This window comes from Centroberyx affinis, unplaced genomic scaffold (assembly GCF_046629955.1).
Source record: "Centroberyx affinis isolate AG114_WGS23_722 - 3 ecotype Tasmania unplaced genomic scaffold, CSIRO-AGI_Caff_v1 ptg002981l_1, whole genome shotgun sequence".
Lineage (NCBI taxonomy): Eukaryota > Metazoa > Chordata > Actinopteri > Beryciformes > Berycidae > Centroberyx > Centroberyx affinis.
Window position 1 is genome coordinate 1 of NW_027281087.1, and position 60,816 is coordinate 60,816.

Sequence of the window (60,816 nt, forward strand, 5' to 3'; positions counted from 1 at the left end):
GAGACGCTCCCACCCGCAGACGGCGTCCCTAATAATGAGCTTCATTATGTGATGATGCGATGCGGTGTGTTTGTTGGGAACAAGCCCCGCCTCTCTGACCTGCCAGGAGACCCGGTGAACACTTTGCCGGCATCATTCTGCCAATCAAACAAACGCCACACAGGACATGTAGCTTTTATATATTACATCCTATTTATATTGACGTGAAACTAAAGTAAAGGTGCGTAATATTAAGTTTTAACATGTTTTTTTTCTTTGAGTTTAAGGCCAAGTTGTTGTTAAGGATCAGAGGTAAACTAATGTAGCTTTTATTATTATTATTATTATTATTACTGCAATACATCTACACACAGTAACAGCCTAACAGATTGTAATATATATTATAACGTTATAATGCATTTCATTTTGACATAGTATTTTTATATGTTGAAATGAAAAGGATGTTCCCTCCTGTGGGAGACTGTCATTGTATCAGATGTGTAGACTGTAGAGTCTTTGTTGTGTCTATGCTGCCTGGGCTTCAGTTGCCAAAAAAATGTCTCCAAACCAACCTAGCATCATTTATGGAAAAAAAAAAAAAAAAATCTGATGTTTCAGTACATGTTGTCTCACCTTAAAGAGTTTACGGTTTGCTGCAGACGACACGTAGTGCTGTTTTTTTTTTTCTATTTATTTCAATAAAGAGTTGTTTCTTGCCTCTTGTTTTTTTTTGTTTTTTTTCTCTTCAACCTTGACACTGGCTCTGGTCTTCTTGTTGTTGTTGCTTTAACCTTTGGCCTCTTTGTGTCACGGCTGTCCACCGTCCCTGCTGAGTGTATGGGCAGTGACAGCTCTTCGACAGAGAGAGAGAGGGGGGGGGGAAGAAAGGAAGAGCGGGGGGTTGGCGGTCGGAGAGGGGGGGGATGGAGAAAACAGAGAGAGAATAGAGAGATCGATGGGAGGGATGGGATGATGAGAGGAGGCCGGTTTGAGATGGGAGTAGGAAACGGTCAGGGTGGAAACGGATGGAGAGGTGGAAGATGAAAGGGTGTAGCTGACCAGGATGGAGGGAGGACAACGAAGAAGAGAGAGAGAGAGAGAGATAGAGTAGAAAAGAGAGAGAGAGAGAGAGCGTCTGCTGTGCCCCGCTGGGAGGGGAGGGTAACACCGAGGCAGAGCTGCGAGAGTTGAGGCCGTTTAATGAAACAGTGATTTATGCGTCCCCTCGTAACCATAAAACATAATATATACCCCCATAGGCTTTGACAGAGTCCCTCCTCCCCCAGCCACACACACACACACACACACACACACACACACACACAGTGAAACACACACACCTCCTCAGTGCTCCCCAGTGAAAGCGGCTGCATCTTTCAAACCCCCCCCCCCCCCCCCTCCACCTCTGCAACCCATCCAGCCGGCCTCCCACCCCCCCTCAACCTTTCCTCACTGCCTTTCCCCCTTCCCCCCTTTCTCTCTCTCTCTCTCTCTCTCTGCGTCTTTAAAGGGGGGGGATAAAAAAAATCATAGCAGCAGCACCTTCCCAACCCCCAATTCCAATAAAGCCATTCTCCATGTCTTCTTCACACACAAAGGACAAAAAAAAAAAAAAAAAAAAACACGCACTGCAATGAAAAGGCTGCTGGGAGATTCTCAACTGCAGGGATGGTTAGCGGTTCATCAATGAAAACATGCAGAAAATAATTTTATGCATGTTTTCATTCGTTTGATTCATTTGTTTCATTTGAGGTTGTTTGTTTCCAGTATATCTCAGTTTTGAAAAAAAAAAATACAAAAAACAAAATAATTATCTGCAGTTTATCGCCCTAACCCTAATGCAGGATCCATTCTGTCAGAGTGTTATTCTGTCAACCGAGACCTTACGTTAGCCAAACTTACAGGAACTTTATTGATCCCCGAGGGGAAGCTGGGTCGTTCCAGCAGCAGAGGACAGAGGTGTAGTTAGCAGAACAAAGAGTGACAGAGATAAAACAGGATGCATGTACAAATAAAATAAAGCTAGAGCATCTCTGTGACACTAATAAATAAACTGTTTCTGCACCGTGGCTAAAAATAAAACCCGGCGCTAGAGGACGGCTACTGACAGATGTCTGCTGTTTGTAAATTTACAGATGTTCACCGATAAAGAGGATATGTAAATGTGCATCATTGACAATTTACATATTAGCACATATGAAGATGGCTGCTGGTAGAGGCATGTATAGGTCATGTGTGTATAAACATGGAGCAGAGCATCGTGTGGACACAATTTAGCCTTACATTTATTTGCTATCTGTTTTCCACCTGTAAGACCTTTTTGGACATTAATGAGATAATAATAATATATGTTTCTATAGGTAGCGGGATTTCTTATTGAAACATATAGAGAAAACCCTCTACCTATATAGTGACATTTTTTAAATTTTTTTAATTGTTTGTTGCCAATCACTTCTTGAGATTAGGAGCCACGATTTGTCATTCTGGAAGGTAACTGTTCTGTTAATAAGTGACTGCTCAGTGATGTGGTTTCTCCAAACGAAGGCTGCACACAGCTCACATTTCAGTCCTCTACTGTCTGTGTTACAGATCTTAAAATATGCATGATGCCACAATACTGACACGCTGATGGAAAGGAGGGGAATTTCAGAAATATAATCACAATCACCAGGTTTGTTTCTTTCATAAATCCAGTGAACATGAATGATATTAACTTTTATCAGAATACATTTCCAGCATGCAGAAAGACTAGTGTTAGGGTTTAAATCCATACCTGATACGGCTGTTTTTTTGGGCACAAAGTGAGAAAATGTTGACATTTTCCTGCTGATATTTTTAATATGTTGATGCCGTCTGACACCAGCAGGGGGCAGTAGGTTGTAAACACCTGCAGGGAAGGTGTGGGCGCACACACACACACACACACACACACACACACACACACACTCATCATCACGGCGATTGGACAGTCCAACTGTCAATGTTATCCACCTCTAATAGTGAAGGATTTCACACTGGATGAGAATGGAGTAAACCTCCTCTCCTTTCTCCTCCTTTCCTCTCTCCTCCTTTCCTCTCCTCCTCTCCTCTCCTCTCTCCTCCTCTCCTCTTCCTCTCTCCGTCTCTCCTCTCCTCTTACATTATTCCTTCACTCTGTCAACACCACTTATCCTTACATTTCACTTCTCTCTCTCTCTCTCCTCTTTTGTTTTGCGGCCTTCATTGGTTTTTCTCTCTTCCACTCTTCTGTCCTTGCGCTCCGCTCTCCTCTCATTTCCTCCCCTCTCCTCCCGCATCACTCCATCCTCCCTCCTCCTCCTCCTCTTAGGTCTCCTCTCCTCTCCTCTCCCCATGCACAAGCTCCTTTGTTTATCTCTCTCCACCTCGTCCCTCTCCTACTCCTTTTCCCTCGCTCTTCTCGCGCTCTCCTTTGTTTATTTCTCTCCTCCTTTCTCCTCTCCCCCTTTCATTTACTTTCCACTCTACTCCTCTTCGTCTTTCCTCTCCTCTCCTCCTTTCCACTCTCTCTTTTTGTTAATTTCTCTCCTCCTTTGTCACTCCTGTCACTTTTTCATTTCTCTCACACTTCTTGCCCTCTCCTTTGTTCATTTTCTTTCCTCCTCTCTCCTTCCTGGCTCTATTTTCCTTTATTCCCCTCTTCCTTTTGTTTTCTCTCTTATCCCTCTCTGACTCCTCTCACACTCTCCTTTGTTCATTTCTCTCCTTCTTTCTCCTCTCCTCCTACCACTCTTCTCCTGTATTCTCCTCCCCATTTTCCTGTCCTCTATCCCGTTTTCCTCTCCTCCTTTCTTTCTTATTCTTATCATCCACTCCTCCTCTACTCTTTGCTTTGTCTCTCCACTCCTCTCCCTATTTTCCTCTCCTCCTCTCCTCTTTTTTCCTCTGCTCATCTCCTTGTCTCCGTTCCTCTCTTCTCCAACTCCTTTCTCTCACTCATCTCGCACTCTCCATCGTTCATTTCTCTCCGCCTCTCTCCTCCTCTGTCATCCTCTCTCCTGTCCCTCTCTTCTTTCCGTACCCTCTTCTCCTTCTTTGTCCAACCCCCCTCTTCCTCCTGTCTTCCTCCTCTTCCTCCTCTCCTGTGCAGCTCTTTGCCATAGAGCAGATGTCCTTTTATTGATATGATCATGGTTAGTGGTCTCCAGGTGCTCATTGAATTCAGCATACAACCTCCAGCCAACGGCCTGACACACACACACACACACACACACACACACACACACACACACACACCCTGCGGCTATTTCTGGGATAAGCAGCTAGAGATGAAGGAAGGGAAGGGAAGAAAGAGAGAGGAAGGCTAGGAAGGGATCGGGATCATGGCGAAGCGTCTGACAGAAAAAAAAAATAAAAGGTGAGGAGAACAAAAAAAGAGATGAAAAAAGAGAAAGGTAGAGAAGTGAGGAGAAGAGAAGTTAAGAAAGGAGGTTAGGGGATGAGCGAGTGAGAGAGAGAGAGAGAGAGAGAGAGAGATGGGGGGAGGTGGGGGGGGGGGCTGGTGAGCGAGAGAACGCCAGAGGCAAACTGAATATTTCAGGCAGTTGCCAAAAGAAGGAGTCGAAACTACCAAGGTGACCTGGGAGGAGTTGAAAAAAAAAAAAAAAAAAAAAAAATTCCCCTATAGAACACCATTTCCACCATTTTCAATTAGATTTGACCTCGTTGAACGTTTTCTGTCTTTTCAGAGTCGAATTCTAAGATTTTCGTTTCGTTCTCGAGGATGTGCCTTTGTTTTATGTGTCATGGTCGCGTGGCGGAGAAAAAAAGGAAGTGAGGATCGGGGCGTCCATTCATCCGCCCGTGGGCCCCCGGCAGGCTCCTTTCAGCTGCGAAGGCCCCCGCGCCTCCTGCGTGTGCTCGGACCATTCGCTCTCACCCATTGGGGTTCCTTGAAGGCTTCGCTTCAACTTGACATCTGATCCGCTTTTCTTTTCTCTCACTCTGTCAGCACCACTTATCCTTACATTTCGCCTCACTCTCCCGCTCTCCTCTTTTGTTTTGCGGCCTTCGTTGGTTTTTCCTCTCTGTTCCACTCTTCTGTCCTTGCGCTCCGCTCTCCTCTCGTTTCTCTCCCCTCTCCTCTCCGGCATCACTCCATCCTCCCTCCTCCTCCTCCTCCTCCTCCTCCTCTCATGTCTCCTCCTCTCCTCTCCCCATGCACACGAGCTCCTTTGTTCTGCTTTGTTCATGAAGGATGAAGGGAAGGAGGAGAGTGGAAGGCTTGGAGAGAGGAAGAGTTCGGGATCATGGCGAAGAGCCTGACAGAAAAAAAAGAAAAGGTGAGGAGAACGAAAAACGAAAAAAGAGAAAGGTAGAGAAGTGAGGCTCCTATCTATCTATCCATCCATCTATCTATACAGGGTTGGGCAGGATACTTTAAACATTTATTCCATTACAGTCAAAACATATAAAATATATTTATGCATATATTTCAGTATCACTAGCACTGTTTCTTATACACCTAGGCCATTAGTTTGGGGGGAAAAAATTAAAATAATAATTAAAAAATTATTAAGAGCTACAGGTAATCCATTTTTCTTCAGTACAGATCTAACTTTCTATAAGGTGTGAAAAAGTCAGAAAATGAAGCTGGTTTCCTTTGATTTCTGGGACATTCCACCATGTGACTTTTGGCATCAGCTTTTAATCCAGAGGAAAGAGAGAGAGAGGTGAGTTTAGAGAGTTTGAGATATTCACTCATTTAAAATTTCAACAAACAAAGCTACTTTTTAAAGGACAGCAGATAACTTACAATATAATTTACCTGTAATACAGACTGGATCCTCTATACTACAGAGATATTGAATGATGGATAGCCTACATAGCTTTTTGGTGAGGAACTCTAATTGCTTTTGAAACATCCGACATTTGGGGAAATTCTCCACCAGTGAAATAGGGGTGAATAAAAAAGGTAAAACTACAGCATGACAAGGCAAACAACCACCAATGCAAACACAAATCGATGATATTTTCAAAAAAGAACCCCTTAAAAAAAAATCCATGCAACTTACATCAGTTTGATACGACTATCTGGTGGCCGATTCTGGACATCTGCCACACACACTTTCTGATAATATGTATGATTTCACGTCAAGAAACATGAACAAACCGGAGACCGCTTCAAAGAGTGACGTTATACAATGAATTTATGTCCTAATAGCTTTGTACAGGTCTAAAACACTGGCTAAAGTGAGTCCAGGTGGGTTTACCCTCCACCATCAGCGCCTGTATCGGTCCCATGTCCCTTGTTAGGAGCAGACTTTCCCCCTGTGCTGCAGCTACAGCGTGTGCAGACAGGCCTGGGGAGACGACCACATGGGGCTGGCGCTGAGTCTTAATTGAATGGAGCTGATGTGGTTCCATTAATCAGTAATGGGGAGCCTTGCTGGGCCGAGCCACCACACACCGCAGCAGGAGGGGTTTCTGATGGGGCCTCTGACATTTTCACAGCAGCGTGTGTGTGTGTATATGAAAAAGAGAGAGAGACCGAGACAGAGAGGGAGAGAGATGTGTGCATACCTCAGGAGTAGAGGTTGGAATGATGAGAATACATTACATCAAATGTACCCACTTGTATATTTGTGCAGTGCACATTCCTGTCATGCACCGCGCCAGAGGACACAATGGTAGCCATTATTGAAGTACTGCTTCTTATTACATGGTTGCTGAACGACTTTTGCACTTTCTCTTCATCCTCAAGGACTAAAAAGCCAAGCAGCAGTCAATTGACGGCTGTTTTGAAGTTTAGAACTGAAATATACAATGAAATGTACTGCTACAACTGTGTCCCTCCATGGATTTTTCCACATCCACTTTCTGAACAAACCGGTGTTGTAAGATTTGCTAAATTGTGCCAGAAAATAGTAGTAATAATTGTATTTAAGTACAAATAAGTAGGTACAATTGTATTTAATCGCACTTGGATGGCGGATGGCTCACTGGCCTTCTTAGACCCTCACAGTCCACTGGCCTTTCAGTGAGGTTTTGCTCTCTTTGCTCTCTCTTCTCTACAAGCAAAGGTCTGGTAACTAGTTGGTTGAGACACATGATTTTGTGTTACAATATGCTGAAGTGGCTCTACAACTTAACAAAGGCTTCTGTACAGTGGGCTCCTTCAACTGAGGGACCGGGGTTCAAACACCGGCTGTGCTGAAGTGTCCTAGAGCAAAACACTGAGGTCCAGATTCACTAAAGGTTCACACAATGAGTGGAGAACTGCCGAACAGAGCCGGTCAAAACATAAAGCCTCTTTGTGCCTGTCTCGGTCTCGGTCTCGGTCTCGGTCTCGGTCTCGGTCTCGGTCTCGGTCTCGGTCTCGGTCTCAGTCTCAGTCTCAGTCTCAGTCTCAGTCTCAGTCTCAGTCTCAGTCTCAGTCTCAGTCTCAGTCTCAGTCTCAGTCTCAGTCTCAGTCTCAGTCTCAGTCTCAGTCTCAGTCTCAGTCTCTGTCTCTGTCTCGGTCTCTGTCTCGGTCTTGTCTCGGTCTTGTTCTTGTTCTTGTTCTTGTCTCATCTCGGTCTTGGTCGTGCTCTTGTATCTGACTTGGTCTCTGTCTTTTCTTGGTGTTGGTCTTGTCCTGGTCTTGGTCTTGTCTTCGTCTCGGTCTTGTCATGGTCTCGGTCTTGTCTCAACTTCGTCTTGGTCTTGTCTCGGTCTGTGTCTCCGTCTCGGCCTTGTCTTGGCCTTGTCGTGGTCTCGGTCTCGGTGTCGGTCTAGGTCTTGGATTAGATTTAGAGCTGAAGTGAGTTGGTGATGATGGGGCTGTTCGCCTGCCCGGTGCTCTTTCTGAGGCTTGTTTGTGCTACACCTTGGTTTATATACTGTAAATCTCTTAGTGATAAGACCAAAACTCTGCACTCTTATCTCACGCAACTGATGAGCAAAAAATTAGCAGATTCGCCTCACAATGTAATCTTATTGCATCTGGACCTGAATCCCTACCAGCTCCAGGGAGGCTGTTCTGTAGCTGACCCTGACCTTTGAAAGCAAAAAGAGCGTTACCTGATAAAGTGTCACATTATTATTATTACATTAATGCAGGATAGAGGCATGAAGGAGGACTTCTAGAAAACCTCACAGCACTGACATCCCTGCAACGCCTCCTGTCCTGTCGCCCTGCGCTATTTTTTTGTCATATGGCGCTCTGGATAAGAGAGAGATAATAAATGCCTAAAATGTAAAATGTAAATCCTGCCTTGATGCATTAAACCGTCCTCATCCGCAGACTTATAGATTTGTGCTGTGTGCTTCAAAAGCATGGAGTTTTTAACCTGCATTACTACAGTAAATGTTGTCCCAGATGGTGTACATGGACAATATGAATGGCTGACGCTAAGCTCTGCTGCCTGCTAGGCATAAAAACATACATGCATGAACATCATTGAATGTGCATGCACTCAGATTTAGGTACACACACAAAGATACACACAGGAGATATACACACACACACACACACACACACACACACACAGATGCGTTTTTTTTTTTAGGCCTCCTACAGTAAAGAGCAATTTCAATATCTGTGTAATAAAGGAAAGACAGGATGAGAAAATGAGGTCAGACCCCATGAATAGACAGTAGAGACTCCAAATCTTCAGCATCACATCTCTGTGCCGGCACGTACGTGCACGCATACCACACACACACACACACACACACACACACACACATTCTTTTACAGATACAATCCATGCGCAACCATATGTGCACACATGTGCAGAGCATGAAACCACACGCACACGCGCACACACACATATCTAAAAAGGGAGTCCTTTTGGAGCCTAAGGCACAGTGTGAGAAATAAATATTTGATAGGAGGATGACCTACTTCCTGTGCCCTGAAAAGTTATTTGTCTTTTTCTGCCTCCCTCCACCGCTGAGGCCTCTTTCCTCAGGCCCTGGAGCAGAGAGAACGAGATTGAAAGAGAAAAGAGAGAGAGAGAGAGAGAGAGAGAGAGAGGGAGAGAGAGAGCGACAGACAGTAATGTAAAAAATAAAGAGACGGAGACAGAAGGACAGTGAGAGTTACAGAGCAAAGAAAAAGAGAGATGTGAGGCGGGAGAGAGAAAAAAGGCCAGATTGGAGTTTTAGCTAAACAAACATTTCTCGAAGGCAGAGCTGCTCCGGTAGAATTAATCTCATTGGTTGAATTAAACATCAACAGACGGAGCCACAGAACCACAGATAACATTAGACTGTAAACATGTCGTCCTGAGTTGTAGAGGGGCAATAAGCAGAAAATACTACCTCATGTTTCTGGATGAAAGGGGAAGAGGAGGAGCCGTTCACTGGTGTCCAAGATATTGTGCGTGACGGACAGACAATTAAACATTGTGGTGCCCCGCTTAGGCCAACAGGGGCAATTCTGAAAATGGTGGAACACAGTAATGTGACACATGATTGATTACCCTAAGTTTAATCAAAATGCGATCAGTGGTGTCCAAGATATTGCCTGACATACAATCAAACAAACACTGTGGCGCCCCCCTTAGGCCAGTCAGAAAGTGCCAAAACGGAGCAATGAGATCTATAATGAATCTTTCCCCCTAAATTAAATCAAAATCCAATCAGCATAGTCCCTCCCCTGATTTCAATCACTCATTGCTGTCTTTTTTCTTGGATTATCTGTTGATGAAGTTTGAGTATCTGTATTCTTTATTCTTTATTCTTTATTCGGATCCCCATTAGCTTCCACTACAGCGGTTGCTAATCTTCCTGGGGTCCCCATAAAATTATACAAACACTGACAGCATACAGACATACAAACAGACATACAAACATCGACTGACACCCCGTCAGTCTAGAAAAATGTACATAATTAAAGGTCAAGTAATCAAAATATCAGATAACTTAACCAATGCATGTACAGAGGTTATAGTTGAAATCCCAAACAAAACATCATAGCAGGTGGCATCATTCCTGTTGAGTGGCCTCTCTCATTAGTTTCTGTTTAAGTGATTTTTTGAATAGGTATTTGCTTCTGATTTGTTTAATGTGTGTAGGTAATGAGTTCCACTGGCTGGAGGCTCTGTAAATGACTGAGTTTTTAAGTTGATTCGTTTTTGGCTTTAGGAAGTTCAAGATGACCCATGCTGACCTGTCTAGTTTGATGATTGTGCGTCTGTATCTGTAGGTGGCGCTGTCTTGCTATTGCTGCTTATGCTAACTACCCAGTTCTTCTTCTGGTTATTTCCAACAAACCACTGGAAAGAGCCACCAGACACCGGCTGTTTGTTTTCATCAACTGGATATAGGTTGAATCACTGTTGAGTTAGAGCAATCAGCGACCGTGATTAGCCAGACAGATGTTTATTTTTATGAAAATGTAGAAGATTATTACTTTAACTTCAGGTAGTGATTTGTTTTGCCAACATGCCTGTGTGTTGTGGAAATGAGCACTGACTGACTGAGAGAAGCAGGGATGTGAGTGTGTTTACTTCCTGGTTGTTCCCTCAGAGGGGCGGTACTTAACCTTTCCTAACCTTTTGCTTATCCAGCCGTATTAACCCAGGAGGGTACGGGGGGGGGGGGGGGGTGTTTGTGTGTGTGGAGGGGTAAGGGGGGTCGACCCGCCTTACCCCCCCCCTCTCCATTCGGGAATGAAGGGCTGGATGTCAGTGTGTGTCTCACAGGAGCAACGCAGTTCAATCTGCAGTTAAACTCACATCACTTCACTCTCACACACCTGCACTTAGACACATTACACACACAGACACACTCCCAGGCATGGTCGTATGCTGACGAGCACATACGCATTCACACACACACACACACACACACACACACTTCAGCTTCATTCAGCTTTTATAGCCTCCACATAATAGAAACAGGATGCATTACACGAGGGAACAAATGAAAACACAGACAACGCTGCCATTATTTTCACAACAAAATTTATTAGAAGAATAGTGGTTTTGAAAAGAAGGTTCTAGCATCCAGTGAATACTACCTTACACAACATTACAGCTGAAATGTGTGGCAAAAATGGCAATTTCTTTTTACCAAATTGAATATAACATAACCAGTAAAATATTTTACACATGCACAAAGACAGATCTAATCAGCGTCGCCCGACGTTCAATGCAAAATAAAGTAAAAAAAAAAAAAAAAAGACCACGGGAAATCAAATCATTTTTCATCTTTTTGTCAAAAAAATCACAGACATTATGAGACAGTTTATTATTCATCAGCCCAATCAGAAAATTGGATTTTGCATTCAAAACAGGGAGAGAGAAAGAGAAAAAAAATAGTGCAATCAATCAAACTAAAACCAATTATTGTGATCCTCGTTAAGTGCTCATTTACACGGACATCGATCATATAAGCCTAGAAGAATAAAAGTCCAACTCACAAGGTACAAAATAAAGAACCAAAACAAAAAATTTAGTGTACATAAATAAAACTACAATATGAGAAAAATATTTTTTTAAATTATACAATTTCTTGTTTACAAACTGTAAACAGTAGATATTGAAAAAATGAGGTCCATTGGGGTATTTGGAGAACCTGTGTATGTGTGTGTGTGTGTGAGGTACAGTCCAGGTGGGACTAGACCGAGAAAGGGGGCTCGGGGCGTCCTGAGCATCGGCACAGCGCCCCCTAGGGCCCGTCTGGACTGGAGGAATGAGGTATATCGTCAAACCCAAAAAAATCTTGGCGGAAAGAGGAAAGCCCAGCAGGCCCTGAAGCGGGGCGTCCAGCCACCCGTTAAGAACCGAGGTGAGATCACCAAGTCAGAAACCTCAGCAGGAGAAACTCAAGACTGAAGAAAAGAAGAAGGTTCGTTCTTCCACCCGAACCAGAGTCCAAACCCCTGGACGAGACTTCCTGTGTCTACCCACGTGTCACAGGCTATTTCCAACCGCCTCAGGACTATCCCTACCACAAGCATCAAAAAAATCTGTTACTACCAAAACCAACATCAGGAATGTATAAAGCGTTTAAGAGTTCATAAGAGCAAAATATGAAATACAACTTATTTTTAAGAGTCTTTACACAGTTCTCACCAAAATTCACCGATTTGATTGTTGTACGAGGTACAAATACGCAAAATGGATGCAATCCAAAATCCTGTCACCCAGACCAGGCCAATAGACAAACTCTTAAGTACGACTCCCTGTCCTGGGTGAACGCAGAGGAGGCTCCCAAAACCACGGCATCGGCCAAGCTATGTGCAGCGACACAAACACTAGCAACGTACAGGTTCCAACCAGCCACAGGAGAGCGTGGCGGCCGTCTGAAAGCCAAAGAACAAACGAGAACAAGCCACTCTCGCGTGAGTTCGTTGACTGTGGAGAAACGTGTGTGTGAGAAAAACCGCAGAACGGAGCTGACTGCTCCCGTTCAGGTCTGAAGCTCCGGGGCTCCAGCTGAGCTCCGCCGCTTCCCTCGCTCTGCTGAGAGAGGCTTACAAGGTTTCCCTGAAGCTTGATAAGAAGTGAAGGCAGATCTGTCGCATTCCTTTGTGTTCTGTGTGATTCCATTGGCGGAGAGAAAAATCTTAAGTTAGCACTTGAACCGGACGGATACCTCAACACGGAGGCTCAAAACGGATTCTAAATTCAGACTCAAACCGCTCGAAAAGCCTCGCCACTGTTATGTGCACTTGTGTAGAAGGTTTTAGCAGGAATTAGCCCGGCATAAGTCATCCTTATGATGGAGCTATGTAGCCGCACAGTAACTGATGCTTGCGTCGATGCTCGGCGTAGAATAAGCCACGGTGCCTGAGGCAAGTAGAAGAGAGAACAGAGCGCTAACGAGACTCTGAGCACAAGGTTGACATTCATAAGATACTAAATGATCCAGAGATCAAAAATAGTAGAGACAGAGAAAGGATAGAAAGAGAAAAGCAAAGCTAAAAGTGGAACGAAAAAAACAAAAATCTGAGGGCGGGAAAAACAGCTCATGATCGTTTCAAATTTTGGCGGGAATTTTCGTCGTCATGGGAACGGGCTAAAAAGAAAATGAGCCGTAGTTAAGGTGTGATCACTGCTAGGCCTCGGTGTAGATTAAGTACCTGAATAAGAGTGAGAGCAGTGTTGTCTGGAGTCCCTGAGGGTGTCTGGGTAATGTAGTTTGAGTCCGTAAGACGCCGAGAGAGAGGCGTCCTTTCCTACAGACAGCCGGGGTACGTTCAGAGACGCAACGCTTCAAACGGGTACATGTTCCATTGAGTTACTATAAGAGCACAGGTAGATTCATGTTAATAAAAAAAAAAAACAGCCCCGAGGCTGCAATATGGTCGAAGAACAACGGAGGAAAATCAAAATTGCAAGCTTTTCACATTATTTCTTACACAGCCACACGGATTCACACTCACACACTCTTTTTTTTTTTTTGTTACTTTACACAAGGAAAAAAATGATTGCAAAAGAGCTTTAGCCAAAAACCACTACGAAAGCTGTTGCAGTGACAAACAAACACCTTAGGTGCTCCTCCTACTCAGGATAGGGATTTTCTTTTTTTTTTTCTCAGGGGCAAATATTTCATATTCAAAACATCAGAATCTGTCCTGTGGACGACGTCCAAAAAAAGCGCTTTTGGATGAACCAGCCTCTTCAAACAAAAGGGCTGATACGGGGGTATGTACACCAGCATGCAAAAATATCGAGGGTCGACGTTCACAAAACCGTCTGTCACTCCCTGCGAAGCTCGAGGGAGATCCGCTTCTAAGACTACACTGTCTGTTGGGTCCTGAAAGAGCATGTACAGTATTATCACCCCCCCCCCTCCTCCTCCCCGCCTTCATTTAAAACAGTCTTTACTTTTCTTGACATAAAAACACTAACCGTTCTCCACAGTGCCTTCAATATACAGTCCGCCTCGCCTGAGAAAAGACAGGCAAGGGTTGATGGGTAAAGCAGTTCTATATACAACCGTCCTGAAGACCCCCCCCCCCCCCCATCCCCCCCGTGACTCTCATGTCTACGTCATCTTCATAAATATACTGTCTTTACAGTGTCCACTTTAGAAAAACCCGCCCATCCCCCATCCCTACCCCCCGTTTCACAGAATCAGGCTTGAAAAGACTACAACTACACTACTTCCTAGTTCCACTACTTCTTCTTCTGTTAACAAAAAAACTCAAGTCGCCCTGCCCCCCTTTGCCCTATGCTACATCATGGGGAAATACAAGCAAGAACAGAGTAAGAAAACGAACACCAAAGCAACAGAGTGAGAGTGATTTTACCTAACATACTGCACTGGACTTCTGTTTGTTTCCCTGAATCATCAATGGAAAAGGCGCATCCTTTTCCTTTTCAAGATAAAGTATATGACATTAGAGATTTGTATATACATATGCATTTGTGTCTGTGTGGGGCTTGTATAGGTATATCTATGTGCACATATAGAGTATTTCTTATTCTTAAATATGTATAGTTAAATTAGAGGTTAGTTGTGTTTGCGTTTTTTTACATTCAGTTTTTAACAACGATAAGAGTAGATAAGTAGATAAAGACGAGAGGTATGCAAAAGGAACGATGTGGGGACTGTGTGGTTTCAAGTGTTTCCACGCATTGGCCTTCATTCATTGAGCTAACCCGCTTTCAAAACTCAAAGACGGGAGGGAAAAAAAGTCACCAAAGCCCCGTCTTTCACCGGGGGTCAAAAGAGCAGAAGTATGTTCTGTATAAATCCTTCTGAGCCGTTTGGAAATTCCAGATGTGGAGTATCAGATTTTGTCACGAAACCCGACCTCCTCGCGTCTTCTCGGACGAACTCGAGGCGGGCTGCAGTGTTTCACGGAGCAAAAAAGACAGACCAATGAGGACGTGGAACCAAAACAGTGGGGAGGAAAAAAAAGCTATGGAACCTCCACTGAGCGCTACACACTGCGTGGCAAACAAAGCGACAGGAAAGAAAAAACAAAAACAAAAAAACAACGAGGACGAGGGACAGGAAATGAGAGCGTCCAGGTGACGGACACCGATGGACAGGATCTGACAAAACGTGGAGGTTGTCAAGGTTACATGGATTTCTTTTCTGAGGTATTCTGTGTTGTAAGTTTTTTTTTTTTTTTTTTTTAAATTCTTTACATTGTTGCACACCAACAAACACCAAGATGGGAAATATTACCAAAGACTGAAAGAAAGAACAAACACCGAGAGTTATTTTCCCGAAACCCAGATTGAGCCAAAGCGCTCGCTTCCGAGCCGCTTCGCCTTAATCTGGCGTCGGGGAAAACAGCTCTCCCCCGTCCTGTCAGTTAGATCTCCAGAGGACCGACGGGCCGAAGTATCTCAAGTGAGCTCCACATGAGCCTCCCCTGCTAGAGTGATTCATGTTTACAATCCTTGCTGTTTATAAAGCACTGAAAATAAGTATTTGGCTGAAAATAATGTACAGAATTCGACAAAAAAAGGCTTTTTCGAAGACCCTTTTAAGTGATGTTGTTCTGGCTTTCATCATGAGTGGACGTCGACTTCGGCCGGATGAGTGTGAGGCGTTCGGCACAAATCTGTCTGAATAACCTGGAATCAGTTTTTGCAGGAGGAGTTGTGAGTATATTAGGCGTCTAACCTTGTCTGCTGTTTGACAGAACATCTATCTCACCTGCCATACTTCCTCGCTGAGGACTGAACTCCGATATCCGCCCGCTGACTGCCGGTCTGTCTGACCTGACTATCGATCGCGCTCATGAGCCAGCGTTGCTCTTCAGCTCGACTATAAATACACTGGCTGGCGTGGTTTCTGCATGTAGCGTAGACTTGACAAATGGAAAGTAAAGTAGAGAACGCAAAAAGGCATGCGGCTGTCAAAGGGACCAAAAGTTGAAACGCAGAAGACGGCGTAACTCGACAGACAGTAAAAAGCCACAGAGGGACACAGCGATGCACTGGCAATTTCAACAAAACACAACCCCGCTCGTTAGCTGATTTTTTTTTCTTTTTTTGAACACAGAAACCTAAAAGTCAAGCCCGGCCCGCCCACACCCCGTTTTTTTTTTTTCTTGCGTTGAACCCTGAAACACATCAAAACAAGAGATCAGAGACATCATACAACATTAACGGCCAAACCTTTTAAATATTGAGTCTCTTTTGTGGAGAGAGTTCATGAAATTTTCAACAAGACTGAAATATTAACCAACTGCCAAACGTATATATTTATATATATATTTATGTATTTTTTTCTGAAACAGTTCTTAATATTGCAGAAGATGATGACCCCTCTCACTGCAGAAAAAAAACTCAAGCCCCGACTTAAAAAAGAATCCAAATCTGCAAGTTCCTCATCAGAGTTCAATACATCACTAACAGATCTGCCGCTGTGGCAAAGCCTCTGTGAAAAGAGAAAAGAAAGTGAGGAAGGAAGGGAAAGGTGCGGGGGGGGTGGGGGGTGGGAGGTGGTGTCTGATTGGTCCCAGAGAAGGCCCCAGAGGCTTCTGGGTAGCGGAAACAAGCCCAAGAAGAGGTTATGAGGTTCTGAAAAGGCCTGATGGGAGGTGAGGGACCCGGCGCTGCCCAGGAACACCTCGCCTCTCCTGGGAGCACAGCGAGCCTGTCAGCCCCGCGGTGCTCATGCTCCACTGGCCATGGATGCTATAGAGGTAAGTGTGTGTGTGTGTGTGTGTGTGAGGGAGTTAGGGCGGGATGGGAGGGGAGGGGAGGGGACGCCATTTCATCAAAGAAAGTGACAATAAAACCAAAGAACATTTACGGGGAGGTGTGGAAGGCGGCGGCTGTCTGCCTACCTATGGCACCGTGGAGCAGCACGGGCCATTTCACACTTTTGAGTGACAGGGCAATCAAGATGTGACACATTTTAGAGAAGAAAGAGGAGACCGCGATGGTCAACAAACAATCAGAGGATACTGTCTTCGAGGAGGGCGGGACAAATCGCATCCCGCTAACTCTGCAGGCGCGTAACTTTCATCAAGAAGCTTCCGACCTCACCTCGGAGGGATTAAGGCCCGGGAAGCGATGGTACTGTCACTGACGATTAAAACCGACCAAAACAAACAAGCACTTCGGTTTTCTAATCCACGTTACGCGTTCGGCTGACTCCCGCGGCAGAGAGATCCCTACCGGCAGAGTCCTGATGACAGACTGAGGTAGCAGAAACAAGAGAGACCGTCTCACAGACGAGCAGAGAGAAGGCTTCACACACTCCCACGCACTCACCCATACAGACAGGCGGACAGATGCTCACACACACACACACACACACACACACTCGCACAGATAAAAACAAGAGAGCGAGACAGAGAAAGAGGTGCCTTCGCATCAGTCCTCTTTGCTGGAAGTATAGCGAGGGGAAGAGGACGTGACGGACAGGATAGAGGACATTATGAATGGTTAATATGTGTTTGCCAGTGTTTGACAAAGATTTTGTGTAAACATCACATGTCTTCTGTCAATAGGACTTCCTTTCTAACAAAGATGCATTGGCTTAAGAAGCATAAAGCATTAACATCAAAAGCGGCTCTCGCACAGAAAAGCGTTCCACATTATAACCGGTCGTTCCGCGGCAGACTCTCCGGACCAATGCCGAGCCTCCCTGCTCTTGTAGTTAGGCAGGAAAAAAAGGAACCGGCGCGTCTGCAGCGCTGGGATTGAGTTCGAGAGCGAGACAGACCAGCTGGTCCGTGCAGTCGGCTCCGAAGGGCCAGACACACCTCCACATGGGAATGATGCTGCAAGATTGTCATGGCAACACACAAGGGCACCCCATGAAATCTCTCCATCACAGAGCACTTTGATCAGATTTCTTTCAGCCGCCCCCCTTGGCCGACTTTCTAAATTTCCTTTTCAATCCGCACATTAGCCCCGATATTTTTTATTTTTTTTGCCCCTAATCCCCCCCCCCCGGCTCTTTGGGTGGAATTTCAGATGAACTGTGTCACCTTTTAATCGCAGACGGTATGTGCTGGAGTAACGTTTCTCGAGCGTGTGTGATGTGATTTTCAGCGGCGTTCCAGTAAAAGCCTGTCGTCTAAGCGCAGCGTGGGGGTGGGGATGGCGACCTTCAGCGGCCTTTATTCTTCTCTACTTCACTTAGATTTCATCCTCGCACTCCCATCCACCTCCTCAGACTGCCGCGTCTCTCTCCGTCTCTCTCCGTCTGGCCTCCGTCTGTACCGGAGGGGCGAGACGACACCGGGGGTGGGGGGGTGGGGTGGGCTCGTCGGAGGAGGCGAGAACAGCGAGTGTGAGAAGATGTCACTGCGGTGGGAAATGTAAAAATTCGACCCCAAAATCTCACGTGACATTTTTCCTCCGACAAAAGAATGTTGTTCTATGATTTCGCTCGGGCGGTTAGATTATGCGTGATTAGGAAACCAACCCTCGATGATTAGATTTGGGATTGTGATTAGAGTCTGCGAAAAGGCACTCCCGATTCCACTGATTGAAGAACAACAAATATAATCAATTAGTCCTGGCCGCACCGTCGGTTTGGATGAGCGGACGGAGTTAAGGGCCGATCCAATTAGTAGATTAACGAGCCGGGATTGGCATTCATTTACAATTCCTCTCACTTGGAGATTAACAGCTACAGTGGAATATTGTCGGAGGAGGAGGAAATTATATTTCAGTGTATTTTAGTGCCAATTTGGAGAAAAAAATAATTTAAGTTTCTCTTGCAATCTCTGGTCTGTAAACGTGTTACCATTTTAAGTTACCTGCTATGTTTTAAAAAGCACCAAAATTTGTCTCAATTTTGTGTTATGAGTGATTTTGTAAAAGTAGGTATCTGAGTAAAGAATAGAGGTTAAAATCCTGATTCAGGTTTCAGACTATGGAATGATAATGTTAAAGCAATTTTTCACAACACAATTCTGGCTGTCAAAAAGGAGTGGTGCATATGATTTCTTTTTTTTTTTTTTTTCTCAGGTCATCATCCATGTGGCCCGTCCTGTCCAGAGCTGCTTAAAAAAAACCAAGTCAAATTTGTGGTGATGTTCAATAAAGAGAGACTGAAGGGGGTTGTTGTGTTGATTGCTGCAGGTCAGCATCATTCCAGAGGCGTGTCTGGCCTTTCAGATCACTACTTAACTCTGCTTTCAAAGCCAGACTGCTGGTGAGCGACTGGTTGTCACATCTTCACAAATGCTTTGACATTTACAACACTCGGCGTCACACAGTTAGAAGAGATGCACATTATAACAAATCTTTTTGCTTTGACAATTGCCTTAAAAACAAAAAAAAAACTGAAAAACAGGAAAACAAAGCTTACATCACAGCAGGAGACAGGACATGTCACCGTCACAGACTCAGCATAGAGAATTAAACCACAAACCGGTTTAAATAATTAACAAAAACAAAACAAAAAATCGGCAGAAAAAGTGAGATAGGTTTTGTTGCATTAAAGAGAAGCAGTCCTCTTGGGGTCACAGTTAAAGGAAAAATCCACCCTGAAACACATTAACACTGTATAGGAGATGTACTTTGCATTCCCGTGTGTATTTGTTGTTTGGTGTATTGCGTATAGATATTTCCAGCAGCTACAATGGAGTTTGATATGAGAAAATGTTTCCGGATGTAAAACATCAGCCGTAAACATCAGGTTTTGGTGTCAGTCCCTCAGAATCAAAGAGCGAGGGCTTCTTTCTAGAGCCGCCATTTTGCAACCAAGAGACGTTCAACAATCATACAGGGAGAAATCCATCGTAGAAGAGGAGAGAGACCAATTTCTCCACCCACAGGAGCAGGAGAGAGACCAGAATGCAATGCAGCAGAGAGACCAGGTTGGGGTTTGAGTAAGGGGCGCGGCTCTCGCTCTCCATCACTTTCTCCACCGACAAGTACAACAAGTCCACGCCCGTTCTCTGGGATTTGTCGAAAGGCATTCTGGGAAACGTAGGAAATCACTAACCAAAGTAGCAGTAGGCGAGGCAGGCTGAGGGGAAAGTGGGTTCACCGGATTAAATGACAACACTTATAACTGCTGGAAAGCCTTGAACATCACAGACTGATGAGATCTAACAGTGCCAGAGTGTCAGAGGGGGATTTTTCCTTTAAGGATGAGATAAACAGGGTAATAAAAGAGTAACAGGAGTGTTGGTTGAAATCAAGAGAGAAAACAAAGTGGTTTTCACAGAGGCAGAGCCTTCAGTGTCCCAGTGTGCCTGATCAAAATCACCCAGCAGGGCTGATGTGCTGCAGGCTGCGGGACTCAACACACCCACCTGCTTCTAAAACAGACACGGCAGACTCCCAGCTTCATAATTATACATATAACCCGCCTACACAAAGTGTGGCTACCTGATGAGGAGGGACTGTGTGTGTGTGTGTTGTAGGTGCGTCATATCTAGTATATGTGTGTGTGCTATGCTCTTCCATGGCTGTATGTGCTAGAGAGAATACAGCATCGTATTCAGAGAAACCTGGTTTCTGGCTTTGAAAGAATTTCTCTTTTCTTTTTTTTTTTTAAGAAAACAAAGAGAGGAAAAGAAGATGCCATCAGAATAACAACAGTACTAATAACGACAACAAGAACAACAATTAATTCAAAAAACTGCTTCCATCAGTTACATCTAAAAATCTGGAAACGAGCCGTACTAAAAATCCTGATTTTTCTTTTTGTGTTTGTGTGTGTGTTTCTAATGTACAATCAGCTGCTTTGAAGTGGTCGGACCTGAGGTATAAATGACAACCAGATATGCAGCGTGACGGGAAAAGAAACAGAAGAAGAAGAAGGAGTCTCTCCGGAGAGAGGAGCATGGCAATCATATACATATGGTGCTTTCTTTCCTGGTACAGCATCACGCACCGCCCCGAAACAAAATGGCACGTCATGTGGCGTCTAGAAAGTGAGGTTACAGTAGTTGCTGTTCGACATTTTTTTTTTCTTCTTTTATCGTGTTTTTGACAATCGTTCACTCACACGTAAGAAGAAAAAAAAAAAAAAAATTTCAAAATAAAAAACCAACCCGAAAAGTAAAAGAAAAATCGATTGGCTTACCTGAAGATGTAAAACAGTAAAATAAATACATAGATATTCATAAGTATATAGCTATTTTTCATTTTCATCATATAAAGGTACATTTGTGTGTGTGGTGTGGTGGGTTTTTTTTGGAATGCAGTGTAAAAAGAACTTTTGGATAGATTTTTACAAGACAGTAGATAAAAGAAGGTTAACTTGTCCACCTGTCCCCCAATCTCCCCTCTGGTCTCTGATTTCTCTGGGTGTGAGAAATAAAAACAAAACAAAACAAAAAACAAACAAAAAAAAAAAAAAAATCCCCCTGTCGAGTTTCAACCTGGAGTTAAGTTACGGCTAAAAAAAAAAAAACTAAAAAAAAAAACCCTCAGCGAACAAAAAGACCTCGTTCTTTCTCAGACCAGGGCGGGACCGAGCTGACTTACCGCCTCCAGGGTGAAACCAGACGACTGAATCCCAAAATGTTTTGACTTTTAGAGGAATCGGTTATGGGAGGTTAGCACCCGCCCCCCCCCCTCCCCTCCCCCCTCCCACCGGCCCTGACAATCTCTAAGAACAGAAGAAACTTTTATATAACCCCTCCTGTGTGTTTTCTTTTTTTTTTTTCCTCCTTTACATCTCATTCTTAACTACCATAAGGTTTTGTTTGTTGTGTAAAATACCTGAAAAGAGGTAGGGTGGCAAATATTGGTCAGTCAGACACGTGAACCGTCTCCCTCCTCCCTTCGCAAAACGAGGGAGGCGAAACAAAAGAGAAGAAGAAAACAAAACGTAAGAGATAAAAAAAAAAAAAAGAGAAAAGAAACGGAGGAGGATACTATATTTCCCAGAGTATCGGCTATCCCTTCGCCAGGCTTCCAGGTAAGGGATACGTAAAAGTACGAGGCACGGAAAGGAGTCATTTTTCCGAGATTGAGGTATAGCACTTGGTCACTGCTGGCCAAGCCGATATATAGTATATATATGTCTATACATTACATCTAGTACAGGTAGTTAAGTCTGCGCCATTTTCCGACTGACAAATATTGCTGCCCATCCCATTGGCTCGATCCTGAGACATTTACAGTACTGAAGGCTACTGGTGCGCGGCCCGCGTCAGAAAACTACTGTGTTTCCAATGCAAGCAGCATAAAGAGAAATTAAAATAAGAATAAGAATAATAATAATAACAGAGGAACAAAAAACAGTCTGTTCAGAATCAACTGACAGTGTCATCTTTTTGCAGATCACTGTTGCGGTGTGTGAGGTTGAGATATTCATTTCGGTTCACTACATTCATTATGTGTGTGTGTGTACATATATATATATTAGGGTTGTCAAAAGTATCGATACTAAAAATTTGAAACGGATACAATACTCATTTGCAACAGTATCGATACCAGCAGTGCTTTCTCTTAATGAAAAATCAAACATATTATTTCAGATGCATTGTCCGGGCCCGGTCAGAAGGCTCGACCGGACGCTGAAATGTCCGATTAAAATCATTCTGTCAATAATAATCCATTAACTCTAGCCCTGCTGATTTTTCCTATCATTGATGGGTATCTGTTGCTTCAACAAGCTAAAAGTGTTGTGATAGGCTGATGACTAGAGCGGAGTAATCTCCTGTGTAAGTGCAAAGTTTTGAATGAGTTTTATCGGCCAACGTTTGGAGAAGCATCTGTCTGTCTGTCTGTCTGTCCATCTGTCTCGTGTGCACCGGGTTTCCCCCTGCGTTGTCGGATATTCAGGGACTAGTTTGGGTCTCTGTGTCTGTGTTTTTTGCTCTGTTGCTTACAGTCTATGCTGCAGAGGCCAGGAGGCAATATGATGTTTCAACATGCTTGTGCAGTATAAGACACCTGTCAATCAAAATGTGTTGTTTGATCTCAGACAACTTTAAAATATTGTTTTCATGTTAAAATTATATTTTAAACAAAAAAAAAAGATTGAAAATTCATTTTTTCTGTGGTATCGAAAATGGTATCGCATATCTAGATTTTCCTGGGTATTGTATCGAAGTTAGAAATTCTAGTATCGTGACAACCCTATTATATATACATATATATATATATATCTATATAAATAGATATATATATATACTGTTCTTTTAAGTATATAATATAGTATGAGGTTTCTTTAAAACAGCAGTGAGACTCAGTTGCAAGGAGGAGGACTTTTTCGGACAGGGGGAACCGTTAACCACATGATTATAAACAATCAATAGAACCCAATAGAAATAAAATGAAATGAAATAAATACACCTTAAATGGCATGCACCTCAGTAGATAAGGTCAGGCTGAAAAAGGGACCTTTTTCAATTTCAACTTTCTCATGTACATACATAGTTTTAAAAGCAATTTTGATCAAATGCCAGACATGATGCTTGAAAATTTGTTTGTGGACACAGAGAAACATTTTGTAAAAGATTTAGAGATTTGTGTAAATTATGCAAAGAGCTTGTTTGGCCCTGGAGGAGGAGCCCCTCCCCTCTGAGGGGAGACGGTGTAAGTGCTGTTGGAGGAGTTTATCCATGCACAGCAGTGCATTGTGTCACACTAAGTGCCAATCGTACTAATTCTACACATTTTTTTCTCAGCACAAATCCATGCTTTACATGCATTACATGAAACAGGCCGACGGGCCGAGTGCCACGGTAAGCGCTCCTAGGAGGTTGTTTTTGGGGGAAAGGGGGGGTCAATAAAGTAATCACATACTTTGAGTAGTGTTTTGTCAAATCGTATTCACAGCTAGCTAAGTGAGCAGCTATCACGCCTTTCGTCAAAGGCGTCTTCGTCTGAAGTGCTTTGCGGTCAACACTGGGGCTCAGATCCTGTTTTAACTATCAGATCGGCGCCTTGTCTTCAGCTGGGTCTGATGACCAATCCCACCCAGTGCACCTGGTAACCTTTTAGACACTTCAAATGCTCGGCATTGTCAAAGTGTTGGACGCATTTCATGCACGCCCCCCGGGCCTCTACCGCTCCGGGGGGCTGGAGGGCTTTCCTCATTGGCTGCGCATACCTGCCAATCAAGCCAAGGGAGCTTCAAAGCTTTTCGCTAAAAACCAATGAGGGGCGAATAAAGATTGTATGCAATCAAGGGTTAGTTAATGATTAGAATAATTATACACTGATTAATTCATAATTTAGTATGGTTTCAGCATCTCCAGCTCAGGATTAGATTAGATTCTGAAATGCTCTCCACATGAAGTCTAAAATATTCAATTTCCCCAAACCCCAAAGTCAGCCAAAAACAAACTGGTGCATGCCATTTCAAAGAGGATAACCAAAGAAAAAAAACAAACAACTGAAATCAAATAAATAAAATGTACAATACATTTCAAAAGGAGTGAATCATCATCATTTCATCTGAGTTGAAACAACAGAGATGTACAATTCTCATGTTAAAAATCTCACAGACTGGGTGAGCACCAGGCAGTGTTTGGAGCGAAGAGCAACATTTACCACAGAGCAAGAGTGGGCCAAAAAACATTACAAACAAAAAGCTTTTTTTTGTCTCCTTCTATCCTTTCCTAATGGAAAACACCGAAAGAGTCTTTTATTTTTCTTCTGTGTCCTCTGAGGGATTTCTTTCCCTCCTGCGATGATAGTTTTTCTTTCCCTGGTGCTTCAGCGGCGGGAAGGAAAACGACAACTAGACTACACTACACAAAACTCAACTTGTTCAAGCTGTCAACCAGTGTTTTTGTCGAGGAGGTAATCGAGAGGGGGAAAAAAGAGTATGTTTGGGTCCAAGCTGCAGCTTTCTGAAAATCTTCAGACACTAAAGCTTTTTTTTTTCTTCCATCTCTCTGTCCTCATCATCTCTCCCCGCTCCACATCCCGATAAGAAGAGCTACACATGCATAACCTCAAACAGCTTTCTTTCTCTCTCTTGTTTTTTTAATTTTAGAAAAGTGCTATTTTAGAAGTTTATCGCCAAAACTTCCACCCCCAACCCAACTTCAGTGTTTTTTTCTGTTCTTTTTTTTTCTTTATTGATTAGCCAGTCTATTGGCTATGGCGCTGCCATATCTGCCTAATCCTGCCCACATCGCCCCTCTGAAATAGCATCGATGAGAGGCGAGTCTTGTCCTCCTGCCTTTCAACTATAGGTCCCACAGGAAACGTCCATGTTTGAAACCCACATCATCTGTCTCAGTTACCCTGAGTTAAAAATGAGGAGAAAAAATCATCCAGAAATGCGGATTGGCTTTTACGTCATCAGTGTCATAATAATTTATAATATATTAAATCTGCCTTTCTTTCCATCGCCTCTATCAACTATCCCTCCCCACTGCAAAATGTCCCCCTCCCACCCCAAACTGTCCCCTCTATAAATGCACATTGTCGTAGTAAACTGCCTTTAAAACTGTCTTTGAAAGTTTAAAACAACTCAGAGAGGGAGAAGAATTTGTTAAAACTCATCAGCTAAGCCGCTTCTGCTTAGTTTGATTGGAAAAGGAAAAACAAAAACATCGGAAATGTGTTGTCGTTAGCTAAGGCTAGCTAAAACTCATTAGCTAAGGCTAGCTAAAGCCTCGTATGGGAACTAGATAATCGACTGGATAGCAGCAGGGTTTCACATTCTGATCCCAGAAGGCCCGCAAGCTAGCACATCAGCCTTCATCCAATAAAATGGAATTCGGGGGACTAGCTAACCCCGGCCGCCGTTTGGAGGGCGACCTGGAGCCGGCGTTCCAGGATCAGCGGTGAGACACTGATGGAGGATCAGGAGGAAGCAGTCCGCATTAAAAACAGCTGATCCAGAATCAGATTCCCCCCTCAACTTGTCCCTTGGCAACAAAGGGGGTAAAAGAGCATCCTGGATCTGATTACGGATCAGTGTTCGCGGGCGACCTGCACCTCCGACCTGTTGCGAGGTTGCGACTGGGCTTCAGAGACAGACCATAATAAGTGCATGATGCTAGGGCAACAATGCCGAGGTAACCTGGTCTGTAAGCGCCAGACCCAAAAGTGTAGTGCAAAAGAAAGCAAAACAAAACAAACAAAATAAAGACAGAGGAAAAGAAGTCTATCTTAGAAGTCAGTAGTATCTACGAAACTCACAAACATGCATCCCTGAATGACTTTTGTGTGTCTTTTTTTCGTTCAAAAAGGACGGGTTAATGTTGCTTTCGTCCACATAGAGAATAGCAGAATATCTAAGGAGGAAAGAAAAGGTTTGCAGTTAAAGCGTAATGGCTACCTGGCAATAAGAGAATGGGTTTTGATTTAGAACCCTGGTGAGAAATATCAATGGCATGATTAAACCTTTACAGTTGGCTTCAAACGTAATAGACAGTTCACTTACCAATTTTAACTAGTACTCCATGAGAGAGGGGAGGGGTCAAAGGACCTTAATTTGTCAGTTTGTTCAAAAGGGTTAATTTTCAACCTTCCCCTCATTTTCCCCAAATTGGAATGGTCCACAGCCCAAACTGCATTTAGAAGCAGTAATGGGTCAGTGTATCAAGTTCAGAAAAGAGGGGGATTGGGTTTCGGGCTGGGGATTATCAGCATGCTTAAGAAAATTTCATTAATTGTCATGTAACTCATGTCTTTAGCTGCATTTGTTAAGCCCCTGGATATAAAAGCTGAACAAATGCTTGCACAGTGCCGCTCAAGTGACACCTCAAGTTAAAAACCAGCCGATTAGTTGTTTCTCTCCAGTTTGTTTTAAGAATCCTCCTCATATTATCCCTGCGTTTGTGCTCACCCAGATACTGCAAAGTAAATTGGCACAAATAAAGCCCCATCCGTTTTCAAATTACTTTAGTCATTTGACTGAGGTTTATAAAGTTTTTGTCGTTTAATCGATTGGTTTTCGAATTGTCATCAATCTCTTCTTTTCCGTCTTAATCGTCCTTGAGCTCGGCAGCTGCCAGCGGCGGCCCGTCGTCTCGCGGGGTTGCGGTGGGCGTGTTCTCCGACTCGGCGGCAGAATCCTGGCCTCCTCCTTCCATCCTCATCATCAGCTTGAGCTTCTTCTTTGGGGGGTTCTTCAGGGTTCCCATGCGCTCCTTGACCTTGTACTCCAGGGTGCTGTGCGGGATCCCGTAGATGTTCTGGGCCTTGGACACGCTCATCTTCCCGTTCATCACCACCGCTATGGCCTCCTCCAGGATCTCGCTGTTGTACTGGCGGTAGCGGCCCCTCTTCTTCCTCGGCTGCTTGGAGCTGGGGTCCCCCTCCACGTCGGAGGTGGAGTAAGCCGGCCCGGAGGTGGAGTGGTCCATGTCGGAGCTCCAGTAGTCGGCCGCCCCATCCAGCAGGCCTCCCAGGCTTCCTCCCAGCCCTGCCCGGCGGTTCTGCTTGGGCAGGATGGCTCTCAGCTTCCGGCTCAGGGCGTTCTCCCCGTGGCCGCCGCCCCCCACCCCCATGGCGCCGTAGCCGTACAGCTCCGAGGCGTGGGAGTCCCAGGAGAGATCCATGCCTCGAACTTGGGGGATCTTCAGGTCCACGGGAGGCGAGTGGCCCTGCTCTCTCTTGCCCTCGTGGTGGTGGTGGGCCTTGGAGACCTGGTTGTGGTGGTGATGGTGGAGGGAACTCTTGGAGGAGAAGGCTCCGTGGTGGTTGTGGTGGTTCTCCAGGAACAGAGGCAGCTCTTTGAGGTCGCTGAGGCTCAGACCTCCGCTGGCCTGCTTCAGCTTCAGCAGGCTGTCCAGGTGGGCCTTGCTCCCCCAGGGCGAGGAAGAGCCCTTCTGGCCCAGCACGGGGTGGGGCTGCCCGTGGTTGAGCAAGCCGGCCGACTCCAGATTAGCCAATGAGAGAGCAGCAGGCTGGCTCAGGAGGCGGTGCTTCTGGCTGAGGAGCTCTTCCTTGATGAGCAGCGAGCGGGCCAGCGGGGGCTTGAGGGAGGTGGAGCTGACGTAGTTGTCCCTCAGCCCGTCCTGCAAGCTTCTCGGCAGCAGGTTGTCCTCCTCATCCACCTCTTGGAAGGTGCGGTCCACTTTCAGCGAACGCCTGGTTGGAGGAAAAACGGGCAAAGTTAGGAACGGTGTCAGAGATCTTCTGATATAACAGTGATTCTTGGGACAAAGGATGCTGTTGCAATTCCTATTTTGTGATTAAATTCTCAGAATTCAATTATTGTTCATTGGATAAAAGGTTTTACTTTTAACACCATCCACCCAAACATTTGGGGAATGTTGTTACATTTCCAAGTTCAAACGTTTTCCAAGAGAAGTTACAACAGATTATTTAACATACAATATATACAGTGAATAATCAGGTCTATAAATGACCATACAAACAAATGTTGATTAAACCATACTAACAAATCTCACCATCCTCAATTGCTCAGTCTCAGTTAGTGACAGTTAGGCAGAACAATATTAAACCAGGACATTGTGTCTCTGTGCAGGTAGAACGTTAATAGGCTCACAACATGAAAATGTAGTTGCAAAAAACATGTTCAGTTCTTCCACAGCACTTCATTATTAAAAGTGAATTAGTTCTTTGCAATTGCTCAATAATTACATTATAGCAGAAGAATATCAGTCATGTCTTTCTCTTTGATCTCTTTATTTAGATCTCAACAATTAATGTTCACACAAAACTCATTATACACCTAAATGCACTTACTTAGCACAACTATTTTTTTCTTGTTATTTTCTTCCAGCATCTCAGACATTCTGCAAAGTATTTACAGTCTATTCTCTCCACAGACTAACTTGTTTAATAATGGCTTGCACTCACATACTGTAGCACTTTGTAGAAACTTTGAACTGCTAATTATTTTCTCAGTGCCACAAACATGGAGAGTTGTTAGAATAGCATTGTGATAGTTCAGAGATGTTGTGTAGAAGGTAAACAGACACAAGCCAGTGAAATTCATCATGCACAATACCAGAGTCTACTAAACTAATGAATAATATAACAGTCAGCGAGGGCAGAGGCTTAAAAGCAAGGACGCGATCTATCTATCTATCTATCTATCTATCTATCTATCTATCTATCTATCTATCTATTTAAGAAATGCTGAACCTCTCTCTGGATGTTAAATCGATTGCTTCAACATTTTTCAAGCCAAATACATCCGATTGCCTTGAGCGAATGGCCAGGCAGCGTCCAGTAGGCGCAAATATCATTTTAGCTGCCATAAAATACAGACTTATACCTGCACCTCACACATTTCCAGCATTCAAAATGAATCAAATTAATACAGAGCACTATCTAATTTCCCTATGGGGTCATTTAAGTTTCATTTAATCTTTGGGGTTTTACTGCTAAAACCCCAAAGTCCACTTCACAATGAATTCAACCTCCTCCGATCAATGCAAGACAAATCGAAGAAAAAACACTTTTGTACCAGAAGTAATATAAAATTTAAAAAACAATCGTCAGGTTTCCAAAAGTGGGCAATTTTAAATAATAATTTCAGCTATATGCATTTGACTGCGGAGCTCTGCCCGCATTCTGCACTTTAATAGCACAAATATGCAAATGACCAACTGTTAATCTGTTGACCTGTCCTGTCCAGTGATCTGTGTTTTCTGTGTTGTTCTCAATGATTGTTTGCACCTTAAATTGCGTCCTGTGAATTGCCCCATGCGGAATAAATAAAGTTGTATTGAACCGAGCTGAATTGAAAACATATCTCTTCTTCTGAACCGGTGCTGGTCTGCTAACATGCTGTATTAGTGTTTCAAATTCATGAAAACCACCTCTGCTCCCAAGGTGGCATATCACTGTGCTGAAACGTATGTTTAAATGCAAAGCCGAAGGGCCTCCACTTGAACTGCTGCAGCCACTGTTCCTTCTGCTAAGTAACTATAGCAACAGTTGCAAGTCCTTAAAAAAAACAGTCCCTGAGGTTTAAAATAGCAGGAAATAGCTTGGCGAGTCAACGGCTGGCAGGGGGAAAAGTAACTTCAGGGAAATACTGTATCCATCCATCGCGGGGGTTTTTCTGAGGAGCTGAATGTGCGAGGTGGGGAGTCCTCAGCGGGAGCTTTAAGACAGATTATCACAGTGGGCGGTCTGCGGCTCATTGAAAACAATACAGGGTTAACGAGGGGCTTTGGAGTCTGCGCTCCGACAGAGCGTTCCGTTACAGTCGGCGTACAGTCATCAGGGAGACTCCGCCAGACATCACCGGTGGATCTGAGGATTCAACTTGATCCTACATTTGTGAAAGTAACAGGAGCACAGAAACAGACACAACAGACGGGGTTCCCCAAAGAGACGGGTTCAAAGAGAGGCGTTTAACTGTGATATGTAAAAAGGAACAAGAGTTGAACATCTGGGTGTATGAATGACAGCGTGTGTTCTAAGGTTCCACCGATATGGGTTTTTTCAAGGCTGATATCGATACCAGTATGTTAAGAGAACGATATTTTGTGCTGATATTCAAAATCTTTAAAGGAATAGTTCACCCAAAAATGAAAATTCAGTCACTATCTACTCACCCCCATGCCGGTTGAAACTCTGGTGAAGTTTGTCAGTCCATATCACAGTCCCAGAGCTTCCCAGCACAAAACAACTAAAGTCTTTGAGGTTCGATCTTTAGAGTTCCAAAAATAACAAAAAAATAACCATAAAATTACTCCATACAGCTCGTGAAGCATAATACAAGTCTTCTCACGAGCTGTATGGAGTAAAATCTCTCCATACAGCTTGTGAGAAGAGACTTTTATGGTTATTTTTTTTTGTTATTTGTGGAACTCTAAAGATCGGTCCTCAAACACTTCAGCTGTTTTGGAGAAGGCTGCTACGTGCTGGGAAAGCTCTGGGACTGTTAATATGGACTAACAAACTTCACCAGCTTCAACTGGCACCGGGGTAAGCAGATGATGACTGAATTTAAATTTTTCGGTGAACTGTTCCTTTCAATTTGAGCTTTCACGCCAAAAAAAATCCAAGTATTCAGTGTTTCCCCCAGACTAATGAAATTATTTTATGGGCAGTTTATAGTACAGCGATTTATGATTGGCACCACCGGCGATGATCATATTCTATCGTCGGTCGCAGTGACATGTTGTTTATTCTTCCAGCGTTCATCGTTGCGATGGTCGTTGATAGCCCATCGCTGAGTCTTAAATCGGATCGAACTTTGACCCCATCGCTGGCTCAGTTGTCATGACAACATTATGGAACTCTCTTATTCTAACGTCGATTAATTCTCCGAGCTCAAATTAAACTCTGGCTGACCGTACTTTTTTTTTTAATAGACTGTAGGATAAAACGTACACTGAGGAGACAATTTATGCTATTTATCCAGACCTGGATAAAGACAATAGATTTACTTGAATGAAACTTCTTATTTAAAAAGAAAGAGTGAAAAATAACACTGCAAAAGCAGTTACACTATTCTGCAGACAATAAACTTCACAACCTGGGAATATTTGCATTACTTTGAACTGATGGGAGAAAAGGGGAAGAACATTATTGTTACCTGTTACATCTGAGAACTGAAAGCACCTGCCAATGTGTTGTGAGCGCTATCTGCTGTTTAGTTTTTAGACCAGACATGATTAATCAAGCCTGCCTCTGTGATCATACTAGTTTACCATAAAGACGATCATACCCCGAATAAATTAAAGCTCCTTGTTAAGTAGATAACAGATAAGTAGATAACAGCAGTGTACTTGGTGATGATTTCTATAGCCTGCTAGTGAGAACATCACCAGAAGACATAAAAGTTGTGAAGTTTTTAAGCGGGTAACTTGAAAGCACTCGACTGAGTTACTTTTAATAAACACTAACTTTGTAAAGTAACTAGTTGTTATTTAGAACTATAGTAACAAAGTAAAGTAACTAGATGAGAGCAAATGACTGAACTTCTGCGATGCGTTCTATAATCGCTCTAGTGTTTATACTTTTTATGAGCGACAGCATCCAGAATCAAAGCTGAGCTGATGATGGTGTGTTGGTGACTTTGTAGCGATGTCCATCGGGCGATCATGAATCGTTGTACTATAAACTGTTACCTATATAAACCTTTAGTGTCAGCAGCTTTAGGGCAGAGTGACCCACCACACCTTCTCAATGGTAGGGAATGAAGAATTAATTTGCAAACTAATGTAACGATCTTCCTCTCCCTCAAAAACTCTGACTCTACAAATGCTACTTATTCCTATTAAAGGCTTAGCAGATGAAGACTGTGATACACAGTTGGTTTGACTACTGACAAAATGCTCTTACTGTAAGTTGCTTTGGACAAAAGCATCTGCTAAATGATGCAACGTAACGTAAAAAATCCATAATTTAACAGTTAAATGAATAAATAAAATGTGCAAAGAAAATAAAGAAAATCGCAAGATTTCCAGATTGTTTTTTTGTATCTGTGGTCAGGGAGGAAACTCTGATAAAAAGCCAATATCAGCCTGATATCGGTCTAACCCTAGTGTGTTTTTTTTTGTTGGGGGATGTCTGTCTGGGGGAGATGAGGTAGAGTCAGCGGGGGTCGAACTAGACGCCGACACACACACACACACACACACACACACACACACACACACACACACACACACACACACACAGTCCTCCCCTCCTCTCCTCTGGTTAATATTACATGACCTGATCATTAAAGACTCCTGGTGTGTGCTGAAGTGTGGCTGAGGGCCTCGGGGCCTCGGGGGGGCCTTGGGGCCCTCAGGCGAGAGACCGACTCGCTTCCTAAGGGACCGAAGATGAAGTTTCCAATCCTGCTCCCAGTCCTGGTGCGGGCACACCTCACCACGCCAAGCTTTAATCACCAGACCCTCATGTGTGGAGTGTGTTACTGGGTATTATCTCCCAGTGGTGGAACCAAAATAAACACTAAATAATAAAAGAAGGATACCTCAGGATATAGGATGTATCGCCTGGTTCGGATTCATGTGTTTATATTATCAGAGAAGTAAAGGTCAGAGAGATAATCTGAGCCAAAATTTGATAAGCCTGAAATGTGTGTGTGTGTGTCTGTGAGTGTTGGGGAGGTGGTACTGTCCACCTGAAGACAGAGGTTTTCTGAGCAGATTCCAAGAGGTTCTTTCTTATTTCTTATTTCTTTTTAATCTTTATGTATCTAGGGATGGTCTGGGCACACTTCTACTGGTGACCAATGAGCAGCTCCACTGCAGCAACTAGGGGGGTAAATGTCCTGCAAAGCAACCTTGCCAATAGCTGTTGAAGAGAAGAAGAGAGTTTCTCATTCACTTTCCCCATCCAGCTTTTCAGAGCTCATCCAGGACTTGAACCGGCAACCTTCCGGTCTTAAGCCCTATGAGTAGGGCTGTTGAATTGCAGAAATGGGTAAAAAAGTATTGGGAATCGATGGAGTCAATCCCAAGAGTTGCTTGAGCTTTGCGATGGAGCTGTCACCTGGATCTGGATGGGCCTCTGATGCGGTGGCAACTTGTGAACGTTTTAACTGTAATGTCAATTCAATACTTCTCTAAAATCTAAAACTCACAGTACAAAAAGTGTCAAAGAAAAGAAATCAAACAAAAGCGGTCTCGGTTGTGTCTCTTCACCACAGCAGCCTTCGCCTCACTCTTCTCTTCACTCCACACTGTATATCGAACCTCTCCTAATCCATCTTTGACCCGCAGATCAAAAGTATTCCTGGAAATGGCAGCTGCGTTTATCGTTGATTGTTTATTCCCTCCTGAAGCAAGAAGGAAGAATGACGGCATGTGATTCAAACATGACTTCAAGGCAGAGTGCACAGTCATCAATAAAGCATCGCGCCGCATCGCGGAGGTTCGTCGATAAAAGCGCTGAAACGGAGACAAAAAGAGAGAAGCAGCCCAAGCCTCCATCTCGTCTTTGACATGCTCTGGGGTTGAACTCTCACACCGGGGGATGGTGGGGGGGGGGGGGGGGGGGGGGGGGGGGTGTAGGAGGGTGGGGTCTGAATTATAAATACCTGTGCATAAATAGGCCTGTACTGCATGAAACGCCTCGGCCGCGGAATTGATGGCAGCTGCGGTATCGATCAGCTGAGCGAAACCAATAAGTAAGAGATGAAAGGTGGGAGGCGTCGGCTGGGCTCGCCCCGAGGACGGCCGGCCTGATCGAAGCCTCGCCGTCGAAACGCAGAGGAACCGCGTGAGGCCGCGGCCCTTCTGCGCCCCGCTGACCCCCCCAGCTCACTGCTCCCACCCGCTCGATTCTCTAAAAGTCAACACCACAACTGCCAACAGGTTGGTTTTTACCCTTTCTGTGACTTCAAATGTGCTTCAACCCCCGGATCCGCAGACTTTCAGATAGACAGATGGATATCAATAAAAAATATTCATGAATGAACAGCAACACTGTACAGAGCATGTTTCCGTTCAGTGGGGAGACAAAGGAGAGAAGATATTAATATAATAAACTTGCTTGTACTTCCTTAGATGTGGGATCTTAAAGTAATAATCCACCACATTATCAGATAGATAAATCTCCACTTTGCTACACTCTATTGCTAGATCTTACAAGATCTTTTGATCTTTCGGGTTGGAGAGGTTTTGGAGAGTCGACTCCAAAATAATTGATTCTCGATTCCATCACGTTGATTCTGAGAATAGATTCTACTAATAAACGGGACTGGAGTCGACTCCTTTTGCAATTCAACTCCAAACTCTGGAATGAAGAAACTGTTTAATTTAAAGAAATTTGTAATGAATTAAATCTGATTTAGGCCTGTCTATAATAATCAGTGTTTGATTGCCTTGGTCTGATCCATTTCGCTGATCCAAGTGGGGAGAAGGGTGGGGAGGGTGTTGATTTTCATTTTCGGTTTAGAATCTATTTATAGAATCAATTCCAATTAGTTGCAAATAGTTTTAAGTTTCCAGCAGCAGCAACAGCAGTTTGTTTGGAATAAACAGAAGAACTGGGTAGCATAAGCAGTGATAGTCACCATGGCTGAATAGACAAAGAAAAGAGAAACAGAAAATCCAAGCTCCACCCACAATGTTTGATTGACAGGTGATCTCTGGGAAGTACAGTGCAGAAACACCAAAGTGAGGCTGAGCACCAAAGATTTTGCCAAAAATAAAAAAAAAACAAGGTACAGGCAGATTACCACTTTAACCTCTCCACCAGTTTTTTAGCCACATGACTAGCTGGCTCTGGGTCCGGCTGGCTCCCGGCTCACTAACAGAGTGTGGTTTGGACTAATCCTGTTGTCTTACCCTTTGACCCCAGGCGCAGCGGAGAAGCTGGGGGAGGTTTTGAGGAGGCCGCTGCCTGCGCTCAGGTTCTTCTTGGTGGAAAGGTCCAGGACGCCATCTGAGGAGCGACACACACGTAACACACAAACAAACACAAATCAATTCAAATTCAGTTCAAAATCATTACTACGGTTGGAGTTTATAATAGAATAATGTATAATGTAGGAGTTTATAATAGAAAACACCTTAAAACACATAACAAGTCACCATGACATGCAGTATAATATACAGACAGACATCACAGAGCAAGTCAGTAGGTCGGTAGAAAATCACTAACATTTGAAGTTCTTCACAGTCATAAGATGCTGCAACATTTCATGTGCAACTTAAAGGATAAGGCCGGTGTTATTTAATGTATTGTTTACCGTCAACAAATCCTATGAAAATAACAAAATCAACAATGCGTTTGCTCTACTCCCGTTACTTTCCGACTTCCCACGTACCGTTTTTAGCCGTCAACCCGGAAGTCATTGGCTCCAATTATAAGCTAAAAACCTTTAAATACAGCTCACAAAGACATAGTTTACATTTTAAAAATCGCTAACTGTTACCACGAAAAGTCAGACTGTTGTAGTTATTACCAAATCAAATTCAAATGGGAACAAGTTCTTCATTACGCCGGGGACTATTTTCAGTGCTACGGAACTACTTTCCTGAGATTGCAAAGTGTTTCCAGCCGGCTTATTAAGTTGTTTGAGGAAAAAGTCGGCCGGCCCGGTGCATCGTGATGATGAAATATGCTGCAGAGCAGCAGCATGGCTCTGTGACGTGTTTTTAATCGTTTTTTATTACAATGGAGTTCTATGGCTGCTGGGACATGGCTGCATTGGGCACCGGCTACATGGACGAGACTTGTTGGCAAAACAAAATCATTGCTGATTTTGTTATTTTCATAGGATTTGTTGACGGTAAGAAATGCATTAAAAAACACCAGCCTTAACGTTTAAGCAATGTACAGAATTTTAAGTGGAAACAAATGGACACAAACACACACACACACTCACACACACACACACACACACACACACACACACACACACACATAAACACAAAAGCACACAGCATGTGAAAGGCAAGCGAGGCTTTTCTCTGATCGATATGTCTCACTCAGTCTGGTCTTAACGTTCAAAGCAAAGAGAAAAAAGTGACAACTTTGCGAAGGAAAAGTCTGATTTTGATCAGGCAATATCTCCATTTTGAAAAACAATCTCTACCAGACGTTCATGATTCTGTATCTGTAAAATCTGTAGGATTCAGCCTGCAAAAGCGTTTTGATTTTGCCAAACAACGTCTTAAGATACCACCTATCCTTTCAAAAGCACTTAAATTTGTTTTCATTTTGGCTATAAGTCATTTCCAAAGGTGTCACTTTTTTCAAATTGTGGATATTTCATCTTAAAACAACACTCCTCGTTTGCAAAGAGGAATTTAGAAACTGGAGGAAAAAAACAATAGATTTATTCCTGAGGTAAGGTGGTGTGTGTGTGTGTGTGTGTGTGTGTGTGTGTGTGTGTGTGTGTGTATATGTCATACATGGGGGGAGTTTACCCTCCACATCACTCAGACTTGTAAATGGACAGTGCTTTGTGTTAAGCCCATTTTAAAATTCACATACACAGTGAAAAAATCATCGCCGTAAATCCCACTCATACACACAAAAAATGAGCATATACATCAAAACAATTACATACACAGAAATAGATTCATGGACTCTCTCTCACTCTCTCTCTCTCTCTCTGTTGTGCTGCTGTAATCCCTAAAGTGCAGCTGACCTCTTGACCCCTCTCCCCCCCCTCCCGAGTGCAGCTGACCTCTTCACCCCTCTCCCCCCCCTCCCGACCCCATATGGACACCGGACCTGTTACTGCCTCGCTAATCTTCAGGGCTTTTTGTTGTTTAATCAGAGGAGGCAAAAAAAACAAAAAAAACATGAGGTGATATTAAAATGAAAGACAGAGAGATGCAGCACAGAGGTCATGGAAAAATGACAGGAACAGGACATATATAGCGGGATGTATTTATATATATACGTATATATACACACATGAAGAGTTTATTCCCTCTTGAAGCAAGAACCAAGGACCATGTATATGTATGTGTATATATACTTAACCTGCAGCTCCTTTACCATCACACTACTGTTCAGTCAGTTATCCAGACTCCTGCCATTGTGTTCATCTGTTGTGTCGAAATTCATGAACTAGGCTTTTAGTTTAGAGTTCTGTGTTGTATTCTGGTACACTTGTTAAAATGGTCATCCACTCCCTATAACACCAGAGCTGCCTGCCATATCTCACAAGAAGTTCCCTGTATTAATACTTCTTTTGGCCAGTCCTCCTTCCAGTTTGCTGCTCCCAGCAGTTGGAATGAGCTGCAAAAGACATTTGAAACTGGACAGATTGATCTCCCTCACTACTTTTAAGGACTCTATTGCAGAGTTGTTCACACACACCTGCAAATGTCACCCAGCCTTTTAACTGACTTGCATGACTTGTAATTTTATTTGGTTGTTTGTTTGGTGTGTGTTTGGATTATTTCCCCGTTCCCATACCGTGTTGGGTTTCTCTGGCTGATCTCTCTGTCTCTGTCTTATCTGGATTGTTCTTTGTTTAGTTTCTTTTTGCGTGTTTTTTTTTTTTTTTTTTGTCCCCTTTTCCCTTTACCCTTCGAGAGGTCCTTTTGTCCTCTTGCTAGGCTGTCATTGTAAATAAGAATTTGTTCTTAATTGACCTGCCTGGTTAAATAAAATAAAAATAAAAAAATTCAGTGTAACGTGATTTCAATGAATTGTTCTCTCGTAGTTTGAAATCCTCAGTATGTCATATTATTCATTGTTGTAATTATGGTAGTAACTGTTGTCTTGTTGTAATTGGTAATTGCAATTTTATATCCATGTTTAGGTTTGACTGTCTTGTATTGATTTTAAATGGACCCCAGGAAGACTAGTCTGTCGCTTGTACATCGACTAATGGGGATCCACAATAAACAATAAACAACAATACACATACTGTGTATAAATACAAGAGTTTAATTCCAAAATCAATTATAAGATGACAGCTGCAAACAGCGATTAGCAGGTTCCAAGCACTCAGATGTAGTTTGTATCATTAGAGCTTTGCTAAAACACTGCAGCAGCCTCCAAGAGCTGATTTCTATCAAATTTCTGCACACAGTTACAGGATCCTCAGAGGGACTTATCTGTTGATTTTTAAGTTGATCAGCTATTGATAAGCCTGTCAAATCAATGCTCAAATTTGATCGGCTCACAACGGTCATGTTTATTTGCTTGTGTTGGGGGAGCTGGACTTCCTAAAGATGTAGTAAAACCTGCAGTGTAACATCCACCATGTCTGTGTTTCTTCACCGATCGTCATGGAATTTGGTACACAGGTTTAATTAAATGTTGACAACATGTGTGAAAAGTTTCAAGATGACAGGCCAGAGTTCGACTGAACCAGCATCATCTGTGTTCCAAACTCGCGTGTGATTCGGTTATCTTTTGACCGCTCAACAAAAACCTTCCGCATTACTAGGGACCGTGTGTAAAGAGCATAATTAACAATTCTCAAATCAATTGGATTCGTGGTTTATGAGAAAAAGATTGTGAATTGTTTTCAAGTTTTTGGAAAAGTTAGAGTGGAGTGACGTCATCGAAAGAATTACGTTGCAGTGTATGAAATTTTCGGCTTTAGCGAAGGAGGAGTCTGTTTTAGGAAGTTTTACAAAAATGTCAAAAAAGCATAAAAGAAAAATTGAGCATTTTACAAAATAAAGATGAATGGGTGTCTCCTATGATTGATAACACAGAATTAAAGGAAAAATATTGTATTTTTTTTTAAGGACAGAAGGTAACTTAAAGCTGCACTGGGCCATTCTGCACTGTGTTACTTAACAATGTAAACTGATGGCACACTGCATAATGATGATGCCTGAATAACCTACAGTATATGGAACAAAAGGCTATTCAGAAAACCACAACACAGTGTATGAATCCACATGATTGTAAGAGAATACACATTGTGAATTTGAATATTGTGTTCAACTAATTTAACTTAACTTTTAATTAGCATTGCCTTTCACCATTTACAGTGTTCTTCTGTTTATTCTTCTGCTTTATTGTTTAGATAGAAGGTCATTCCTATGCTGGACTCGTTTTGATTTTTTTGGTTTTTGTTTGTTATTGTTTTAATCAATTTATTTATGGTACTATATACACTAAATGAACTTATAATTATTATTATTATTGTTATTATTATAATTATTATTATTATTATCTACTGTGATGTAACTATATCCTTGTGTATGTAGCTTATTGTTGCCTAACAGCCTGCTAGCCTAATTGCTTTAATTACCACCGGCTGCCTTTAAAAGGCTCTGAGGAAGGCCTAGTGTCCTTTCTCCTCCCTGCGCCGTATTTAATAAAAGATGTTACAAGTCATTTAGTCTTCAGAGTGAGTTTAGCTGTGAACCAGCCGACAGCGGGCCGACCTGCCGCTTCAACACCGTGTCGTAACACCTGGGAGAATCTGCATCAATTACTGCAAGAACTACAAAGGAGGCTACGACTTGATATGCACCGGGACCGAAACTGAACAACAGTTACTGTGACTGCCGATTGTCTTTTTTTGTCCACGATGTCAACGTTTTGTCTGAGAGAGCCTAAAGATGGCGGAAAGCGCAGTGTGAATGTGGCTTCAAGTAATGATTTTTTTCCAAACTAGATCTATACCATTTTAAAAAGAGCTGACTGTCCATATGTGTATATATGAGTGTGTGTGTGTGTGTGTGTGTGTGTGTATGATCCAGCTTTAAGGATAATCACAGCCAGCATTCCCTCGTCTAAGGGTAAAGGCAGAGGGAGGACAATGTGTGAGAGAGCATGAGGTCTTTTTTGTAAAAATTTTTTTTTTGTTTTGGGACAGGAAGGCTTACTTTAAGCAGATTCCAAAAAGCTGGTATTAAAGTGGGTGAGCGGTCACGTTCCGGCCCGGAGACTAAAACAGTGAACTGTCCCTTTAACCCGGCAGTCTGTTTAGGGACGGAGCCGCTGACCCCCTGCTGCTTTATTTTGATTAAGCTGGGATTCAGCTCCCAGTTACATTTCAGAGCTTAGTGAAGCGCTGCGAGGAAAAACTCAAATTTTATTTTCCTTATCAACTTCCTAACGGCACATTGGAATCGGCCAAAGGGTGTGTGTGTGTGTGTGTATTTTTATAAGTGTCTTGTAAAAAAAAACATGCATCTACACATGCAAAAAACTGAATTGCTTTCTTTGCCACTCATGCATTTTGAAGAATGTAATGTGGTTTGGCCTCAGAATGATGAAACATTTTCTCAACATGGGTAAATATGCAATGTGAAAGCACTACATCTGATGTGTAACCACTGCAAATGTTGGCTGTCAATCAAAAAAAAAAAAAAAAAAGGATTGGAGATACAAGATTTCTGTGGGACACCAGTGTTGGGAAGCTACTGTGAAGGTCTGGTTTCATAAGCTACCAGTTACTTCACACTGGAAGAAGCTGAACGACAGCGAAGCTTCCCTCAAGAGAAATATAGTTTCTGAGAAAAAGCAGAGGAAAAAATGATTCTATTTTTATCTGCGATGCCATATAATACAAAACCACATGACTGCAAGACATACCACTGATTAGGAGTCAAGAGTAGAGTCAAACCATGTAATATCCATCACTCCACAGACTACAGTCTCAGAAAAAAGTGGAAGGATCATTAATACATAAAGGGTGGCAGCTAAATTTTACAACCTTGGCAATTAAAGGAGTAAATAAATCAATTAAAGGGATGAAGTTATGCAATGCATCTTTTTAGCCAAAAATAGTTGGTAGTTACAGTAGTTAAAGTTCCCACTACTTTTACTTCCTAGAAATCAGTGTATCTTTCATGGTGACCTCATGCTGCACCAGTAGGCGTAAATATAAATTCCAACCAACAAAACCATCATAGATTTTTGAACAGTCCCGCCCCTCCGCACCCCTCCCATCAAATAAAATTCCCTTTCTCTCCCAGACTGATATTGCATCAGAGGTGGAAAGTAACTAAGTAAATGTCCTCGAATACTGTACTTCAGTAAAATTTGTAGGTACCATTTTATGTTACTTTATACTTCTACTCCACTACATTTCAGAGGGAAATATTGTACTTTTTACTCCACTACCTTTATTTGATAACTTAAGTTACTAGTTACTTTGCAGATTCAGATTATTAATACAAAATATAATCAACTAATATGTATTATTATAGATTGCTGTAAGCTACCCAGCAGTATATAAAGTAGTGGAAATCAGCTCCACCTTTTCCAGCTGCAACATTAAAGTGATGCTTACACATTAATGCATCAATAAATATAATTCAATAATATAATATATACTGTGTTATTCTGAAATGGGCCATTCTGCATAATGAGTACTTTTACTTTTGTTGCTTCAAGTACATTTTGATGCTGATACTTTTGTACTTTTACTTAAGTAACATTTTGAATGCAGGACTTTTACTTGTAACAGAGTATTTTTATACTGTGGTATTTCTATTTTTACTTAAGTAAAAGATCTGAGTACTTCTTCCACCACTGTATTCCATTGGTTTAGACTTTTGAATCATCCCTCACTGCATTATGTCCCGCCTCCAACATCCTGTTTCAACAAGAAATACATCAAATCAAAGAAGTAAAGATGGGGTCTTTATCTACGCCTCAAAATGACCAAAAAAACACTATGAAAAACACAATCCAAATTAGAATTTAGCTGAACTACCACACTACTGCAAAATGTAGTTAAACAGCGAGTTTAATTACATTTATTGAAACTACTTCCAAACAATGCAGGACACCGATGATGCCTATGTGCCTGTATGTGTGCGTGTATGTGTGTGTGTGTGTTTATGCATGCATGTTTGTGTGTGTGTGTGTGTGTGTGTGCTCACCCTGCTGGCTGGGCTCTGGCTCGGCGTGGTTCTTTTTGACGGTGAGGTCCAGCGGGCCGTCCTGGTCGGCCATGAGAAGCTTGCTGAGGACGGGGTTCTGTGCAGAGGCAGCAGCCACACCTCCTCCTCCTCCTCCTCCTCCTCCTCCTCCGTTACTGGCTCCCGTGTTGTTGGCGTTCAGGGTGCAGGCGGGGGCTGAGGCAGAGGCGGCGGTGGGGCTGAGGCCCGGCCCGGGGGTCGGGGAGGGGGATGAGGAGGCGGACGAGGGAGGGGAGCTCGGCGGCGGCAGGGCCAGAGGGGCCAGCGGTCCGGGAGGGGAGCCGGGGGCCGGGGCCAGAGACGCTGCTCTCGGCAGGCTTTGGTCCTTCATGGTGCCGTTGGGCGGGGGCGGGTCGTCCTGAGTAGTTTTTGAGGTATATTCGGCAGCGAACTGGCGGATCATTCGCTGCATGATCTCACGAGCCACTAGAGGGATGTGGGGGTCTGAGAAACTTGGGAGGTCTGCAGGGAAACACAACAGAGGAAGAAACACGTCAGCATCCTGTTCTCCAGGAAACCACTGGCTCATTTTATCACATTTTATCCCCAAAATGTAATCGTGACGCTATACTGAAATAATCCCAAAATCTCTCAGAAACAGCATTTAATCCTATTGAGCACGGAACCATCATGCTGGTGTGCAGCAGGTCTCTTCTCTTCTCTTCTCCCTTGTTTTAACTCTTTCTCTTAGATATACTGTGGGATATCTCTTATCACTTGTCCTAGTGATCTGTCATATTTCACAGCAATTTTCATTCATAGCTAATTTCACTGGCACCACTTTGGTGCACCTCTTTGTATTGGCGAGTTGCACATCATACATGATCTTTGATCACATTGCATCTTCATGCTCCAACTAAAGGAGCAATATAGCTATTAATATGTGGAAAATACATAATGGTCCAGCTCGATGATAATTTAGGCTTGGGACAAGCTTTAAAACACAGAATAATGAACAAAATGTGATCGACAGGAGAATTTTAGATTTTTTTTATTTAACCATTATTTAACGAGGAAAGCATCATTGAGAAAGATGCTATTAGATCGACTGAATGACCAGACTGAATGAAGTCAATTAATTCTGTATCACAGAATTTAATTTCTCATCATTTTATTAAGCAGGGGCTTTTGCCTGTTCCCTTTATAAAATGCAAGTATATAATATTGCAAAATATAAGAATATTATAAACTGAACTGAACAGTGAACCCACCCAACCCCCATACCCAAAGTACACACACACACACACACACACACACACACACACACACACACACACACACACACACACACACACACAGCTTGGAAAACGCCTCCTCAGAGACACTATAAAAATTTAAGGACATCAAAAATTCATCACCAGGCCATTTTGCTCATCTAATTCAAACAAATTTGGGGAAATTACACTCAGATCAAAATATAGACGTTTTACCACTGCTTTACCACTTTTTAACACTGCTGTTTGTGTTTTTGTTTTTGTTTTGTTATGTGTGATTTCCGTGGCCCATGGGTGCTCTTGGGTCCCGCGGAAGGATTTCAAAAATAATGTGGGTGTCGGTGAGAAAACACTCATTCTTTTCTTGATTCCTGAAAAATCATATCTATCATGTATGAGAGGTACGAGTTCATTTTTTAACTGCAACAAGCACTGGGAATAAGAGACCGGGGGAAAGCACAGACGTCAAAACCAGAGTTCCCATCATCCCCTGCTGCGACAAAACAAACCATAGCAAACACTGGTCATTGATCTCATCGGTTAATTCACATTAAGCAAAACAGTTAGAAGCAACAACGACGTCACTCCCTTGTTTATGCATTAATCTGGCATTGTCCCAAATACTCTTCAACCATAGTCTACCGGACTTATCTCTTTAAACCAGCAGTTCCATTATTTGGATACTTGCATGCGGACCGCTGTGCCGACCCCAAATCCCCCAAACAATACATTATCTAAAAAATCTAATCCTGAAGCTATGCTGAAAATAATCCAAAAATCACATACATACAGCTCTTAATCCTTCCTATTGAGCACGGTTAGGGCTCCATGATGTTGGTGTGCAGCAGGTTATCGTCCGCCATGACATTTTCCCCAGGATTCCCTTGTTTTAACTCTCCTGCATTGTTTCTTCTACTGGTCCTGTCTTGTATTTCAGAGTATTTTTCATTCATAGCTCAACCAAGGACTGATTTCCACCAGTTATTTGTACTGTTTCACTTCACTCATGCACTTTAATCACATTGCGCCTTTCTCCTGCATTACGTTGTGCGATCCAACTAAAGGAGCAATATGGGCTATACAAGTGTTTGGAAGATATTGCAGAGTAAAAGTCTTGATGATCATTTAGGCGCAAGGACAAGCTTTGACACTAGAAAGGTGAAGCCGCAGAAAATCTACAGTTCTGAATTTTAGACTTGAAATATCAAGTCCCTTCATGACTTTTTCTCAACCCTCTTTCTGTACGAACCAGTGTTGTTAGATTTTCTAAATCATGCAAGGAAATAGTAGTTATTGTTCTATTTACCCATTTAAATTGATGGCCTGCTGGCTTAAAATTAATTGGGCTTCCTAGTGTTAAAAAACATAACAACCACCAAGAAGTGATCTGCAGGAGAAAGATGAGCTGCCAGACTACCTGAAAATCAGACAATTCTGTACTGCAGAATTTCTCTCAGTTTCTGATCATTTTATTAAGGAGGGACTTTTGCCTGTTCACTGTATAAGACAAAAACTAAGTATATTATCTAATTAACGATGAACCAGCAAACCACTCTGGTTCTCTGGTACGACTGAGCGACTGGCGCAAACAAATTTGACTAAAAAGCCTCGATCTCAAGCCAAAAAAAGCAAAAGACAAAGCAGTTTTATTATTCCAGTTTTTAGCACGGTAACATATTACCTCTTCACTAGACGTTCCCGTTGGATTTCTGCTCTAATTAGCAAGCTTACTCCTCTGCATTGTCAAATGTGACTTGTGATCCCTTTTGATCTCACCTATCTATAACAGTGTGTAATCCCTGCCTTTCTTTCGTGTTGGCATGGCAATACAAGACATGCTGTTCTGTCCTGATGAAGTCCTAATATGGGCAAAACGTTGACGTGAAGTTTACAGATTCTCTACATTATTCCAGTGTGTGGATTCATGTGTTTTGCAGAGTAGTGCAGAGACGCTGGGAGGGAAGATACTCAGCTGGAAATCTGCCCTAGTTTCAGTTTTGGCAGGTGAGGTTTTGTGCCGCCAATCCCACTTGGCGCCTGGACTCTGGGAAATGGTTGTGTAACGCTACAGGCCGGTGCAAAGGTGCATGGGGGCTCTCGCCTCGCTAGAACAAAGCCAAGCGATCTGGCAGGCGGGCGTTTTTTTTTTTGGACAAACATTTCCTTCGGGGTTGGGGAATTCTGCCGTCCGCCCTGAGAGGGGAAACAAGTCGACACGACCGAAACATTTCTGGAAAGGTCCAGGAGCGGGAAGGAAACTCCAGCACTCCAGTCTGCAGCAGGGCAGAGCCGGTGTGTGTGAGGCTGGATGCTTGTGTGTGTATGTGTGTGTATGCATGTACACTTTTGTTTGTGTGTATATGCGTGTGTATACCCACTTATTGTGTGTGTGTATGTGTGTGTGTGTCTCCTGCATCCCTGTCTGTGTTAGTGTATGTGTGCTTGTTGTGTGTGTGCCTGTATATATATACTTGACTGTGTCAGTGTATACATCATTTTGTGTTTCTGTGAGCATGTGTGCCTGAATGCATGCAACAGGTCTGTAGTGTGTGTGTGTATGTGTGTGTGTGTGTGTGTGTGTGTGTGTGTGTCCCATCATGCCTGGGCCTGTGTGGCTGTTCGTCTGTCTATATATAGCAGCTACAGAGGCAGCTCTGTCTGTGTGAGTGAGGCCAGATTGATTAGGACCGGCATTGATTGGACCGACATCTGCTTCCTCCCTCTCATGGCTTCCCTAATCCAGGCTAAAAACACACAGCAGCTCCCTGCCTCCCTGCCTGCCTCCCTCCCTGCCTCCCAGCCTCCCTCCCTGCCTCCCTCCCTGCCTGCCTCCCTCCCTCCCTGCCTGCCTGCCTCCCAGCCTCCCTCCCTGCCTGCCTCCCTCCCTGCCTCCCTGCCTCCCTCCCTGCCTGCCTCCCTGCCTCCCTCCCTCTCTGCCTGCCTGCCTCCCTCCCTCCCTCCCTGCCTCCCTGCCTGCCTCCCTCCCTCCCTCCCTCCTTAGGCATATATATTTGTGGCTAAGATTTGGAATTTTGTTCACCAGAATTTGTGTTGTTTTGGGACAGTGTGGAATCAGTGGGAGCAGTAGCCTTAAGGTGGGCTGTTGCTTTAAGAATGATAGGGAACCGTTAATTAGGTAGGCTGCTGGAGGAGGAGAACAATTAGTTTCAGCTTTGTGAGCCATGGAGCCACACGGTTTTCTTACCGTGGTTGGGATTGTCAAGTTTAAGTTAATTCTTCTGGAGTCTATTTAAATCATTGACTCATCATCTACTGTGGAAAAACTTTGTATAATAAAAGTGTAAAAACGCAGGAAACGTGGATTCTATGACTCTCACCCATGTGTAAGGCCAAGGCTATCCAAAGAACTGAAAACCACAGCTGCAGACGGCCTGAAAACATGTGGAAATGTAGCTGTAAGTTGACACAGTGTCCGTAGTCGTCCTCAGCTGCCGCCTGCATTGCTTTGTGAAATCGAGCACTAAACATCTTCCTGATATCAGTTCAAAACAGTTTCCAAAGCGGTTCTAATATGATGTTTTACTGTGTCATTATATCATACACTACCAGTCAAAAGTTTGGCCACACGCATTTTTCTTTATTTTTTACAATTTGTCACATTTTAGAATAATAGTAAAGACATCAAAACTATGAAATAACTCAAATGGAATTATGCAGTGACCAAAAAAGTGTTAAACAAATCAAAACTATCTTATATTTTAGATTCTTTAAAGTAGCCGCCCTTTGCCTTGATGGAAAGGCAAAGGGCTTTGGAAAGAAATTCATACATAGGATCAACTTCACTATTTATATTTGTCTAGGAAACTAATTTCAAGCATTTAAGCAGAAGCCTGTAGATCAAAATGGCTTTAAGAGAATGAGAAACATAGTACATTCAAGCAGGTGGGTCCAAACTTTTGACTGGTGGTGTATTTTAAAACTGTTGACGTTTTTTGGGTTGACGTTGAACCTGAATGTCATGTACGCCTAAGGGCTTGGACTTGGCGACCTGCACATCCCCGTGTCCATGAAAGGCATGCTGGGACGGGTCAGCGTGTTGCACAACTGGTGTGACGTGCTTCTCAAGTCGGGCTGAGGAGTGATGCAGCCAAATGAAATGAGTTAAAATGTACATAATTTAGTGTGGAATAAAAAAAACCCCACAGTGAACATGTAGGAGGAAGTTTGGGGAGAGCGGTGTCAGTGGCTGGTACATCCTGACAGTGTTTGTGTGCAATCCAAAAAGTCTGACTAACATTGAACTCATACATAGCCCCAACATTTGGCAGTTAATGGAGGACAGAAGCCTTCCCTTATGTAATGCATTAACACATTTTGGTTAAGAGTAGGTGTCACTTTTTTTTTCGGAGGATATCTCATATTAGACTCAAACGCTTCACATTTAATTTCTATCTCTCCACTGGCGCCTGTGCATTTTGGACATTTTTCAGTCCATTTCCATTAAGTCTGCCTCAGGCTCTGGGTCAGGAAACTGTCTCTTAACATTTTCAGCAGTGTCAGCAGTCATTACCGGTTCTACAAGCAGAGGTGGAAATATTTTACTCAAGAACTACAAGAACTGCTCCTTCAGTTAAATGCTGTATAAGTCAGAATACAGAAAATCCCCCAAGTATAAGTGAAAGAATAGCCCACTGAAAAAAACTCACTGCCACGATTTATTCCCTTGGCGATGTCATTACTTTTGAATAATAGCTATGATTTGCTATGGGGATGACAAGCGACAAAGGTCCTGGACCTCTTTTAAAGAAAACAAATCTAGATGCATCAGTTATCAGTAATTACAGGCCCATCTCTAATTTGCCATTCCTTAGCAAAATCCTTGAAAAACGAGTGTATATGCAATCAAATAATTATGCAACCTCAAGTGGCTTTCTTGCCAGATTTCCAATCTGGCTTCCAAGCCCACCATAGCACAGTGACAGCACTCGTTAATGATATTCGGATAAACACAGACTTGCGTAAGCTTTCTATCCTTGTGTATCAAATGCACCCCACCCTGCTACATTTGATACAGATGATACTGGTGCATACTGGTAGACAGGTTGGAAAACTGGGTCGGTCTCTCTGGCCCAGTTCTTAACTGGTTTAGAGTCTACCTGCAGGCAGAAACGTCTTTGTCTCAATTGGGGACTGTAACTCTGAAAAAGAAATATTACGTGCGGTGTCCCCCAGGGATCGATCCGTGGCCCCCTTTTGTTCAATTTACATATGCTTCCACTTGGACAATTTATTCAAAAACACAACATCCAGACACACACCTTTGCATGTCACTCTCCACCAGTGACTTAGGTCCTGTGGATTCACTGATTCAGTGTACCTAAACTGGATGTCCCATAATTTTCTACAACACAATTGAGATAAAACCAAAGTACTTATTCTAGCTGCTAAGGCTCATAGGCACCTCAAGTCTACCTCAAGTCTCTGTCTCTTCAGAGTAAGGATCAGGTCAGAAATGTGGGTATGATCTTAGACGGTAATATTTATAGTCATGTCAATTATATCATTAGTTCAGTGTCACTGCTTGATGCCGAACAAGTGTTGAATTCCTTTGTTAGCAGTAGATTAGACTACTGCAAAGCTCTCTTCCCTCTGACAAACTGTAGACTTTGAAAATCCTGGAAATCGTCAAATCGACTTCCGAGTCCATGACAACACCCCATAAAACGTATTAAAAAATAAACAACAAAAGTCAAGACCTCAATTATGACACATTTTTGTTAATGACCAACATCAGGCTAATGTGTTTCAGCAAATAAGCCTTCATTAAAGCATCGTTACATGTGATACTTAGCCAAGATTTCTAATGTTTGTGAACTCAAAAATCAAAAATACTAGATCCAGATCACCACCAAAACCTAATCAATTGTTTATTGGCCCAAGGACCAATCTGTCCACCAACTTTCATAGAAATCCACTTGTAAGTTTTTGAGATATCATCTAACTATTGTTTTTTGAGACTCCACTTAACAAGTTGGACAACTGTTCATCGTTGGCGGTAGTTTACGGTCTCAGAGTTCCTTCTGGTTTTGAATAATTTTTTATGGAGTGCGTGTCATTCTCATGTTTCCTCATGGACTCCCTGAAATACTGTAGACTTTTTTCCTCCTCCTCCTCCTCTTACAAGAACACCTTGATTTGTGGAAAAGCTCAGCCTGACCACACACTTCTTTTATGTACAGTGGCTTCCACCTCTATCAAGTCTCATCTCTGTATACAATTCTGTCTTGAAAAAAAAACAACATCTTTTCTCCCTGGCTGTTATTTCTGTACATCGTGCTTCTCTATGATACACTGTCATTCTAGGGACAAAGAAACTTCTGTTGCATCTGTTGTAAGAGCTCAGTGAGTTCAACTCCTGACCTCTTCACTGTTGGTTGCTTATAATGTTGGAGATCTACGAATTGAAGTTTATTCTACTGTTGCACTCAGTAAGTCGCTGTGGATACGCATCAGCTAAAGGTTTATTATGAGATACTGTGTCTGACTCTTTTGTTAAATTCCCTGATATTCCCTGATTTAACCTGACTGAAATACACCTTTAAAAATCCCATGATATTCCAGAAACTCCCAACACTCCTAATATTCTATACTCCTAATTACTTTTGACTGTGTGTGTGTGTGTGTGTGTGTGTTGTGTGTGTGTGTGTATCCCTTACCTTTTCTGTGGAACACAGCATTGAGGAAGTCTTGGGCCTGTCTCTCCAACCGGCTGATCCGAGACTGTTCCTGTTTGTAGTCTTCGCACTCCGACAGCACCTGGCTGCTGCCACCGTTCCCTACCGCGTGCTCCTACACACACACACACACAAACACACACACACACACACACACACACACACACACACACACACAAAGACACAGATCAGTTCCATCCTGTAAAAGACTCACACACTGTCACGCAAGTCAATCTACATTAGCTCAGCGTTTAAAAACTCCATAGACATTAACACACTAGATTACACTAATTAACTGTATTGTCTACATTATAAATAACACCTACTCTCACAAACTGAATTATAGAAATTATGATGCTTTTTAAAGGATAATTGGTAAATTAAGGAAAAAATCTGCGTTCAGATACTCTCACACTCTTCAGATCATCAATTATATGTGGAGAGAGCAATTGTGATTGTAAGAACAGGAGAGCGAGTTATTCCAGTCGAGAAAAAGAGTTTCGAGAGTTGCTCCCTTTACTCAAAACACGTCATGTCTTGTAGCTGCAATGGAAATATCTCAATGTGATGTCACGTCACGGGAATAAGAAAAATACACCAAACAACAAAATGGACCCAGAAATCCAAGGCACATCAACAATAGATGTTTTTTTTTTTTTTTTTTTTACCATTTTAAATTCCATGGTTGGCCAAATTGCAACATTTTTAAAGTCCAGATCCTTACCGGGTCCAGTTGGACAATAGAGCTATTGAAAGGAATTTTTTAGCATGTTGGAAATTAATTTTAAAAAATGGCTGGCTGGTTCCGTGCTTTTTGGCAAATAATGTAACGAGTTTAAGTATTTTTCAGTCCTGACTACACACCACCAGGGCTTGAAATCAACTTTGTGGCGTTGAGAGTAAACAGCCACAGTGCATTTTCACTAGCCAAAACATTTTTTTTTCTATAAGGATTGCAGAGAATGTACCTGCATTTCATCATCTTTACCTGTAATGATAATGTTGATTACAGAGTATGATAATGCATTTATTTTGTGTCAATGTATTTTGTATCACTCCACTTAACAATTTCATATTGCCCAATCCTGCACTGCGACAGCTGAACTGACCTGAACACACTCTGCTGTCTGAGCCTCACACTCACACTGTCTGTGTTTACATGCACAGATTTGCCATATTCTAGTTGAAGTCGTATTCAGGTTAAGCTGTTTACATCTCCCTTTGATTCCCTGCAATTAAATCTCCATGTTGCAATAAATAAACCAATTAACACAATATTCCTGTCCACAAATAGAACAGTTTGCCTGCAATAAGTTTCAGCCGCAAGCTGCGCTCTTTGCCTGAGCAGCAGATTAGTTCTAATACAGTGGAAATAAATGATGAGCCTAATAGTAATAGTAACAGTGAGTACTATTCGCCAACATTGTTTTTTGTTGTTGACATCAAAATATACCTAAACCACTGTGCGAGTCTGTTTGTGCAGACGGTGAAAACCAACAGTGAAAGCAGTGAGACGTTTCCATGCCATATAGTAACCTGTTTAATATAGGAGTAAACCAGGCGTCATAACTGGGTTTCTCATTATCGTAGCATGAGCCTGGCGGGTTTTTCTAACCCAGGAAACGCATGTTTTCACTACAGGATGTTCACTCCCTTCTGTCCTGTACAGGTTACTACCACAGGCAGTTTTCAACAAGGACCTGATGAAAATCCTACAGTCTGTTAGACACATCAGCACATGGAGACGCTTCTGGGCCCCCCGACCCAACACACACACACACACACACACACACACACACCCTGTCCCCACCCACAGTGTTATGAAACAAACCCGCCATTGACTGGGAATTGGAATTTAGCCTCTGAATAGGGAAAAGGATTAACGGCACTGTTAGCGTTCACTGCGGTTGTCAGTTGTAATGAGTTTACTGCCATTGTCTTTAGAACAATAAACAGGAAATGTGTGTGAGTGTGTGTGTGTGTGTGTGTGTGTGTGTGGGGTGGGGTGGGGGGTGGGGGTCTGTGTTTGTGTATGGTAGCCATGAGACAAAAACAAAGATGAGAGGCAGCGTCTTTAAGGCCTTCACTATTCCTCCCTCTCTTTATCTTACTATTTCTCCCTCTCTTTATCTTACCCCCCCTCCCCCCCTCTCGCTCTCTCTCTCTCTGCTGACAGTTTGCATGGCTTCAGATCAATGAATCAATGGTTTCCGCCCACTGAAGCTCCTCTGGCATTTTACAAACAAGCAGAGGGAAATAACAGGGAGAGAGAGAGAGGGAGAGAGAGAGAGGGAGAGAGAGAGAGGGAGAGAGAGACAGAGAGAAAGAGAAAGAGAAAGAGAGAGAGAGAGAGAGAGAGAGAGAGAGAGAGAGAGAGAGAGTTTCCAAGGCCTAATAGATAAAGAAAAGATGAAAATTGTATTAGGTGAGGAGAGCAATACAATTAATATTGTTGTAAATTTTGTCTATTTGTGTCACAAGATGAATATTGACCAGCTGAATAAACCTTGTGTAATCTCAGTTTAATTGATTTTGCGGCTGTGATTGGTTTTGATTCTTCTTGCTCTGTTCAACTCTTATCTGTAATTACTGTATTACATGCATGAACTTGATTTTATTTGTGTACATTTTATACAAATTCCCACTGATGTCCATGAGTGGCTTGGCAACACAAGCAGACTGTCAGCATGGCTTTATTAGCAGACCAGAGAGAGAGGGACAGACGAGTGGACTGAAATAGAGAGACAGAGAGAGAGAGAGAGAGAGAGAGAGACAGACGAGTGGACTTGAAATAGAGAGACAGAGACAGAGAGAGAGAGAGAGAGAGACAGACGAGTGGACTTGAAATAGAGAGACAGAGAGAGAGAGACAGACGAGTGGACTGAAATAGAGAGACAGAGAGAGAGAGAGAGACAGACGAGTGGACTGAAATAGAGAGACAGAGAGAGAGAGAGAGACGAGTGGACTGAAATAGAGAGACAGAGAGAGAGAGACAGACGAGTGGACTGAAATAGAGAGACAGAGAGAGAGAGAGAGACGAGTGGACTGAAATAGAGAGACAGAGAGAGAGAGACAGACGAGTGGACTGAAATAGAGAGACAGAGAGAGAGAGAGACAGACAAGTGGACTTGAAATAGAGAGACAGAGAGAGAGAGACAGACAAGTGGACTGAAATAGAGAGACAGAGAGAGAGAGAGAGACAGACGAGTGGACTTGAAATAAAGAGACAGACAGAGAGACAGACGAGTGGACTGAAATAGAGAGATAGAGAGAGACAGACAGACGAGTGGACTTGAAATAAAGAGACAGAGAGAGAGACAGACGAGTGGACTGAAATAGAGAGATAGAGAGAGAGAGACAGACAAGTGGCCTGAAATAGAGAGATAGAGAGAGAGACAGACAGACGAGTGGACTGAAATAGAGAGATAGAGAGGGAGACAGACAGACGAGTGGACTGAAATAGAGAGACAGAGAGAGAGACAGACGTGTGGACTTGAAATAGAGAGACAGAGCGAGAGACAGACGAGTGGACTTGAAATAGAGAGACAGAGAGACAGACGAGTGGACTGAAATAGAGAGACAAAGAGAGAGAGAGACGAGTGGACTTGAAATAGAGAGACAGAGAGACAGACGAGTGGACTGAAATAGAGAGAGAGAGAGACGAGTGGACTTGAAATAGAGAGACAGAGAGACAGACAAGTGGACTGAAATAGAGAGACAGAGAGAGAGGGAGACAGACGAGTGGACTGAAATAGAGAGACAGAGAGAGAGGGAGAGACAGACGAGTGGACTGAAATAGAGAAAGAGAGACGAGTGGACTTGAAATAGAGAGACAGAGAGACAGACGAGTGGACTGAAATAGAGAGACAGAGAGAGAGGGAGACAGACGAGTGGACTGAAATAGAGAGACAGACGAGTGGACTGAAATAGAGAGACAGAGAGACAGACGAGTGGACTGAAATAGAGAGACAGAGAGAGAGACAGACGAGTGGACTGAAATAGAGAGACAGAGAGAGAGACAGACGAGTGGACTGAAATAGAGAGACAGAGAGAGAGAGACAGACAGCGAGACAGATGGGGATGGGGGGGGGGGGGGGGTGAAGCGAGGATGTTTTTAGGAGACAGATGGCCGACCTCGGGGGCCGACCGGGGTCAAGTCCACAAACAAGTGCTGGGCGACGGCCGGGGGAAGGACGCCCCCTCCTAACTTCCTTCCCTCCCTCGCTTGCTCGATCACACCCCAAAAATAAAGGAGGGGATGGACCCCCCCCCCACCCATACCCCCCCCCACCCATCCAGCACCCACAAATCAACCCAAGGATAGGCTGAGCAGACCAAGAAACTCAGAGAAAACAAACCCAAGACAAACAGCAGTAGCAGATACGCTAAAATTATTGGCTGCTGGGTAAATATCAAATTCATAAAGTAGCCTACACTCCCAATATCAAAATTAATCTTTATGAATCCTAGTTACAGCGTATTTGCAGCATTCAGAAGGTCACATGAAAGACTTTTTAAGACCTTTACCTGGGATTAAATTTAATCCAAAATAAAGAACAAAGCTGGAAAAAGCTTTGAAAGTTCTGAAATAATACCGTAACTGGGCAGAATAAGAAAAAGGACAACAGGAAATTAATTGTTAATTTAGATACTTTATTTTAAGACTTTTTCAGATTGTTTAAGGACCCATGGATACCTTGTGATAAAATGAACTAATGCCAAAGCACATAAAAGATAAATTTTGTTAGAAAAGTTTAGAAAATATTTTAGCGTGTGATTATTCTTCTACTCGGGTCGCTTTTTAGCCAATGAAAACTCCTCGCTGCTGAAGGGATCTCACTAATTTACACCCTTGTCACCAACCGCCACCCCCCCACTCCAGAACCCCCCCCCCCCCACACACACACACACACACACACACACACACACACACACACACACACACCTCCTACCCAAATCATTATGTCACAATCCTCTCATAAGCCAAATTGGGGTCGAGACCAAGATAGCTGAACAACACAAATAACGAGTATGCGTGAGGAAGAGGAGAAGGGGGTGGAAGAGGAGGAGGAGGAGGGCGAGGAGGAAGAGGAAGAGGTGGATGAGAAGAAGGAGGAAGAGGAGGAAGAAAAGAGGAGGCGAACCTTGACTTTCTCGCGTCTCAAGCAGCAGAAGAGACAGTTTTCATCGAAGGACCAGTCAGACACTTCCTCAGGCTCGCAGTCTGGAAGAGAGAGAGAGAGAGAGAGAGAGTTCAATTAAATCCCACACAAACTCCAACTCCCATAATCCCTCAGTATCACCCCACTTAATCAATGCACCTACCAGTGAATGGACTTACTCAGTAGTGTTACACTGATATATATGGCTTGCCAGTATATTAGGCTGATATTGGCTTTTCACTAATCCTCTGGTATCGGTCAGGCAGTGGTCCACCTCTGATATGATGCAGTTTGATTGATTACATTTTTGTTGTATAACTGATCAATATACTGGCTGTCTATAGGAAGCCCTTAACCTGAAGTGATTCTAATGTGACATTTTGATTGGATTCCACACACATATTCATGAATATGCTTCAATGGAGAGTTTTAGTGTTGCATAGTCTAAATATTGTAATTTTTGGCATGAAAATGGTCAAATTTAAACAGTTTCTGCTTATGTAAACTTGGTGAATTTAATTTGGTAATGCTTATGAAATCTGGTACACTGGAACATTACTGGTACAAATTCAAAACTTCCATATTTAATTCATTGCGATTTCCTTGAGTTGCAATATTAACTGACTGTCCATTAAGAATGAATGTAAATTGTTTGGTGATAAAAGTTGTGTTTTTAGATTTTATATCAGATATAGGTTAGATGAAACTTTAATGATTCCCGTGGGGGAAACTGGGTTGTTGCAGCAGAAAGTGCTAATCAGAGACATCAAAGTAGAATATGATGCAAATAAGGCTACAGCAAATGGGGGTGATATGAACACACACAGCTGACACTTCCAGCACATTTTAAGTAGAGATGTATGAATGGAAATCTGCACAGAAGTATGGATCCCTGCATTAACATTTCTACCTGAGAAGATGACCTGTGAAGATGACGTTTCTTTTCCTGGTGTTCAGCCCCCATGAGTCACACTCTTTATCACTTTTTGAATTTGCTTGGTGATTCATAGCAGTCTGGATCAGTCCATCCACCAGCAGTTATTTCGGACAGATACTGTCCTATTTGACCTATTTTTGTACTATCTTTATATGTATTTCATATATTTGCTCAAGGTAGGCCATTTTCTATATATAGGAGCTTTAACTTAACTTTGACTATCTTCTGTTATACTAACTGATTTGTATTCATATGACAAATGCTGGTCTTTTTATTGATTTACTAATTTGATAAACGCTGATTTGTTGATGTAATGGTTATGCTGATCAGCTAATTGGGTGTGCTGATTGACAATCGTCTTGCACCTGTTGTCAATGACGACCAAAACTATAAGTAGCCCACGGATGACATCAATTACATGTTTGATGCTTTGAAGAAGATCTATGACCGAAAGGTTGCTACATTAAATTGTGATTTGCAAGTAGATGGTGTGCGGGAGCCTTATATATATATTACATGTTGCTTTTTCTCCCAGCACCCATGACTGAATTTGTCAGGCGTGCAAACTCTACCCTATTACAGTATATGGACAGATACTGTCCAATGGATGGATGGATGGTCGATGTAGGCGGGACAAACCTACTGATGATGAGCGTTACCGAGCGACAACAAAGGAACTGGATGATAGCGAGCTAGATTTAGCGATTCTCTCAGTCCTTAAAAAACTTAATGGTATCGATGAATTAAAACAGGAATAATCAGCTGTTTAAAAGATCAGAAGTGAACGGCGCCATGATTGCCGTTGCTCTGAGGCGTTTCCAGATTACGTCAATCTGCTTTGCTACTGTGATTGGTCACAAGATTTTGAAAACTGACAATTAACACCAACCAAACGGTCGGGGCGAGAAATTACGTCAGTGATAGTCATGGATCCAAGCAGGATACACATTTTTTCAAAATCTCAGTATCAACGAAAAAATGTGTCTCCTGCTTGGAGAAAATGTTGAAACAGTAGAACTCTGTGCTCAGTATGTGATGTCATGATGATGTCATGATGATGTCATGCCATAATCTAAGAAACACATCAACTCTGTAAACTCTTCTTTAACTTTGCTTTTTTTTTTGTAATCATCACTGTTATTGTTGTTACTGTCCAGAAATATTCCATGTGATGAATCTTTATATTTAATATGCAGTTTATTTCATTTTATTTTACTTTATTTCTATCTCATTTATGTTTGAATCTATGCTTTGGCAACATGTGCACATGTGCCATGCCAATGAAGCTCCTTGAATTGAATTGAATTGAATTGAATTGAATTGAAAATTGAATTGATAGGCTTGACCAGACCGCTATGAATCACTATGCAAATTCAAAAAGTGCCTAAGACATTATGGGAGCTGGACACCAGGCAAGACGTTTCTATCTGCGATGATGACTATTAGACCCGTAGTGATGAAGTTTCTACCTTATGTGATTATGTTTCTAATCCGCGGGTCGATGCGAACGGGCGGTATACGGCTTTGATTTCCACCTGACTGACTCCGGCTGAGACCCGATCACCTCTGGACCTGGTCCCATCGCATTAACGTGTGTGCGTTTCCTTACCCGGATACAGGTTGCATTTTAATACGAGGTGTAAATTGGGTCTAGATGAATCAACCAAGAATTCCCAACACAGTCCGATCCTTTCACTCAACATCCAGTCGTGCCTGCAGAGTGACAGCCGAGCGCCACAAACCACAACAAGAGCATAAAAATGATTCACTTTTAATTACAGCGAATGATTAAATTAGTACGATGAATAACTTCACATGCCGGTGCGCGGCGTAAAGATTAACGAGAGGCGTGATTGACAGGTGAGCTCAATTTGATATCGAGTGCAACATCGCCTACAGACCAAAAAACACTGCGGGCGCGCCGGTGTGTAAATTTCGAAGTATATGTGCATGTGTATATGTGTGTGTATGAGTGTGTGCAGTGAGTATGTGTCTGTGTATGTGTTAAAGTGTGTAGATGTTCGCAGGTGTGTATGTGTGTGTGTATGTTTGTATAAGTGTGTGTGTCTGTATGTGTGCCTGTGTTTCTGTATCTATATATATTTGTATGCACGTAGGCACATTTACACACACACACACACACACACACACACACACACAGAGAGAGAGAGAGAAAGACTCTCTCTATGTGATTTTCATTAAGAAATCACGGTCTTGTGTATTATCTGCTGCGCGGGGCGGAGGCGTCTCGCGCTGTCGGGTCTCGACCCGGCGACACGAGTGTGACGGTGAGACCGGCGTCATTAACTCCGAGCTCGACATGACATGGAGGAAGGAGAGAGAGAGAGAGAGAGAGAGAGAGAGAGAGAGAGATAAAGACTGAACCTCGCCACAGACGAACCTGTCTTCTCAAACCGATTATGTTCCTTCTGCATTCTGCTAAATCAGCTGGAAATGGAATTACGCTTCCTCACCTCATGCCCCAAAATGCCATCGTTTGACAGAAAATTTCCTCCCAAAGATTGCCCAAGTATATCAAGAATTCAGAAGGAAAACCACAACCTCAAAATGACCACAATTCCTTGGTGAAATGCCAGCAGCAAGATTCCCCACAGCTTGCCAAAACCAAACGACAGCCAGCGGAGACTAAAGCCCTGTTCGCACTGGACGAGTGTAATGTGGGGATTTCTTGTACTGTAATTAAGTAATTACCACCAACCCCTGCATTTAGTGCCATAATTCATGCGGGATAATGACATTCGCTGCGGTGTGCTGGTGGCTCAGTTGGCTGAGGCGTTTACCATGCAGCTGTGATGGGTTTAAATCCGGCCTAGGACTTTTACTTCAGACTTTGGGTAACGCTTGGTTCCATGTCCACAATTTCCTAATAATTTCCTAGAAAGGAACTGTTAATTTCTTAGGAAGTTTCCTGGAAAGAACCACAGAATTATATAATATAGTGTTTGTAGTATATAGTATTTGTTGCATTCTTAATTCATTTTACTTCATTTCAAATTTTCTATATAACTGCTACATCATTTCATGGTTCTGTCTTGGAGAACAACAGAAGAAATTGCAGGAACTTACCAACTACCACTGAACTCTTTCTCTATTTTCCTTATAATAAGAACATCATTTCATGGTTCTTTCCAGGAAACTTCCAAAGAAATTAACAGTTCCTTTCTAGGAAAGTATTAGGAAATTTCTCTCCTTCTCTCTCTCCCTCTCTCTCTCTCTCTCTCCCCAAACATTTCTGCCCCCCAAACATTTCCTGAAATCATTGCTGCCATGGATACAAATGCATTAGGTCAAGATTTTACAATTCATCACATCCTGATTTTAGCAAAGCAAAACCAGGTTTTAGTGCCTAAAATGCATTCAGAACCTTCCTGTATAGATTCCACTACTGCTTCCATTTTCCATCACGGGAGGAAGATGGAAATCGCTCGTCTAGACGAGGAAGAAGAAGAAAATAAATTACAGCTGGAATTACAGAGAGTTGGATTTGCACGCGATTAGTATCATCAGAGGAGCTCCGTCTTCAGCACAACACGGGATGTAATTTGCTCTGGAAATTTTACTTTACAAATTACCGACAAGGCAGTTTCACACGGCATTAAAATCACAGACGATCTCCGCAACTGTTACAAATCACTGGATGTTCCTGGGTTCTAATAATCCTGTGTGAATAGTGAATAGGGCTTATGACTGATTCAAGCGATGTCTCTTTCAGTCAACTGTCAATTCCTGTTCACTGTGAATTGTGTGCAGGACCATTTCACTGTAATATCTATTCATATCTGTCCTCTTAGTTAGATGTGTTATATGTACGGCTCCACTGGCTCCCAGTTGCTGCCCACATCAAGTTCAAGTCCTTGATGCTCGCCTATTGCCTGATATCAGACAGAATTGTCAACTCGTTCCACTCCATTTCCATCTTCAGTCTGACATTGCCTCCACTCTAACCGATTTCCATGGGGGAGGGGGATTCGATTTTCCCTAACCAATCACTAGAGACCGATGTATCCGCCTGAATCTAACGTCATTTTAAGTCGACACTGATGCGTAGCCATGACAACACGAGAGACGGTTCAGAAAGTATAGAGCATCTTTGACAACATGGAGCAAAGTAAAAACAAATTATTTCGGATTTCAAAGTAATTGGTACTTTTAATGGATTTAGAACAGCCTCCATAGCAGCGTCTATCTTGTCTATAGCGGTTGCCATTGTTGTTATTACTCCTCCTTGGTTCATCATTTCATTTTTCAACCGAGAAACCGCTGTTTCATGTCACGATGCCAGGCCAGAATCAGTCAACTCGGTGGAGTGGGCGGAGTCAAAGGTCTGGACCCGCAGGCAAGCTCGCCTACAAAGCAGCAACCAACACGGCTCCTACCCACCTGAACTCCCTCATTCAGGTCTACGCTCCCTCCCGCCCACTACGCTCGGCCAAGGAGCGGCGCCTGGTGCTGCCACCACAACAAGGCCCTAAGTCTCTAGCCAGACTCTTCTTCTGTGGTTCCTCGGTAGTGGAACGAGTTACCAAACTCCATTCGACCCGCAGAATCCCTCTCAATCTTTAAGAAAAGGCTAAAGACCCAGCTCTTTAGTGAACACCTTCTCACCTGATGGACTGTGTAACCAAAAAAAACAAAACAACTCTTTATCTGCCTCTATACACTCTATGCACCTATGTCCTGTTGGACCAGAACTTAGCTTTATGGCACTTATTCTCGTTGTTCTCTCCTGACTAGATCCTTGCTTGTGTTGTATTAAAATCTCATGTTTACGTCGCTTTGGATAAAAGCGTCTGCCAAATGGGAA

The 60,816-nt window shown here is 42.9% G+C and overlaps 1 protein-coding gene across 1 annotated transcript; it reads right to left on the reverse strand.

The window, feature by feature from the left end:
* Positions 1-26,632: 26,632 nt before the first annotated feature.
* lcor (ligand dependent nuclear receptor corepressor) lies at positions 26,633-55,123 on the reverse strand (the record flags this gene model as incomplete). The annotated part of the gene is given in 5 exon segments (XM_071537101.1): positions 26,633-27,824; positions 34,967-35,063; positions 41,945-42,445; positions 49,875-50,007; positions 55,037-55,123. Coding segments are annotated over 5 exon segments (2,010 nt in total), but the record flags the coding sequence as incomplete, so codon positions are not given.
* Between the last annotated feature and the right edge of the window lie 5,693 nt (positions 55,124-60,816).